This window comes from Bombina bombina, chromosome 6 (assembly GCF_027579735.1).
Source record: "Bombina bombina isolate aBomBom1 chromosome 6, aBomBom1.pri, whole genome shotgun sequence".
Classification (NCBI taxonomy): domain Eukaryota; kingdom Metazoa; phylum Chordata; class Amphibia; order Anura; family Bombinatoridae; genus Bombina; species Bombina bombina.
In genome coordinates, this window is record NC_069504.1 from 1,099,771,671 (window position 1) to 1,099,843,759 (window position 72,089).

The following is a 72,089-nucleotide window of genomic DNA, read 5'->3' on the forward strand; positions in this document are numbered from 1 at the left end:
AAACTTCACGTAGAATTTGTGCTAACATCAAACTGTTTGTACTCCTATATTAACTAATTGAATAAGAGGTCTTATATATTGCGGAGTTCCACATTAAGCAAGTTTGTCTGTGTTAGACACAGCTGTCTGCCATCTCATGCACTAGGTGTGCTCTGACAGGGCTGATCCTGTATGATTGAGATGATGCCCATACAGGGATATTGTTTTGCATCCATACCCATACCACTGGATATTCTGCAACTATGTGAACACGCAACACCAACTATAGATATTATAACCTACTACTCACTCGCTCCCTGGGCTGCCATGCTGTGATGGGAGAGTACTATTCTCCCTTATATGTTCTAAAAAGTTTACTTATAGTGATAGTATATTTATATTCCAAGCATTTGGGACTCCCAAATAGACGTTGCCTCTAATCTAGATACATGAGAATTTCCCACCTCACCACAATAGCCAGTATTAGACTCCCCAGGGGTTTAGACACCAGATTAAGAAATATCTGTTCTTATATTTACAAGATATAACTGCTTCATATCTTCTCAACTGTTATCAGACGCCAGACTGAGAAATGCTTGTTCTTATATTTACAAGACATAACTGTTTACTATCTTCTCAAATGTTATATGGGAAGTGTATTATGTATCATACTCCATTTCAGCTAGTGGACACGTTTGATACGCAATGTTTGGATAAGTTTCTGTAACGTTTGAATCTCCCTGAATGAATCAGCAGAGTAGCCTTCTGTCACTATTTAGCTACTTCACCTGGTGTTGTGATGTCACTCTTCCCCACTACCTACTACTAAGTAGACTAATTCTCCAAGGTATATTTAATTTATCTTTTTAGTAATCCAGCTGCCAGGCCTATGGTCTCTAAGTTTGAGCACTCCTAAGTCCACTCCAGGTACCCTATGTTACTTACATTTATATATGGCTCCGTCCCCCCACCCCTTTTCCTATACATATAGCGGTGCTTACCCGCTGAATATCCCCCTCCCTCTATATATCTCGGCCCAAGAGTGGCTGATACTTATCTTAACCCTCCACAGGCTGATATTTTGGTCTTAGGTAATATCTTATTAGAATGTGGAGTTCATACGCTGATAATATAAAAAGAAGTTCTATTTTATCTCGCCAAAGATATTGTCTATTTTCATAACCAGACTTGAAATGTATTTTCTCTTGCTGTATGTGCAAATTGCTTTCTCAATAATGTCTTTGTATAGACAATGTATTATTTTCTTTGTTGTAACTTTTGCCTAAAGGCGAGTCCTTGTCTAGATGATATATGCTTTAACTTCAATAAAAAAATTATTTTCAAAAAAAATATATATTGTATCATCATCAAACTAAGTTTAATGAACAAAAACATTTGCTAAACATCACCTAATAAAATAATCACACAACAGACTGCATCATCATCAAACTAAGTTTAATGAACAAAAACGTTTTTTTACTTGCATTTTTCTGCAATCAGTTCTCTGCATGTTAGATAATATTGGGTCTACACCTATGCTATGCATTTCAATCTGCAGTGATTAATGAGCAGTTAGGCACCTTCACCTCAAGCAGCTGGACAGGAAGATAATAGGGAAGTGGCTGCTTGATAGCTAATGTCTGTTCTATGTACACAGATCAATTTCAGACCTGTTAAGTTGCATAACTTTACTGCAAAACAAGCGGACAGCTCCACCTACTGGCTATTTTAATTAGTGCACATGACTGAAAAAAAAGGTTGTTATTCTGAAACGGCGCAAATTGAACCAGCATAAGCCGAGGGCCACCTGTGTATATATATATATATATATATATATATATATATATATATATGTAGAATGAAAGATGTGTGTAGATACGGCGCTGGGGATTCCTAGAAAAGCTAGTTGGTGTAGTGTCAAATTGCAGCCCTAGAAAACCTATCAAATGTGATTAGTAAACCTATATACTAGTCACCTGATAGAGCTAGTTGTGTAAATAAAAAAGGGAAAGGGGGGAGTGGGGAAATTGTGTTTCTAGTGGCGCATACACTAAATATTATAATCTCAAATAGATGCCCTATAAAGGGGGTATATATAACCTTGTGGTCAATCTATAATTGGTATTCAAAGATACTATAATATGGAAAAACCTATACAAATAAATCTAATGTAATGCATAGGCTGCGTATAATTTCTTAACCACAATAGCTATTGGTAGAATATAAAAGATATATAATACAGTTGGAATATACAAAAGTACCACCGTAATGATATCTGCAACATATATAAATGAAAAAATATATATATATTACATGAGTAAATACATAGATAAATCAGGAGCTACGCATAATATGCATGATATAAGAAAAATGATGTAGCTTGTCTCTATCAGAGTTCGTAACAAATAGAGTCCATAATATTCTCATAAAAAGGAAATAGTAGATGAATAAATTAGCAACTTCTACTTACACTCCTTGACCTCAATCGTATGAGGTAAGTGCCGCACAGTGTGTTAGAAATGAGGTCTCCAGTTGGCAGTCGGTTTGCACCCTGTCCAGGTAGGGACCCTCACTCTAGTTAGGATAAGGGAGATACCCGCTCAGATAACCCCTGCTCACCCCCTTGGTAGCTTGGCACGAGCAGCAGGCTTATCTCAGAAGCAATGTGTAAAGCATTTGCACATAACACACAGTAACACAGTGAAAACACTACAAAAGGGCACCATACCAGTTTTAGAAAAAAATAGCCAATATTTAACTATTTAAAACAAGACCAAATACGATAAAAATCCAGCATACAGTAATAAAAATATGAATGCTGCAAGATGTATTAAAAAACACAGACCCTTGCAGTCGATAGCTCCACCTGGGGCTATCATGGCGTCGTGATACACAAAACCAACAGTTCAGGCTGGCCGCGGCGTCGCGGGCCAGCTACGGTGTCGGGAAGACCCGCAAACAGTACCTTGGATTTGAAGGGCGTCATGATCCTTGCCGTGAGCTCCGGAGAGCGGCGTCGCTTCCGGAGTCGGTGCAGGAGTCGACGGGCCCTTGGTGTTCACACGCGTTGCGGATCGAACTCTGGGCTGATGAAGTGAGGTGCGCCGGTGTCGGGGCTGCGGTGCGAAGTGGGACAATGCGATGTGCGGTGCCCACAAGTTAGGGTGCAGGCAGCGGCTCAGTGACGGCATCCAGCGGCGTCGGTGAGACCAGGGCTGCGGTGTGAAGCGGGGCGGTGCAACGTGTGGTGTACACAGGTCACGGTGCAGGCAGGGATGCCTGGTGACGACACTGGAGTCGATGGTGCTGGCATCAGGGGGCCGGGGCAGCAGTGCGGGATGGAACGGTGCTTTGTGTACCTCACGAGCGGTGTCCACAGGCCATGGTGCAGGCAGCGGCGCCGGTGTCAGCAGGAGCGGTGGCGTCGGGGATGCCCAGACTGCAGTGTGAGCAGGCGATGCCGGAGTGCGGGGCCCACAGGTCGCGGTGCGAGCAGCGGCTCAGTGAAGTCATCCGATGACGGCGTCGGTGAGACCGGGGTCGCGGTGCGAAGCGGGGCAATGCGGATCTGTGCGGCGTCGACAAGTCACGGTGCAGGCCAGCGGCATCGGTGGTGGCGTCGCAGTGATTTCTCCTCTTGAACAGTGCAAAACACACAGTTCCCAGTGCTGCAGGTCGAGGAAACTGAAGTCTTTGGTGTCCCTGAGACTTCCAACAGGAGGCAAGCTCTACTCCAAGCCCTTGGAGAACTTTCTCAAGCAGGACACACGGCAAAGTTTACCCTATGCACTCTTTTCAGGCAGAAGCAGCAACTGCAGGCCAGTCCAGCAAAGCAACACAGCAAAGGGACAGTACTCCTCCTCCAGCTCTTCAGCTCTTCTCCTTGCAGAGGTTCCTTGTGAGTCCAGCAAGATCCTAGAAAGATTCCAGAAAGATTCTAAAGTCTGTAGTTCTGGGTGCTCATCTTATACCCATTTTGGCCTTTGAAGTAGGTTTACTTCAAGAAGATTCTCACTTGCTTGTGAAATCCTGCTTTGCCCAGGCAAGGCCTCAGGCACACACCAGGTGGTTGGAGTCTGCATTGTGTGAGGGCAGGCACAGTCCTTTCAGGTGTGAATGACCACTCCTCCCTTCCCTCCTAGCAGAGATGGCTCATCAGGAAATGCGGGCTACACCCCAGCTCCCTTTGTGTTACTGTCTAGTGAGAGGTGCAAACAGCCCAACTGTCAAACTGACCCAGACAGGGAATCCACAAACAAGGCAGTCACAGAATGGTTTAAGCAAGAAAATGCTCACTTTCTAAAAGCTCAGGGACCCCAAACTCCACCTGTCCATCTGCTCTCAAAGGGAATCTACGCTTTAATCATTTATAAAGGTAGCCCCCATGTTAAACTATGAGAGAGATAGGTCTTGCAACAGTGAAAACCGAATTTGGCAGTATTTCACTGTTAGGACATATAAACCATATTACTATATGTCCTACCTTAACCATACACTGCACCCTGCCCATGGGGCTACCTAGGGGTGTCTTACATGTAAGAAAAGGGAAGGTTTAGGCCTGGCAAGTGGATACACTTGCCAAGTCGAATTGGCAGTTGAAAACTGCACACACAGACACTGCGGTGGCAGGTCTGAGACATGATTACAGGGCTACTTATGTGGGTGACACAACCAGTGCTGCAGACCCACTAGTAGCCTTTGATTTACAGGCCCTGGGCACCTCTAGTGCACTTTGCTAGGGACTTACCAGTAAATCAAATATGCCAATCATGGATAAACCAATCAACAGTACCATTTACCTAGGGGGCACTTGCACTTTAGCACTGATTAGCAGTGGTAAAGTGTGCAGCGACAATAAACCAGCAAAAACAGAGTCCAAAACCAGGAGGTCAGAAGGCAAAAAGACAGGGGAGACACTCCAAAAAGCTGCCAGATCTAACACATGTCCGCTCTAGCTGAGAGTAGGGGGAACTACCCAACCCTTGGGGAGTCCTCCTCACTAAGGCAGAAGAACCTGGACAGACCATCAGCGTTGGTGTGTTCTGTACCAGGGCGGTGTTCCACTGTAAAGTCCATCCCCTGTAGGGAAATGGACCACCTCAACAGTTGTGGGTTCTCACCCCTCATCTGCATTAACCATCTGAGGGGCCTGTGGTCGGTCTGAACCCGGAAGTGAGACCCAAACAAGTAGGGTCTTAGCTTCTTCAGTGCTCAGACCACAACAAAAGCTTCCCTTTCAATTGCACTCCACCTTTGTTCCCTGGGGAGTAGTCTCCTGCTAAGGAAAACTACAGGCTGGTCTAGGCCCTCTTCGTTTAGCTGCGAAAGTACTGCTCCCACACCATGCTCAGAAGCATCTGTCTATACCACAAACTCCTTGGAGAAGTCAGGGGCCAGTAGCACGGGGGCCATGCACATGGCTTCCTTTAGAGTGTCAAATGCGGTCTGGCATGCCTCAGTCCAGATCACCTGTCTGGGCTGCTTCTTAGAAGTCAGCTCTGTCAAGGGGCCAACAATGGTGCCATATCCCTTGACAAATCTCCTGTAGTACCCGGTGAGGCCTAAGAAGATAGGTCTTGCAACAGTGAAAACCGAATTTGGCAGTATTTCACTGTTAGGACATATAAACCATAATACTATATGTCCTACCTTAACCATACACTGCACCCTGCCCATGGGGCTACCTAGGGGTGTCTTACATGTAAAAAAAGGGAAGGTTTAGGCCTGGCAAGTGGGTACACTTGCCAAGTCGAATTGGCAGTTGAAAACTGCACACACAGACACTGCGGTGGCAGGTCTGAGACATGATTACAGGGCTACTTATGTGGGTGGCACAACCAGTGCTGCAGGCCCACTAGTAGCATTTGATTTACAGGCCCTGGGCACCTCTAGTGCACTTTGCTAGGGACTTATTCGTATATGAATGTGCTTACATCAAATACCCTCAATAACATATGAGGTAATTAAAAACTTTCATGCCATATAATGCATAAATTGTTAAAATCCCAGAGATACAAAGAGTGCACAATATGCAAATGTTTTGTGGAGTCCTGACACGTTTCGAAGAATATAAACACTTTCCTCCCTTCTTCCTCAGAGGCTATTACCGTTTGCTATAAAAAAAATTGGTTTAAAAATGTACGGAGCGGTGGCACGCCCCTTTGTTAGTCCATTGGTTAATAGGAAACACCATTACGTGGAGGCCTCGTGTTCTCATATCACATGGTAATTCATTCAGTTGATAGGGTCTACTTTTATGTACAAACCAAGGCTCCATTGTAAGTTGCCATGACTACTCGTAGCAATATTAAATATAATGAATGTAGCATAGGGCTGGTCAACTAGCTATCATAACAATGAAGAATTAAATCTATTGGCTCAAATTAGATATGTTCAACACAAAGTTGGTAAGGTTACTTAAAAGAATTGCTATAGCTGTGTACTATTGTATTTATATTAAACAGCAGCCTAGGAAACGAGTAGATATCTATGGGCTAATAGCAATTACTTTGAAAAGCATAAAAATCCTTTAAAACATTTTTTAAAACTAAGAAAGAAAATACAATATTAGTATATTGGAGGACAAGGGGCCTCAAACGAGGCAACAAAGATTTAGGGGATGTAGAGGAGGAAGAAAGAATGGGGGCAAAAAGGAAAAAGTCAATACAGATACTACAAACAGATACTACAAACAAAGATGTAAAAACTAAAATATTTAATCTGTCAAACAAAACCTTTTCAGATAAATAAATGGAAGTCCTACAAAAGGGGCTATCATTTGCTCCCACAAAAGGACCAAATCCATTTCAACTTTTTCTAGACCTCAACAAATTCACTAGGAGTCTTACCCTGAAAAGACATTTTGAAAAGAATAAAAATAAAGTAGACCTAAATGAGAATAAAGAGGGACTTCCAAGTATACAAGAAACTGATTTTGACACTCTAAATGTCCTTATATCTCTCTCGAAGAGAATATAAACATATTAGGGACTGAAGGAGATTTGGAACCAAAAAATAAAATCCACACTAATTTGAAGCCTAGATCTACTTTTTTCCCTGTACAGTCTAAAGGTAATTACATACCAGTATTTTCAAAAATGGTGCAAGAAGATTTTGACACCCTATGTAAAAACTATAAAATTAAAAAAGATAATATGGATAAAAGAGATAAGGAGTTGATAAGAAACTTGGAGAAAGACAAAAATATTATAATCCATGAAGTGGATAAAGGAGGTGGTATGGTAATTCAAAATAGGGAAAATTACCTAAGAGAAGTCAACCGAATGCTATATGATGTAAATACATATAGAAAATTGGCTGGAAATCCCACCAAAAGATATCTAGTGGAATATAAACATCATTTAGATAATGCAAGACATCAAGTTATACTCAACGAGGAGGAGAGTAAGTATTTAAGGAATGATACACCAACCACAGCTATCTTCTACCATCTTCCCAAGGTCCATAAGGACCTGTCCAATCCCCCGGGAAGACACATAGTCTCGGGGATAGATTCCCTAACATCGAGACTGTCTGAGTACATTGATATTTTTCTTCAACCAATGGTACCAAATTTGAAGTCTTTTTTAAGAGATACTCCTGATACAATGAAAACATGTAACAAAATTAAATAAGAAAGAAGGCTACATCTGGGTCACATTAGATGTTAGTGCTTTATACACTAACATCCCTCATGAGAAAGGCATAAAGGTAATGGATTTCTGGCTAAGAGGGGAAACAACCCTCCCACGCTGCCACCAAGAATTTATATTAGAGTCGGTTAGATTTATCTTGGAAAGAAATTTCTTTCTATTTGAGAGAAACTATTTCCTCCAGATCAATGGCACAGCAATGGGGACAAAATTTGCCCCCAGCTATGCCAATCTCTATATGGGATTGTGGGAGGAAGAGAACATTTGGCACAATAATGAATATCTCCCCAATATTGTCATCTGGGGGAGATATATTGATGATATTATCTTCATTTGGAATGGGACAGAAATAGATCTAGATATCTTCATTAAACAATTAAATATAAATGAGTTCAATCTAACATTTACAGGAAAAAGAAGCAATACAGAGATAGATTTTCTGGATGTTATATTTTTCCAAGAAAATCAATCCATACAGACAAAACTGTACAAAAAAGATACAGATAGTAATGGTTATCTGCATGCCCAGAGCGGTCATAATCGGAAATGGATTAACAACATACATATGGGACAATATCAAAGACTAAAAAGAAATTGTTCCAAAAAAGAAGATTTTGAACAAAAGGCGAAAAACCTCACAAAAAGATTTTTTTTAGCTAGGGGATATAACACATATAAATTAAAAAATACCTTTGAAAGAGTAAACACTATGGATAGAACTATATTATTAAATATAGGGAAAACAAAGAAGACACAATATATTGATACTAATTATAATACAGTAAATTTCATTACTACTTTTAACGAAGGATCCACAGAAATTAAACATATTATAATGAAACATTGGAACATCCTGAAAAAGGATGAGTTGCTTAAAAATATAACAGAAAAAGCACCTAAAGTGATATATAGGAAAAAACGCAATCTAAAAAATATTTTAGCTCCAAGCCAATTAAAAGGAGATTCTGTCATAAAGAAACATTGGCTAAGCAAATCAACTATTGGATTCTATAAATGTAATAGACACAACTGTATTGCTTGTGAACATAATTTTATGAAGAACAAGCCTACAAAGAAAGTATCATCCACAGTAACTAAAAAAAGCTATGAAATAATTCATAACCTCTGAGCCCACTATTTAAGGAAAAATAACCAAGACCCAGGTTGTTTAAGAGGAACATTTCTAGAATACATTCCTGAGAAGAAAAGAGGTTGAAATAGGGAACTACAACTCCGCAAAAGAGAGACCTTTTGGATTTATACATTACAAACATTGGTACCCTATGGTCTCAACAAGGACATTGACCTTGCAGCCTTTTTGGTCTAATTTTTAAACCATAATTTTTAAATATTAGTGTTCCAAATAAAATCACTGCCTCCTTATAACTGCCATAAAACATAAGAAATAAAAATATTCTGAAATATATCTTATTAATAAATAAGTTTGGATAGCAGATTGGGAATTTTAATAACACAAAAAAAATTTAACAGAAAATTACATTATGCGTATTGGTTTGAATTATTTTAAGCTAACATTATAATTCCATGGTCTATCCTAACTTGTCTATTTGCCAAAAGGATATCCAAATATTTATATTCTATTCTATTACTTTTTAACTACACAATTTTTTTATTTTATTTTTTATAATTAAGTCTAGATTGTATTCTATTTGTTCTTGAAGTTTTATTATTTTTAATTTCATCAATAATATTTAGCAACAGTATCAATAACATTAACAATTTTTAATGTTTTAAGATTATATGATAAGAATAGGTATACTAGTATTGTATTTTCTTCCTTAGTTTTAAAAAAAGGATTTTTATGCTTTTCAAAGTAATTGCTATTAGCCCATAGATATCTTCTTGTTTCCTAGGCTGTTGTTTAATATAAATACAATAGTATACAGCTATAGCAATTCTTTTAAGTAACCTTACCAACTTTGTGTTGCAAATATCTAATTTAAACCATTCGATTTAATTATTTGTTGTTATGATAGCTAGTTGACCAGCCCTATGCTACATTCATTATATTTGTTATTGCTATGAGTAGTCATGGCAACTTACAATAAAGCCTTGGTTTGTACATAAAAGTAGGCCCTATCAACTGAATGAAGTACCATGTGATATGAGAACACGAGGTCTCCACGTAATGGTGTTTCCTATTAACCAATGAACAATGGACTAACAAAGGTGCGTGCCGCCGCTCCGTACATTTTAAAACAATTTTTTGATAGCAAACGGTAATAGCCTCTGAGGAAGAAGGGAGGAAAGTGTTTGTACCCTTCGAAACGCATCAGGACTCCAAAAAACGTTTGCATATTGTGCACTCTTTGTATCTCTGGGATTTTAACAATTTATGCATTATATGGCATGAAAGTTTTTAATTACCTCATATGTTATTGAGGGTATTTGATGTAAGCACATTCTTATACTAATACATTTATGGTATATTCTATACGGAGTTGCACTATTGTTTACTCTCTCCCCTTACATGCCAAATACGCCCGGGAATGGATTCTGAAGAGTGGACACGCTATCAGCAATACATCTCAGCACAACGTTCTATCATGATCCTGAGGGACTCTCCATGCACTGTGCGGCACTTACCTCACACGATTGAGGTCAAGGAGTGTAAGTAGACTCCCAAAGGGATCCGTTGTTTGAAGTTGCTAATTTATTCACCTACTATTTCTTTTTTATAAGAATATTATGGACTCTATTTGTTACGAACTCTGATAGAGACAAGCTACATCATTGTTCTTATATCATGCATATTATGCATAGCTATGTACTTACTCATGTAATATATATATTGTGTTTATTTATATATGTTACAGATATCATTACGGTGGTACTTTTGTATATTCCAACTGTATTATATATCTTTTATATTCTACCAATAGTAATATTGTGGTTAAGACATTATACGCAGCCTATGCATTACATTAGATTTATTTGTATAGGTTTTTCCATATTATAGTATCTTTGAATACCAATTATAGATTGGCCACAAGGTTATATATACCCTCTTTATAGGGCATCTATTTGAGATTATAATATTTAGTGTATGCGCCACTAGAAACACAATTTCCCCACTCCCCCCTTTCCCTTTTTTATTTACATATATATATATATATATATATATATATATATATATATATATATATATATATATATATATATATATATATATATATAATCTTCAGCAAAAACAGGAACCAGACAGGATTTCTTCAAAAACAAGTAAACCTCCCCTTCCTCAGAACATAAAGTGTACAAACACACTGCACCTTAAATAAGCAAACAAATACACAAACACCTCCCACTTCCTGTTCAGAAAAAGCACCAACCTCTCACTACTTCCGGTTCAAAGTGCATGACCCGGAAGTGCTTAAACCAAGTACTTCCGATATGTGTTTACATTTCAGTGCCAATAATACTCTTTATTTGAAAACCCACACATTATTCCATTGTGTACATTTTGAGTGTTAATACATTGTGTCCTCAACACTTAGACAGCAGCCTTAGTACACACTATTTAACAGGAGTTAATTGACCTTAATTAGCTGCAGGTGAGAAAGCATTAGCTTGTAGGGAAAACCTGAACTGGATTCCTCACCTGCAATTCTCTACCACATCCAAACTGTGGAGTGGATTACCGGCCCGATATACACAATTACATAATACATTTTTTTATTTTATTTTTATTGAGGTGCTTAAGTTAGGCATACAAATAGTATAAACACAAAGGAAATTGTCATTCAGTACAAAAGGAAAAATGTACAGTCCAGCTTAGTTCTATAATGGTATAGTAAATATTCTGCACAGCTTACCTATGAAATTAAAAACAGTTATTGATGGCAAAATTAGATACATGGTGCCTATTCATAAGGGAACCTTCCATATCAAATCTAATAGGTCGCTCTTGGACCTTAAATAAAGAAACATGACTAGTAGTAAGGAAAGGTATAATGGAAGGTAGAGACCACTCTTGGATCTCACTATGCTAACGTCATATTTTATTTTTCTAGATGATAACACGGGATACACCCTCATTTATACCCATCATAGGCCTCGCTTCCATTGAGTCGTTAAAAATGGAGCCGTAAGCTACCGAAGCGGCCGACAGCTAAAAGTAATTTACGGCTGCATTTTAGTACCAGGTTTCCATTGAAAAGATTAGCGTGTTGCGCGCAGTCGCTCTTTTCGGCCGTACGTAAGTTTGCGTTGCCAACCGATGTCGGATTTGTCGAAAAGCGCGCCATAACAAGTGCATTGCCATGGTAACCCGACCTCTGTCTATAAGAATACCGGTTTGCGCCTGCGCTCTTTACCTGTGATCGCCTCTAGAGAGAAAGACACGGGAGCTAGTTGCGTTGGTAGGAGTTTTGGGTTTTTGAGAGTTGTTTGAGAGTTAGTGGAGAGTTTGATATTTGATTTTCATATATTCTTATTGTAGGCCTCATATAATATTAGGAACACACACACACATCCATACATTAGTTAATTAACACACATTAGTTTATACACACAAATACACACACACACACATACACACTTTTATTTGATACAAACACATTCACATATTTTTTTCCATTAACCCCCATATCCCCATCTTCCTTTATTACTCCTTTCATTAATCCCCTTATTCCACTTCCCATCCCCCCTTTGACTACCTTTCCCTTCCTCACTATATAACTTTTTTTTTTATATATATACATTTTTCCCATCCTATTTATTTTTTACATCCCATATTTTTTGTTTCATTTGACTATATAGCTCACCCCTTTCTTCATTTGCATCCCTTATTATTTGTCTATAATTTTGTTCTAATCCTCCTTAGTTTTTCCTTTTTCATTTACATCCCTTTGTTTATTTTCACCCCCACATTTTATTTTTATTTTGAGGGATATAGAATAGAGATAGTTAGGGTCTAGATAGGTTAGGTAGTTAGTTTTGGGGCTATTTAATATAGGGTTTAGTTAGGTGACTTAGTGTAGTTAGGTAAGCTAGGGACTTTAGTGTTAGGTTAGAGTTAGGGAGGAAGGAGAAAGGGATGGATAGGCCTAGTGGAGTTGGGAAGGGGGTGGCTAGGGGGAGGGCAGTGGTGAGGGTGGATAGAGGGAGGGGGAGGGGGGAAGTAGGGAGTAGTATGGGCAGGAATAGGGGCCGAGGTTTGGGTGGAGGATTTGTCCTTCCTCAAACCCTGGCAGAGGAGGGAAGGAGAGAGGGTGGAAGAGGAATGGAGGTGGGAGGAGTGAGGAGGAGTCAGCCTCAGCTAGGCACAAAAAGAAAAGGGAAAGTGGGGCAGACTGTGGCAACTGGGGGTGGGGCTGGTGGTAGCCTGTCACAGCCTGCAGGGACAGAGGAGGTAGAGAGGGCTGGTCCCCAGTCACAGGAGGGAGAGTCTGTGTCTGCTGGCCCTTCAGGTGTGAAGGGCAGGCTTAGAGAGGAGAGGTACTCTGAGGAGGAGAAGGAGGCTCTTGTTGAGGCATACTTGGAGAGGGCAGCTCAGCTGGAGAACCCTAACCTGAGGCCGGCTGTCCGGAATAAGCTGTGGGAGGATATTCGAGTGGCAGTCAGCTGCTTAGGACGTAATCGTTCTATTGCCAGCATTAAACACCGCTATCATGACTGCAGGAGGGAAACCAAAGCTAAGCTGGCACAGCAGGCCAAATATGCACGTGGGACAGGTGGTGGTCCTAGCAAGAGGATACACCTAAGGTCATGGGAGGAGATGATGGCCAATGTCATCTCAGATGAATCTGTTTACGGATGTAAGGGGACAATGGACACATCAGTGCCAGCTGAAGAGGTCCATGAAGGTGAATATTAAATATCATATGTAATAAATGTTTTATTTCTAACAAATATATGTTAACATCAGAAATATATATCGGCTTTGTTTTTTAAAATATAAATGTAATCATACACATGTGTAATACAGAATATAGAATGTTCATATATTATATATGTTTAGTAATCATACACATGTGTAATACAGAATATAGAATGTTCATATATTATATATGTTTAGTAATCATACACATGTGTAATACAGAATATAGAATGTTCATATATTATATATGTTTAGTAATCATACACATGTGTAATACAGAATATAGAATGTGCATATGTTATATATGTTTAGTAATCATACACATGTGTAATACAGAATATAGAATGTTCATATATTATATATGTTTAGTAATCATACACATGTGTAATACAGAATATAGAATGTTCATATATTATATATGTTTAGTAATCAATTGTGTTCAAGCATCAGTGGAAAACATACCTATGTAGGATCAGTACAAGTAATGTTTTACATGGTTCAAAGTCTAATTTGCACAGTAACTTAAAGTGATAGTAAACCCAATTTTTTTATTTCATGATTCAGATAGAGCAGCAATTTTAAGCAACTCTCTAATGTACTACTATTATAGATATTTCTTTGTTCTCTTGGTATCTTTTTCTGAAAAAGTAGGAATGTAAGCTATGGAGACTTTGCATTTTTTGTTCAGAACCCTGGCTAGCGCTCGTGATTGGTGGCTACATTTAGCCACCCAATAAGCAACAGCAACCCAGGTTCTGAAACAAATATTGTCTGGCTCTTAAGCTTTACATTCTTGCTTCTCAAATAAAGATACCAAGAGAAGGAAGAAAATATGATAATAGGAGTAAAATATTAAATGTTGACTAAATTTGCATGCTCTGTCTGAATCATGAAAGTTTAATTTGTACTTCATTGCCCCTTTAATGGCATCTTAACATAGTTGTAGTGGATATATTCATCCTGATTTCTGGAGTGGCTATCTGCTCAAACAAGCAAGGGTATAGATTTAAATTCTTTCTATCTATATCATATATATGGACTATGTGTAATACAAAGAGTCGCTTAGAGGCACAATCTTTAAATATACACCTCTGGTTAAATATGTTTAAGTTCATACAGAAATTATATATATATATATATATATATATATATATATATATATATATATATATATATATATATATATATATATATATATATATATATATAAAACTATATCTATAAAATTGATTTTCAAATGTTAGATGTTTCATCAGATTAATTTATAATTACAATTTTTTTTTCAGAATTGGAACATGAGTATGAGTCCTCAACAAGACCGGAGGCCAGTGATGTTCCGGAATTCAGTGAGGAGGAGGAGGGGGATGTTATTGAAGCTGGATACTCCTACCTCAGCATACTTGAAGGAGATGAGCAACAGCCACTGGCCTATGAGGTTGAAAATGTTCCTGGCCCATCCCCATATTCATCTGGGAGGACATATCATCAGATGCAGCCTCCACCACCACAGCATTATCAGATGCATCCTCCACCACAGCATTATCAGATGCATCCTCCAACGCAGCATTATCAGATGCATCCTCCAACGCAGCATTATCAGATGCATCCTCCAACGCAGCATTATCAGATGCATCCTCCAACGCAGCATTATCAGATGCATCCTCCACCACCACAGCATCGGCAGATGCCTCCTTCATCACCACAGCATCAGCAGATGCATCCTCCATCACCACAGCATCAGCAGATGCATCCTCCATCACCACAGCATCAGCAGATGCATCCTCCATCACCACAGCATCAGCAGATGCATCCTCCATCACCACAGCATCAGCAGATGCATCCTCCATCACCACAGCATCAGCAGATGCATCCTCCACCGCAGCATATGTACTATATGCCACCTCAACAACACATTCAGCACCCTCCCATGGCACAACAAATGCCGCCACCACTACCACCACCACAACAATCACCACCACCCCCCACCAATGTCTGTCCTCAATTGGATATTGAGCCACCCACACAGTCCCCAAGACTGAGTGACGACAACCTCACACAGAGCCAGGAATATGTGCCGGAGACACCTATACAGCCACAAGTGCCCCCCATGGAATCCAATATCCCCGCGCAGTCCCAGCAGGATGCTCTACTGAGGCTCATTCACAGGGAGCTTAGACTTACTAGGCTCCAGCAGCAGCAGGATTTCAGGAGGCTACAGAGCCAGATGGACATACATAATGCTGCACTCGTCCGCCTGGCAGAGGCAGTGGAGAGGGTTGCAGATAGGCCGCAAACTCCCTCCTCACTCGCATCCTCCGTTATCTCCCTGCAGGACCCTGAATCACATCTTTTAGCCTCCCAGCCAGCTGGTGTGCGTCGCACAAGACGCCACACTTCCATCCCAAGTACCTCTCCTCCAAAGGCCAAATCCCGCCGCAAGCATTAAGAAGTATTTTTCTTTTTAAATTCTTTCAAGATATATAATATCTAATTTTTTTATGAAGCACTTTCTTAAGTGTGATTTCCATCTCATAAGTATGCATATATTTTTCAAATCAAAATTAGAAAATATATTTCAAAATTGTTTTAATAGCTGTTTATTTTCAAAAACATTAACAGCTTTATTCATTTTTATTTCACATGATGTCAATTAATATGCAGGTGTAAATTGATGATAAATGTATGTGTCCTTTTATTGAGGATATTATGCCGTTTAAGAATACTTGGGGATACGTGTCTGAAATTTATACAGTATATGCTATCTAACATTGGTCAACGTGACATGTGTAAATGTTATGATTTATATTCCACAAGCATATGTTGTTTGCTCCTTCAGATGAAGCTAATAAGGCTTATACAGTTATAGAAGAGTTGAAAAGTAAATATTCCTTCCTGTTGATATGGCCAAATACATTGCATTCATTATAGTCCTATGTGGAATGTAATATCTGAAATATATACCTATCATGACTAACGCACTCCTTTTTGTCAAGATTATTATTCAATATTTAGAATAATTAGATAAATGTATCTTTATGATATTTAAGCACTGGTGTATACACAACATATATGTGATTGCCATGATATAGAGGTGATTAATACATTTTAATTGACATCATATGAACAGACACAGACTCTCCCTGGGACCAATGCACAATGCACTTTTAAATTGTTTCAATAACTCCATGTTAAAGACAATACTTCATATCTCTTGAAGTATGTCATATTAAGCACTTATGTATTTTGGTTAATAGTCTAAATATTGCAAATGTATTATCTGCTTTAGCAGACATGACATTACATATATTTTATAAATATTAGTACTATGACACATTATAACTTTAATGTGTCATCGTTTTGTATTGAATAAATATGATTTTCACATTGAAAATTACATTTGAATGAGGGTAAATCTGTAATAATAAAACTCATCTTCATGATAAAAAGATTTTTTCCTTTGACTTATTTTTCTATATTATTTTCTATGAGGTAACCATGCCATTCAAGTGTGCAATCTCAGGGGATTGTATGTATTGATAATGTATCTTTATTTTAAGGATTATATTATATCTGGATTTGTCTCTTTGAAATGAGCATCTGATATATTTCTTAAAGGGATAGCCTATTAAAAATAAAACTCAGGAATTAGAGCATGCAGTATTTATATACTTAAATATGTAATCCTATAATCTATTTAACTTAATTATCATCTGTAATTTAATAAAACAGGAATGTTATCTTAGGAATCTACCCATTTTGAATCTGCACATGGGGAGCGCTTGATGATTGTTGTCTAAATGTAGGCAACAATCAGCAAGTGCACCACAGGTGATGAGCATTAAATGGAATGGCTCCTAAACTTAAATACATGATTGAAATAAGAAACATAAAAGGATTAAATTGATTATGAGTACATATGTAAGTTGATTGGATTTGAATGATTTATCTGGTTCATTAATGTTTTATTGTGAACACACTCTTCCTTTTTTTTTTTAAAGTGACATAAATTCCATTATTTTGCTAAAACATATATATTTAAAAGCAAATCTAATATATTTATATTCTTTATATTTCTTAATATTCTTAGTATCCTTTGATTATAGTTTTATTTAGGTAAGATCAGGAGCAGCATAGAACCTATGTTGGAGCTGTTTATTGTTGCCAACATACAGTATATATCCTGTCTGTCATTGGTTCACCCATGTACTCAATTTTATTAACCAGGAGTGCATAGCTGCTCTTTAAATAATTATACCAAGAGAACAAAGTCATATTTGGAATATAATTAAAATGATATTTTAGATAATTATGTTATACATAAATCATAAGATGAATGCATTGATTAGTACATAGCTGGAAATAAAGAAACATTCACCATGACTATATTTGAGTAAAGTATACATTTATTTAGGGAAAATGTGGTAAATATAGGGATGAGGAGAGAGGGAGGGGAGTGGTATTCCATTTCTGAGAATCTTCAATCTATAAAACATTAAAAGAAACAAATGTGTATTATTAAAAAACATAATCATAAATAACTAAAAGGTCTCATTACAATACTATAAAAATACCTGAAAAGAATTCTTGAATAGTTGCAGATCTCTCCAAATGGGCATTGAGGGGTTGGGGATGATTAATTACATCAGGCTCAAAGATTTCACCTGGGGGCTGTGGTGTTGGAAGTAAGTCGTTCAACATCCCATGCTCCTGTGCCATGTTGTGTAGACAGCAACATGCCACTATGATTTTAATAGCTTTTTCCGGACTGAATTGGAGATCCCCCCCTGATCTGTCCAGGCAGCGAAAGCGCATTTTTAGAACACCAAACAGTCGTTCTATTATAGCACGTGTTCGGATATGTGCTTCATTATATCTGTATTAAAAGAACAAGAAATATGATTATAATATATAATGTGAAGACAAATCAAATACTAATGAGCTAACTACATTCCTGGTTTGATCTTATAAATCTTTAAACCATTTTATATATATATAAATATATTTATATTGAAGCAGAGAGATTTATAAATGCTTCACTGATAATAGATGATTTGTATTTTGACTGTCCCTTTAAAGGCACTCAGTACAACATTGTTATGTCTGTGATAGTGATATATACACACACACACACACAAGATAATCAAGCAACAAATGTATGTGCACAAACACAGATATATAGCTTAATAAAGGGGCAGGAGCCCCGAAACGTTGCTCAATAAAGGTGCTGTTGCTCCACAGAGTGCTACCTGTGTGTTCTATTTCATTACATTTACTGGGACTTTGGAAAAGGAGGTCCTCCAGGTTTGCACCTACATTCACCCAAGAGTGATTTAAAGGGACATTCCTATGAAGTGTGTACTGGTCCTACTTTTCTACAGATTATAGTGAGCATTTTGCAAGGCACAATCAATATTTCTGACACACATGAGCAGAAAATAAATATATATTTTACCTTAATTCAGCAGGCCCAACAACCTGGTTCTCTTTCAATGGTGTCCAAATCCATTTTTTAAGAGGATATGCAGAATCTGCTAAAATATGAATGCATAGATATACAGTATATATATATATAGATATAGATATAGATAGATAGATAAACACACATCTTTCCATAAAGCAATGTATGACATAAAATAATGTTATGCATATGTCTTACTATGACATAGTTAATATATATATTTTAAATGATTAACAATTTATTTATTTAATCAATTTCACCCCCTTAGACACATACATAAAGGATTATAAAGCAATGAAACAATAAAATGTCAAAATATTGAACACATGAAGGCATCATAATATATACATAAACACTTACCGAGGAGATGTCCTTCAGGCATTTGATTTGTCTCAAACAATCTCCACACACCAGAATTCCTGAGGATGTAGGCATCATGGCTACTTCCTGGGAACCCTGCCACAACATTTAATATGCGCATGTTTGCATCACATATAATCTGCACATTTAAGGAGTGGAAGTGTTTCCTATTTCTAAATATTATCTCCCTGCGCACAGGGGGTCTTAGGGCAATATGAGTGCAGTCAATGGCCCCAAGGACATTGGGTATGCCACCTAAAAGAAAAAAGTCCCTCTTAACATCACGCCAACCTCTGGGTGATGTGGGGAAAAAAATAAATTTTCTGCAATTATCATAAAGTCCATCAATAACTTTTGAAAGATGCTTAGAAAGAGTGGACTTATGCACCCCAGTTACAATGCCCCCTGTCACCTGAAAGGATCCAGAAGCCAAAAAATGAAGTGCCCCTAGTAGTTTGGTCATTCCAGGGACAGCCCTGCTTGAATAGCCCTGGCTTTCCAGCCTATCTTGCAACAGGGCATATAACTGATATATTTTCTCCCTGTTGAGCCTGAAACTTTCAAACACCTGCTGCTCATTCAGGGTTTCTATATCCAGCCTCACTCTGGGGATGTCAGGCCTACGCTGTCTAACTTCAGCATTGTCAGCTTCTCTCTCACCCTGCATTTTGAAATATCTGTTCTGAGGTTAGGCTAGGTGTGGTCTTTTTTTTATAGCTGTGTGTTGCTTGTTAACATATGTGAAACTGGTGATTGCAATGAATAACATGGGGGGGAGGGCTTATCTTCATCTCATCTAATCCTTAATTTAATGAACAGTTTGAAAGTATATACTTACTCATGACTTTTATTTTTGATATGAACTATAATTTCAAAATATATGTAGTTACATATCGGAAATTCAAAGACACTGAATGTAATTATTATATTTTTCAATTTAAATATATCAGCCTTTATCATAACAGTTAAAAGTAATTATTAAAATTATATGATTTATATAGGTCAAATATATATATACAATTATCATACATATATACATGTAGGAGAAGATTATTATTAGATAAAATTATATTTCTATATGTATTTTTTTTTTGATTTTCAATTTCAATGAGAAACAGGCCTCAAAAAGCTCTTTTTTCCTCCTTTACACCTAGTTGAGCTGGGGGTAATATGTCTCAATGTATCGACAGCCTCCGACAGTGTATTAACGGTTAGCGCTTTCAATGGAAACCTGGTATAATTTATCGATTAACGGCTTATATTACTTTCTATGGGACGCGAAAATCTTTTCGGCAGCCGAAGTCCGGAAGCCGATATTAAGGTATAACGCGCCATTGGAAACAGTCGATAAACGATATTGCTTCCGACAGCATATTTATCGGTTTGCGAGTGCACGCAAACTGAATTACGGCTCAATGGAAGCGAGGCCTTATTTTGCTAAACTATAATCCCCAAAGAAGAAAAACAAAGGCCTCTCTTGGGCCTTATCCTTTAGTATTTGCTCATAGGGGAGCTTGATAAGGGGTATAAAATAATAATGGAAGAAATTAACTATTTGAGTTACTTTTACTGTTGAGCCCGCTTTACATTTACTGCAAAAATATTATATAAGTGAAGAAAGAAAAAAAATATATATATATACATGAAATGAGGCACATGGAAGGTTAGGATTGCCTGAGATCTGTAGGGTATAGTGAAAACATTTTATGATAGTGAGGGAGAAATACTAATCAGTGACTAATATGGTTCAGGGTAAGTATAAACAACAAATTAATTAGGAACAAGAACAGAGCTACCCTCGAATAAATCAAGGATCTCAACTGAGGTAAATTAGAATGAGAGTCCCCCCTCTATGCATTGAAATAAGAAAATGAAAAAGTCTGTCCCACCTTGACATAAGTACAATGTGATAAACCTGAGGTGATAAGTACCAACACAGTGCAATGACAGTTATAGCAATGATAGTATGCGAAACTAAGGGGCAAGAAAACCTGGTCAAGTAGAGGGCATTATTCCCCAAGGAGTTGGAATAAAAATAAACAAAGGATAGAAATAGAGGGCTCACTTCCCCGGCTGCTGAAAGCCAACCCTCTCTGTGAGGATCAAATATATGCCAAATGACACGCAGCAGGGAAATATATAATAGTGTTGCCCCAAGTGTCATAATATCTACTAAATAAATAGTGGAGTCAGGCAGGCAGTACTCAAATATCTACATAAGGAACGTATGCGTTTGGCAACCTACGTCGCAAACATGTGAATATGCATTCGGGGGGAGAGAGGAGAACATACACAAGAAAATAAAACCAGTGTGTACATAGGTTGAAACATGAACATTTATAGTGTCTTTGTTCAGGCAATAAAACTGATCAATAGCTAGTCCGGGAGCAAATTTCAGTGGTGTGAGGCAAAATACTCCGTTACCCAACTCCGGTTTTTGGCGGAGTGTAAAAAGTCCCAATTGATTCAAGTTGGTCACCGGGTTTCCCTGAGAACAGAAGTAGGTCGTAGTGATTGATCCCTGGGTATAACGTTGGGGATAAATGTTGAATAAGGAATCCCTTGCGCTTATAGTTCTTAGCCGCATCCGTTGTTGTGAGGCTTGAGGATAGTGCTGCAATGCTGTATCTGTCGGCTCTCTGCGAGGTGGCAAAACCCAAAATGGCTCTCTTAAGCCTTACATCCTCGACTGGCCTATCGCTCCCTGCAGGAATCAAGGCATCGGATGCCAGGTCTTTTAGATCTACATCCAGAGTAGGAGTTAAGTGCTGGGGCCCCAAAGCACTACCACATTCATCTGTTGTAGGAGCGTGTTCCAGCCGAGGTACCAGGCAGGATCCGTAGATGGTTCCAGGGTTGGACGCCATGTGAAGTGACTTGTCAAAGTCAGCGCGGTAATCCATGAGCAAATAGCTCAGCTGCTCCAAGATTTCAATAGTACACTCCATATGGATCCTCTCTGTGAGGAGTAAAGCGGGCATGTTAAATAAGGATTGCACAATTTTAGCAGTAATTTGTAAGGTAACACTGCGAATAACGACAGAGAAGGTGCTCTGCCGGGGGGTCTAGTAGGAGGCCGTAACCTCTAGTAAGATCCAGGAGGCTTAAACTTACTCCTATGCTAGTGAGAATGGCTTCAATCTGTAGGGTATGCTCTGCTCTAGGATAAATGTTGTAAATCTGCATTCAGTCAGGCTGCAAAATTTAGCTTTTGAAAAATTTAAGTCCAAGAGTTGGAGCAGTAAGTAAACATGCGACCTGTCATGGCCGCTGGCTGGAAGTTCCCCACATAGTACATTTTTAATATCGCCAACAGCATTGCATAATTTGTGAGGAAACACATACTCCATTGTACACAATCCCTTTAGCTCTGTCACATTTCCTCCCCCCTAGGTCAGACCCACTAGGATGAGCGACCTTAGCAACAAGTGAGTGAATTCTGGAAGACTATCAACATTTCTATGTTTACTTCCTGATCTGTGTTCCATAGAAAAATTAAATGGCTGTAAACTGAAGAACCAATGGGTAACTTTACTATTTTTCTCCTTGTTTTCCCTCATCCATGTAAATGGAGCAAGATCAGTTCCCATCTGAATTTCCTCTCTAAGAGATAAGACTGTCATTTTATCACCAGACACTCCTCCATTATTGCATACCTCCTTTCCTGAGGTTTCATGAGGATCAAGCTTCCTTCTCAAATATAGGAAACAAGCCGGATGAAACAACCTTAGTTTGGTTGAGAAACGTGTCGCTGTAATTTTAAATAAACATTGGATTTTATTCACGCTTGCTTTTTTTGTCAATGTACTCCTCTTAGTATCTGGATTTGTTTAAGTTTCGACTCCCGACACAGCCAGAGAGAGCAGCAAGCTGGGCAGATGCGAAGTCCCAGCCTGTTTACATTGCTCCTGGGGGTGCAATTGTGATGTGAGTATATCTATTTCTTTTATCCATCATCTCAAGTCTTGCTGTGCTGGGACATGTTTTTTTTCCCCCTTTAACAGGAGTGTTTTCTACATATTGAACCTGTCACCTTTAATCAATCCAGCGCTATGGAATTTTGTGGCGTTATACAAATAAATGATAATAATAATAATAATCTGATCCTGATATACCTGGTTACAGTCAGCAGGACAACTGTGAGGTTGCAGACTGTGCAATAAGCACCCACCAGGTGCTTTACACATGTGAGTTGTACTCCTCTATTTGTTTTTTCCTGTGTAGTGACTGTACTCAGCATTGTGACATCTCTGAGGCTGAACACCCTTTGAAAAAGGCCTGGAATATAACATCAACAGTTTGATTGGACATGAGGGCTTTGTTTAATTAATTTTTATCATTTTTGTTATATGAGAGAGTGCCCCCAAGTGGCTTTTATATATATATGTATACTGTATGTCTTTATATTTACAGCCTGTATTTTTGTATAAATTACAATACATTTCTATTCTCATCTTTCAAACAGTTTCAAAATATATGCTGCTACTTCCCCTTTTACTTCCACTATATTTGTAGGCAGCTTCTATTCAGGATGTCTGTCTAGCAAAAGCACTTACTTAAGCACATACAATTTAAGAACGAAACATAAAATGTAACACAACCATGACATTAGTATAAGCTCAATATAGATGGCTAAAAGCTCAGTAATATGTAAGCAATGATCACATACATCTGTTAGATATAAAAAATATATCAACATCCATTTAATTGAATTGATTGAAGTGTCACTGTTGGGATGTATATTATGCTAGGGCATATAGCCATTATTAGTTACTGATTATGCTAGGCCACATAAGCCATTATTACTTACTGTTGCTATTATAACTAGGAATTGCTTACATATACATAATGCTTTGTTATCTGTGTAAACATGCTTTGTAACCAAGTGTTACTTCCCTGTTCTTGTGGTAATTGTTACTTCCCTGTTCTTGTTGTAATTGTTACTTCCCTGTTCTTGTGGTAATTGTCACTTCCCTGTTCTTGTGGTAATTGTCACTTCCCTGTTCTTGTGGTAATTGTCACTTCCCTGTTCTTGTGGTAATTGTCACTTCCCTGTTCTTGTGGTAATTGTCACTTCCCTGTTCTTGTGGTAATTGTCACTTCCCTGTTCTTGTGGTAATTGTTACTTCCCTGTTCTTGTGGTAATTGTTACTTCCCTGTTCTTGTGGTAATTGTCACTTCCCTGTTCTTGTGGTAATTGTCACTTCCCTGTTCTTGTGGTAATTGTTACTTCCCTGTTCTTGTGGTAATTGTCACTTCCCTGTTCTTGTGGTAATTGTTACTTCCCTGTTCTTGTGGTAATTGTCACTTCCCTGTTCTTGTGGTAATTGTCACTTCCCTGTTCTTGTGGTAATTGTTACTTCCCTGTTCTTGTGGTAATTGTTACTTCCCTGTTCTTGTGGTAATTGTCACTTCCCTGTTCTTGTGGTAATTGTCACTTCCCTGTTCTTGTGGTAATTGTTACTTCCCTGTTCTTGTGATAATTGTTACTTCCCTGTTCTTGTGGTAATTGTTACTTCCCTGTTCTTGTGGTAATTGCCACTTCCCTGTTCTTGTGGTAATTGCCACTTCCCTGTTCTTGTGGTAATTGTTACTTCCCTGTTCTTGTGGTAATTGGCACTTCCCTGTTCTTGTGGTGATTGTTACTTTACTGTTCTTGTGGTAATTGTTACTTCCCTGTTCTTGTGGTAATTGTCACTTCCCTGTTCTTGTGGTAATTGTCACTTCCCTGTTCTTGTGGTAATTGTTACTTCCCTGTTCTTGTGGTAATTGTTACTTCCCTGTTCTTGTGGTAATTGTCACTTCCCTGTTCTTGTGGTAATTGTCACTTCCCTGTTCTTGTGGTAATTGTTACTTCCCTGTTCTTGTGATAATTGTTACTTCCCTGTTCTTGTGGTAATTGTTACTTCCCTGTTCTTGTGGTAATTGCCACTTCCCTGTTCTTGTGGTAATTGTTACTTCCCTGTTCTTGTGATAATTGTTACTTCCCTGTTCTTGTGGTAATTGTTACTTCCCTGTTCTTGTGGTAATTGCCACTTCCCTGTTCTTGTGGTAATTGTTACTTCCCTGTTCTTGTGGTAATTGTCACTTCCCTGTTCTTGTGGTGATTGTTACTTTACTGTTCTTGTGGTAATTGTTACTTCCCTGTTCTTGTGGTAATTGTCACTTCCCTGTTCTTGTGGTAATTGTCACTTCCCTGTTCTTGTGGTAATTGTCACTTCCCTGTTCTTGTGGTAATTGTCACTTCCCTGTTCTTGTGGTAATTGTTACTTCCCTGTTCTTGTGGTAATTGTTACTTCCCTGTTCTTGTGGTAATTGTCACTTCCCTGTTCTTGTGGTAATTGTCACTTCCCTGTTCTTGTGGTAATTGTTACTTCCCTGTTCTTGTGGTAATTGTCACTTCCCTGTTCTTGTGGTAATTGTTACTTCCCTGTTCTTGTGGTAATTGTCACTTCCCTGTTCTTGTGGTAATTGTCACTTCCCTGTTCTTGTGGTAATTGTCACTTCCCTGTTCTTGTGGTAATTGTTACTTCCCTGTTCTTGTGGTAATTTTTACTTCCCTGTTCTTGTGGTAATTGTTACTTCCCTGTTCTTGTGGTAATTGTTACTTCCCTGTTCTTGTGGTAATTGTTACTTCCCTGTTCTTGTGGTAATTGTTACTTCCCTGTTCTTGTGGTAATTGTTACTTCCCTGTTCTTGTGGTAATTGTCACTTCCCTGTTCTTGTGGTAATTGTTACTTCCCTGTTCTTGTGGTAATTGTTACTTCCCTGTTCTTGTGGTAATTGTTACTTCCCTCTTCTTGTGGTAATTGTTACTTTACTGTTCTTGTGGTAATTGTTACTTCCCTGTTCTTGTGGTAATTATGCATTTTGCTAAGTCCCTTGTTCTGAAATAATACATGTTACTATGGTATAACCCATATATGGTCTTTGTTCATTTCCATATTGTACCTGTTATATTTCCTATAAGTATAAGCATCGCACACATAATAAAGAGAGAACTGCTGAGAAACACCATTGTGTCTGCGTCCATTGTTTCTTAGTGGTCCTCCCAGGGCCCTGCTGAAGGAAGGTTCCGTCCACTCCCAGTCAGGGACTCCAGTTCAGTGGTTATCCCCTTCAGTCACATACATTAAACTATATAATGTTAATACCAATGTATTATATTTATGCACATTAGTTTAAAATCAATAATAATCTTAATTCTACAATAATAAGGGTGTCTTGTGAATAACAAGCTATTGCGTTTAACAAGTTACAGAAGTCTGCAACGCAATAACGGATATACCTTTAATGTCCAAATATCTGTCCCTTTTAGAGATCATTTTCTACTTTTTCTTAGAACTCTAACCCGGTATAAGTGGACAGAAGAAATTAGCAAAATAGTGTAGTATTCAATGGAAGAGAAATAATTCATCTTCACTTCAATTCAACTCTCACATGTTCCAGAGAAAAATCTGCCCTATTTAGATTGATTTCTTATGATTACTGGGCTGTATAAATATAAATATTAATAATAATAATATTATTATTATTGTTTATTTATAAAGTGCCAACATTTTACGCATCACTATACAAAAATACATTACAATCATTACAAGGGTACAATACAATAAAAGAACTTCCAATGAGATAATATGTAAGACTATACAATGTACAATACTACACTTACATTGATAGACGTAAACAAAGGAGAGGTGAGCCCTGCTCTTGAGCACAATCAGTTGTAGATGCACTTATGCACAAAGTGAGCTACAGTTAGAGAGGCGTTCAAGCTTACAAACTAAAGGAGAAAAATATATATCCAATCCAACAGGAGAGGGGAAAGAACTACATTACCACAACTGATGAAAGACGAAGCAGTTACCTTGTAATGAGAAAGCGCATTGTTTGTTGTGAAAAATGCGTCCAAGTTCTTTCTTAGACAATGTTGCCCCTTATGGATTATTCATTTTTAGTAATATAACAATAAAGCACTTTATTTTTATTTCATTATTCCTATTTGGCAGTGTTTTTACTCTGGGGCCGAGGCTAAGTTTTGCCTCATTACAAGGTAACTGTTCATTCTTTCATCAATTGTTGTTGTTACGCTCTATTGAAACCTACTTGGGATGAGGCTTAGAGGACTCAGTACCCCCAGAAGGGATCCTCTTTGATTTGGTGAGTGCACCCATTTTTTTTACTGTATCTGCATATTATTCTGAGAGAACTACATTACTATAATATTTGTTTTGTTTTATTTGAGGAAGTGTGATAGCTGGATGAAGGGTAGAATATAAAGTAGTTATGTAATAAGTTACTGCGTAAGTTACCTTGCATTCAGGTGAAGTGACATTTGTACCTGATCTCAATTAAAATGGGAAGTTATACAATTGAGGAGGCAATAAGGTGGGGGTGGATGGGAGGATTGGGTGATTGTTTATCAGGAATAGTTTACTGTACAACGTTAACCTGTAGTAAAAATGAATGTAAAGTACATTGTCCTGTATATTTAAATTAATAACATTAAGTCTCACACTGAAAATATAAGAATTTCATTTGTTGAAATATCAAAATTTGTGATGGGCAATTATTTAACTCATGAATTAGTTACAAGCCTACCTAATAGTATTTAAATAGGAAGCAACCTCTCAATCTTATTAAAGATATGAGCGCAATATTTACTTTACTAAATATTGTTTTGAGACTTTACCAAAAATACAATGCTTGCATGATCTTTTAAACTGTTCCAAGGGAAAATTAAGCTTACTGTATTCCAGAAAGGGGACTTTGGGGATAGGCTATGAGTGAGGAGAGGGCCTTCGGATATGGTGGTAGTGTGGAATACATGCAGGACATTTTTGTATTTATCTGCAACTGTTGTCAGTGAGTATTTTGAATAAAGGGAATTTTGTTCTGGTCTTATGCTCAAACAATGGCAACTTTTCTTGTAACATGACTTTACCTGATGAGAATTTGAAATTCCTAGTTTCAAGATACTATGTATACATGCATAACATTTACGTTGCCTGGGGACGGAAAACATCCCTTGTACTCCCTTGTGTTTTGTAGGGGGGTGGAGCCTAGCAGCGCTCTAAGATGGATGCACTGAAGTAGAGCTCCGAGGTCAGAGAAAGCCTTGAGGCACACCACCTCCTCAAAAGCCTGGTTTTTTATCCCAGGAGTGGCGGCACAGATGGTCCCAAGCATGAAGGCTTCAATAATTTGTCCGGTTTGGCCATACTAACACCTGCAAGCAAGAGAGGGGCAGACAGAGAACTCTCCTCAATAGAAACAAGCGGAAGCCATAACAAGGCTGACAGCCACACAGTTCTAATAGCAGCCGGGAGCAAAGTGAAATAAGGTGGAAAGAACCCACCACATTACACAACATCATACTGGCACGGACACCGCCACATAGCGTGAGTAAGATAGTCTGCAGGGCAATAAGATAAACACCCTGGTACAGACCAACAATAACCCTCACTTATGGGACTCCCAAAAGTTATACCTGCTATAGGTAACAGCTTCATAATACAGACGCCTAAATACCAATATCTAAATGGCGGATCAAATGAACCAATATGTATGAGATATCTACTTAAACTTTAATTGAAAAGGATTAACCTTATATTGATGTAAGAGGGCTACACAGATATACAATAGTGAATTAGCTACATGACAGGGGACCTGGACACATTCTCTATCTGAGGCTTTCTTAAGAGGACATTCTAAAAATAACGGAGGTTATGTACCTTTTTATGGGTATAAAGAATAAACCACTACTTGCATAATTTTTATTATACTTCACTTCTCATTGAAATTTTCTCTCAAAACACGAGGATATAAATATAACTATTTTTCCCCATGTGGTTAGAGTGATTATCTACATTGAAAATTGTTGAAAGAACACTGACATCTAGCAGTCATTTCTGGAATAATACAGCTGCTACAAAATATTGATTGTATATACAGGACATTTTTTAGGTCTCAACCTACAACTTACGCAAGTTTATCTGAAGCCACATCTTCCATGTCTTCAAAAAAAACTTCCTAAAGCTGAGAAATCAGGGAAATCTGCTCCTATGAGCCAATACTTTAAAACCACAAAAGGGGATAAACAAATGGAACCACTAGTTCAGGGAGACTCAGAGGATGAAGACTCCACCTCACAACAACAAGACTTATCCTTTAACTCTCATCCCTTAACCAGAGCAGACTTCAACTTATTAGTATCCAAACAAGATATGTCTAAAAATGTTACCAAATTGTGGGACAAAATTGACAGTATGCACAAATCTGTCTCTGCGAGCTTGGCAGACATCAAACAAGACATAACAGATCTAGGATCCAGAGTTGACGCACTGGAAGAATCTAAAGACAATTTATGGATTAAGTAGAGACCACAACAAATCAGGTCACTCAGCAAAACCAGACAATATCAGACCTTCTAGACAAATTTGAAGACATGGAAAACTGAAGTCAAAGGTGTAATATTAGAATAAAAGGGATCCCAAAAGATATCACTTCAGAGGAACTACCAGCTTATCTTCAACAATTATTCCCTCTGCTAACAGAAGTATCACCTGACACAGAAATAGATTTGGAAAGAGCTCATACAGCACTAAAACCAAAACCTAAACCAAATACTCCCCCACGGTATGTAATAGTGGCCTTCTTGAGATTTTCTGAAATAGAAAAGGTGTTCAGAGCTGCAATGAAACAAACAACACTACAATTTCAAGGGAATGTCCTACAGCTTTATAAAGATTTAAGTATTAGGAATTTACAAAGAAAAAAATGTTCTGCTCCCACTAACAGCTCTGCTACGTAAGCAACAAATTAACTACCAGTGGGGAAACCCATTTGCCCTGATAATAAACAAAGACAATGTAATGTATACAGTCAAAGACCCTCAAGATAATTCGGACATATGTGCAGCATTGGGATTGGAAGCCCCAGATCAACCAACACTACCCAGTGGTGAGAAACCTACCACATCAGCAACCCTACAAGGAAAATCGCAAAGACCTTTTTGGACTAGAGTCCCCAAAAGAAAAATGAAAAATACATGAAGGACGCCTACTCATAGAGATCCAGGAACTTTTCCCTTTACTTAATGAAAAACAGCCTACCTCAATGAGGATCCACTAACTAGGTCCTCATTACTTGGACACAAAATAAGGGGTGACCTAACAGTTATTAACAATCAGATAATACCTACAATAGACTCTCTTATTCTTTCAATTTCTCCTACAGCCATCTTTGTGAGACAGATGGTTTAATTTGATAATGAGATAACTTATGCATACAATTTCTAGATATAGGTGAAGATATAGGGGTCATGTAGCGTATCATGTCCACCGCACATCGATAATTGCCAACAGCATACACTGTCTGCATTTATTATTACACAAGCAATTCTTGTGACCTGCTTGTGTAATGCTGCCCCCTGCAGATTTGCGGTCAATTGGCCACTAGCAGGGGGTGTCAATCAGCCCAATCGTATAGGTTTGGGGGAATTGATGTCCACGGCCTCAGAGCAGGTGGACCAGTTATGGAGCAGCAGTCTTTAGACTGATGCTTTATAACTGCTGTTTCCAACAAGCCTGAAGGCTCAGGTGGAAAAACAGGGACATCAAGCTCCATTCAGAGCTTGATAATTCGAGCCCATAAAGTTTATCTGAATCTTATGTTCCTAATTTTAATCATTGTCTAACTGGGTCACATCTTTCCATTTATCAAGATATGTTACGTTAACCCATCCATAATGCAAGCACATAATACTAGAATGCGAACCTTTAGGTAATACCCTAGACCAAGAATTTACACAATGGACTAAATTGACGAGTACCCTATCTCTCTTACCCACTAATTCTCTCCAAACACTACTTATCTGTGCATTATCAATTATCCCACCTTCTGTACTAGCCAAATGGGAGAATAACGGTTTTTATTGGATAGTAGACATACTAGAAAATGGGAAAATCATACCATACAATTTGTTACAAGAAAAACTTAACCCACTTAAAGTATACTGGTACCAATATTTACAATTAGCATCTAATGTAGGAACCTTTTTAGCAAAATCGACAGAAAGGACTCCAACACAACTAGAACACCTTTGTAAACTAGGAAGGAGACCAAAAAAAGCAATATCACAATTATATTTGATTATACAAAGCGTAAATAGAACTGATCCATCACTTTATAGCAAAGGGGAATAGTGAGGAGTAGAACCAACTATTATATAATTCCTGCAGAGGTCTCTTGTGCGCTGACATGATAGAAACTTGTTACAAAACCGTATCAAGATGGTATTTAACTCCGGTCATTACATCACATACTGCAAATAATGGCTCCAACCATTGTTACAGAGGTTGTGGGGAAGTTGGTACATATAGACACATGTGGTGGGACTGCCCACACTCTATGGGGGTCTGGGAAGCTATCTCTAAACTACTTAGCTCCATACTAGACTAACCATTACGTTTGACACTTCTACAGGCACTACTACACGAATGTAACAAGAAATGTAATAAATATATAAATCACTTTATCAGAATAGTTTGTACAGCCACGAGAATATGTATCACACGTCATTGGAAAGTGGGATCACCCACTAGAGAGGAGATTATTAACAAAATTAGACACTTTCACAACATGTATGAACAAGCACCTTATATTCAAGACACCCAGACTATTTTACAAAAAACTTGGTGTTATTGGATAATGAACAAGACAAATGAGTAGTAAAGGAACATTGGCAGATGAGGATGATAGGGGGGACTGGGGAGTTTGCTACAAGAGGACAGAGCTCGGGAGAAGGATCCGGTGGTCCGGCAAAAGAGCCTTGACAAAAGAGACAATAAGATAAGCATCTACTTTACTTTTACTTCTTCATTTTTTTCTTACTTAAGGGACAGTCTAACCCAAAAATTACTGTAACTTATTTAGATTAGTTAAATAACGATCTTTACCATAAATTCATCTAAATAAACTTTGACAGAAAATACACTTACTAGATATCATCTGGCCATTTTGAAATGGCCGCCTGACCCCTCCTTCTCTGACGTCTCCCAAAAGCTTGCACTAGTACAGGATCCTTTCCTTTCCTCTCGTCCCTGTGTACGACTGCGTGGTATATTGGGGGTTGCTTAGAACAGCATTTATGGGTTTTGGGGAGAACAGAGAGGAGATCATTTGATAGGGGTCCCTGAGGAGCCTGTATGATTGGATAGCAAAGGAAGGTAGACTAGTGCTGTGGAGGAGAATCTGCTGAGTCCCAGACTAGAGGGTCATAGGGGGAGCAGCAGCTACTGCATGAGGGTGCGTGTTGTTGAGTGATATTACGGTGATAGTTACAACGGAGACTGGGAGAGGATTGAAAACACTAGCTCCAGATTATACCATCCTTTAACCATATCTGCACTTGCATAAATATTGCGAGAATAGAATCAGTGATACAGGTGACAGTGACTTGCGCTTTACATATGTTTGTACATTAGTGTAACTGCCTCTTTATATATGTAATTATAGCACCAATGCACAAGAACTGCACTAATAAAGCTACCATGGAGGGTAAATGCATACACCTGAGACCCACATCACATCGCCGCCTGTCCGGCACTCACTGCCTCTCATTCTCTGTAACACACAGCGCACAGCATGGATGAGAGGCAGTGAGTGCAGGGTACGAACAGCTAGAGAGCTGAAATTGCGGCCGTGGGGATAAATGAGGGAGATAGGGAAGTGAGGGGGTGCCATATGAGTGTCTCACTGAATGAAGGGAAGCACAGGAGCGCGCAGGGATGAGAGGAAAGGAAAGGATCCTGTACTAGTGCAAGCTTTTGGGAGACGTCAGAGAAGGAGGGGTCAGGCGGCCATTTCAAAACGGCCAGATGAGATCTAGTAAGTGTATTTTATGCCAAAGTTTATTTAGATGAAAATTTGGCTACAGTTTACTGTAAAGATCGTTATTTAACTAATCTAAATAAGTTACAGTAATTTTTGGGTTGACTGTGCCTTTAACTTTTTTCTTATTCTGCTCTTTTCCATTAAACCTAGGGAAGGATCTAAAGACAAATGACAAGATATATTTACAAAATACATCTAAAAATTAAGTTTTATATTTTCCAAAGACCACCCCAAACTATCTTCAAGATTCCTAATTAAGAAGAAACTTATTGAAAGGTTTATATATGTAACTAGGAATAATCTGTATAGATTTAGAAAATCAAAATCCTATGTAACCATCTCCATATACACCCTGTTCCAAATTATTATGCCAATGATATCTTTCTCATTTACCTAAATAATTGATGTAAACATCAGTCAGCATAATTCTCATGTTATCAACTATTAATAGTACAATTCAAATTTTATTGTACAAACCTCCTAATGATAACAGTATTTTTTTTTTTTAAATTAAAAATTTACAATGCACTGTTCCGAATTATTAGGCACAGTAAGTTTCAAAACACTTTATAGGTTGTAAAGAACTGATCATTGTTATTTGTTGTGTTTGCAGCATATTTACTGAAATCAAAAGCTATTTCAATCAAACTTTGAACAATATTTTAACTTTTTAAACATTTTAACAGGTCACGTTACATTTTAACATAGGACCCCTTATTTGATAGCAGCTTCACAAGTCTTGCATCCATTGAACTTGTGAGTTTTTGGACAGTTTCTGCTTGAATTTGTTTGCAAGATGTCAGAATAGCCATCCAGAACTGCTGTTTGGATGTAAACTGCCTCCCACCCTCATAGATCTTTTGCTTGAGGATGCTCCAAAGGTTCTCAATAGGATTGAGGTCAGGGGAGGATGGAGGCCACACCATGACTTTCTCTCCTTTTATCCCCATAGCAGCCATTGATGCAGAGGTATTCTTTGCAGCATGAGATGGTGCATTGTCATGCATGAAGATGATTTTATTACGGAAAGCATAGTTCTTCCTTCTGTACCAGGGAAGGAAGTGGTCAGTCAGGAACTCCACATACTTTGCAGAGGTCATCTTTACACCTTCGGGGACCCTAAAGTGGCCGTCCAGCTCTCTTCCCATGAATCCGGCCCAAAACATGACTCCACCACCGCCTTGCTGATGTCACAACCTTGTTGAAACAGGGTGGCTGTCCACCAACCATCCACTACTCCATCCATCTGGACCATCCAGGGTTGCACGACACTCATCAGTGAACAGGACTGTTTGAAAATTAGTCTTCATGTATTTTACTGCCCAATGCAGCCGTTTCTGCTTGTGAGCATTGGTTAGTGGTGGCCGAATGGAAGGTTTATGCACAGTTGCAAGACTCTGGAGGACTCTACACCTTGATGTCCGTGGGACTCCAGAGGCACCAGCAGCTTCAAATATCTGTTTTCTGCTATGTAATGGTATTTTAGTAGCTGCTCTCTTGATCCGATGCATGGATCTGGCAGAAATCTTCCTCAATGTGCCTTTATCTGCACAAACCTGTATGTGCTCTGAATCAGCCACAAATCTCTTAATAGTGCGATGATCACGCTTAAGTTTTCGTGAAATACCTAATGTTTTCATACCTTGTCTAAGACATTGAACTATTTCACTCTTTTCGGCAGCAGAGAGATCCTTTTTCTTCCCCATATTGCTTGAAAATGGTGCTCTGCTTAATAATGTGGAACACCCTCCTTTAGTAGTTTTTCCTTTAATTGGGCTCACCTGGCAATCTAATTATCACAGGTGTCCGAGATTGTTTTCAGTGATCAAAAGAGCCCTGAGACACAATGCCATCTATGAGTTAAACTGGAAAAAAAAAATAATAATCTTTGTGACACTAAAATAGAATTTGCATAATAATTTGGAACAGGGTGTAATGTACATTTATTTATGTTATAGGGAAAACACAACTACTTGTATTCATTTCTTTTTTGGATTGTTTTTCCTCAGGTTTATTTCTTTCATTTTATAAAAATGTTATAAAAACTATTTCAACATATACAATGTTTTGTAAGAAGATTTCAGCAGAGAAATGTGTGTATCTCTCTAATATTGAACTCAGAGTCATATCCTGGCGCAACAATGACATGTCTTAGTGGCAGTGGTGGGATTCCAACATCTTCGGAGCACATCTGGATCAAAATATGCTGGACCCCCAGAGACATTCAATTTGAGTGCTCTATACAATAAAGGTAAGCTACCTTTTGAAATGGCTAATGTATTGTATGTCCCCTGAGGTCAGTGACTAAGTGAAGGGTTCCTGAGTGATGGAATCCAAAAAGGAGGTTTATTAAAGAAGATTAGTAACTCTGATTGTTCATATTTTCTATGTCTATCAGTGAAATCTAGTGGTATTGTTACAGGATTGAGTTTTGTGTTGGATTACTTAGAACATTTTGACTAGTATAGAGATTGAAGCAGCAGAAACTGGGTGTTTTGGAGCGACTGGGTGCCCCCATGATTCTGTGTATCTCGGTAAAGATACTTTGGCCTCTATTTATCAAGCTGTCTACTTACCTGCATTCGACGGTCCCAATACGCTCGCCTAAGATCACCTAACATCGCCGCCGCGGACCTGAATACATTTGCCAAATTTATCAAGAAAGCTGTCAAAAAGTCGCGCACCAAGTACGGTGCGATGAGCAGCGGACTGTTGTAAACTAACAGTCATCGATCTCGCTGCTCATCGGCTTATTCGCAGCTTTCTTGCTACCCTGTCACTAAGCACACACACTATACTATACAGTTTTACCCCCTAAACCGCCGCTCCCGGAGCCCCCTGCAACTAAATAAACTTATTAACCCCTAAACCGTTACTCCCGGACCCCGCCGCAACTATAATAAATATATTAACCCCTAAACCGCCGCTCCCGGAGCCCGCCGCCACCTACATTATATGTATTAACCCCTATCCTGCCCCCCTACACCGCCGCAACTATAATAAATATATTAACCCCTAAACCGCCGCTCCCGGACCCCGCCACCACCTACATAAAGTTATTAACCCCTATCCTGCCGATCCCGGACCCCGCCGCAACTAAATAAATTGTTTAACCCCTAAACCGCCGCTCTCGGAGCCCGCCGCCACCTACATGATATATATATTAAGCTCTATCCTGCCCCCCCTACACCGCCACCACTATAATAAATTTATTAACCCCTAAACCTAAGTCTAACCCTAACACCCCCTAACTTAAATATAATTTAAATACATCAAAATAAATATTACTATTATTAACTAAATTATTCCTATTTAAAACTAAATACTTACCTATAAAATAAACCATAAGTTAGCTACAATATATTTAATAATTACATTGTAGCTATTTTAGGATTTAATTTTATTTTACAGGCAATTTTGTATTTATTTTAACTAGGTACAATAGTTATTAAATAGTTATTAACTATTTAATAACTACCTAGCTAAAATAAAGCCAAAATTACCTGTAAAATAAAACCTAACCTAAGATACAATTACACCTAACACTACACTATAATTAAAATAATTACATAAATGAACTACAATTAAATAAAACTAATTACAATTAAATAAAATTAACTAAAGTACAAAAAACCCACTAAATTACAGAAAATAAAAAAAATTACAAGAATTTTAAACTAATTACACCTAATCTAAGCCCCCTAATAAAATAAAAAAGCCCCCCAAAATAATAAAATTCCTACCCTATACTAAATCACAAATAGCCCTTAAAAGGGCCTTTTGCGGGGCATTGCCCCAAAGTAATAAGCTCTTTTACCTGAAAAAAAATACAATACCCCCCCAACATTACAACCCACCACCCACACACCCAACCCTACTCTAAAACCCACCCAATCCCCCCTTAAAAAAAACTAACACTAACCCCTGAAAATCCCCCTACCTTGAGCCATCTTTACCCAGCCGGGCACAAGTGGACCTCCAGAGGGGCAGAAGTCTTCATCCGATCCGGGCAGAAGAGGACATCCAGACCGGCAGAAGTTTTCATCCAGGCGGCATCTTCTATCTTCATCCATCCGGAGCGGAGCGTGTCCATCTTCAATCCATCCGACGTGGAGCATCCTCTTCCATCGACTTCCTAACGAAGAATGAAGGTCCCTTTAAATGACGTCATCCAAGATGGCGTCCCTTGAATTCCGATTGGCTGATAGGATTCTATCAGCCAATCGGAATTAAGGTAGGAAAAATCCTATTGGCTGATCCAATCAGCCAATAGGATTGAGCTTGCATTCTATTGGCTGATTGGAGCAGCCAATAGAAGGCAAGCTCAATCCTAGATTAGGTGTAATTAGTTTCAAATTCTTGTAATTTTTTTTATTTTCTGTAATTTAGTATTTGTTTGTTTTTTTGTACTTTAGTTTATTTTATTTTATTGTAATTAATTGTAGGTAATTGTAGTTAATTAATTTAATTTATTTAATTGTAGTGTTAGGTGTAATTGTAACATAGGTTAGGATTTCTTTTACAGGTACTTTTGTATTTATTTTAGCTAGGTAGTTATTAAATAGTTAATAACCATTTAATAACTATTGTACCTAGTTAAAATAAATGCAAAGTTGCCTGTAAAATAAAAATAAAACCTAAAATAGCTACAATGTAATTATTAAATATATTGTAGCTATCTTAGGGTTTATTTTATAGGTAAGTATTCATTTTTAAATAGGAATAATTTAGTTAATAATAGTAAATTTATTTAGATTAATTTAAATAATATTTAAGTTAGGGGGGTGTTAGGGTTAGACTTAGGTTTAGGGGTTAATAAAATTAATATAGTGTCGGCGGTGTAGGGGGGCAGATTAGGGGTTAATAAACATAATGTAGGTGGCAGTGAGGTCTGGGAGCGGCAGTTTAGGGGTTAATAAGTATAATGTAGGTGGCGGCGGTGCAGGGGGGGCAGATTAGGGGTTAATAAAAAAATGTAGGTGGCGGCGGGGTCCGGGAGCAGCGGTTTAGGGGTTAATACATTTCTTTTAGTTGCGGCGGTGTAGGGGGGGCAGATTAGGGGTGCTTAGACTCGGAGTACATGTTAGGGTGTTAGGTGTAGACATTTCCCATAGGAATCAATGGGATATCGGGCAGCAGCGAACATGAGCTTTCGCTGCTGTCAGACTCCCATTGATTCCTATGGCATCTGCTGCCTCCAGGGCGGCAGATTTAAAACCAGGTACGCTGGGCCGGAATAGTGGCGAGCGTACCTGGTAGGATCTTGATAACTTCCAAAAGTAGTCCGATTGTGCTAAACTTGCGTTCGGAACATCTGGAGTGACGTAACCATCGATCTGTGTCCGGCGGATCGTATGTTACGTCACTAAATTCTACTTTTGCCGGTCTCTAGCCTTTGATAACTAAGGCGAATCAGGCTCGTCACAAATACGCTGCGGAATTCTAGTGTATTTGCGGTTGACAGCTTGATAAATAGAGGCCTTAGTGCGGAAACTGTATGTTTCGTAGGGACTGGGTGTCCCTGTGAGACTGTGTTTGTCTTGGTACAGACTGTACGGTTCTAGGAGAAGAGACTGCAGGATAGTCTGCAGTAGATTCTTGCTCTGTTGGCATTTTAAGATCCTAGAATGAGGGCTTCAGTCATGGGTCAAAATAGTCAAATTAAAAGGATGAAAAAGATTATGTATTACCTAAAGGTTCGCATTCTAGTTACATGTGCTTGCATTATGGAAGGGTTAACGTAACATAGCTTGATAAATGGAAAGATGTGACCCAGTTAGACAATGGTTAAAATTAGGAACATAAGATTCAGATAAACTTTATGGAGCTTGATGCCCCTGTTTCTGCGCAAGCCTTCAGGCTCGCTGGAAACAGCAGTTATGAAACAGCGGTCTAAAGACCACTGCTGAATAACTTGTCTGCCTGCTCTGAGGCTGCGGACATCAAGCCGCCCAATCCTATACAATCAGCTAATTGATACCCCCTGTTAGCGGCTGATTGGCCGCGAATCTGCAGGGGCGGTATTGCATAAGCAGTTCACAAGAACTGCTTGTGAAATGATAAATGCCGACAGCGTATGCTGTCGGCATTTATCGATGTGCAGCGGACATGATACGCTACAACGTATCATGTCCGCTTGCACTTTCATAAATCGGCCCCTATATCTTGATTTGTGCAGGCCTCAATCTGAGAGTGTGGATAAGGAATTTGTATGACATAATGTGATTCTCCAAGATGAGCACTAGGAGTCTGATTATCTTATGACTTGTACTTTCTCCGCTTTGCTACAAAGTACAAAAGAGGGGACTGGGACTGCAATATTGCTCTTGACTTGACTTCATCTTGTTTTGAGACTTTACCAACCATCCTATGCCTGCATGAAATTTAGCACAATATCAATAGCAATTTCTTATTTTACACTAGGGTAGGCTCCCACCTTTCTGTAAACATTCAATACTTTCACACATCACTAATTACAGCACTTGTATGAAGTTAATTTGTATATACATATGATCCCCATGAAAAAGGGTGTACTGCTTATTTTGTCTGACATTTCTTTTACAATAATTAATTTATTATCTCCCCCATTAAGGTCCACATCACAGCATGAACCATGAGAACAAAATAAAGAAATATTCAGATAAGTAGTAATAATCAGTGATCTGCAAACTGCTTTGGTCTCCTCCAAATGAGCTGTTTCGTTAACAGGTTCTAAATTATTGTAGTTTTATCTGAACACTGCAATATATTCTGAAAAAATGCATTGCAACACATGTACTTTTATAAGCAAGTACAATTTTAATTTGAATGCTCACAATTGAAATTTCATTGTGTGCATTCAAATTTTCAATAAATACACCCCTGTTCAGTTTGTAATATGATAATGTTTAGGACAGCGGTGATATTGTTTGAAAGAATAAAGCATGCTAAAGGAATGTTGGCTTCGCTAAATCTTCTCTAGTAATTCTGTTTTACCATGAACTTCTAATATCAATTTCCACGCTAATTTTAATATGGTCAAGCGATATTGATATTGCACCCTGCACGTTCAATAGCACACCACTTGCAATCTGGGCCTAAGTATACACAATAAAATAGACATATTGAATTCAACAGCCAAAGGCAATTGATAAAGTCTAAAAATACACAGATTGATCAATAACATGCATCAGCTACCAATCTGCACATGCGGGGACCCGAAAAATAATTAAATGGTGCCAAATAAAAAAAAGATACTGAATACATCATCATTATCAATTAAATGTAAAATATAGCATAAAACATATCTATTGTATATTAACAGTTGTGGAATAAATACAAGTATCAATATCAATGTAAGCTTACCAGTAAACGGTATTATACTTTTTTTTAGCAAAACACCACTCTAAGCAATTGCTACACTCATGGACTCAATTAACTACATTTTTTCTTGGAACTCATGGGAGTTATCATGCTCAGCTGTGTGCTTCTTTTGCCAAACACAATTATATATTTTATATTACAAACTTAAAGTGTTGTGTGTACCTTTAATTGAAATAGGTATTTAATTAAGCACAACCTATATATATTTTTTATTTTTTTGACAAGGCTGCTGGCATTTACAAGACATCTGGTTTGTAATTGCAGCAGTAGAGTAAGATACTTTTGCATGAGCCCATTTTATAAATACAAAAGATCAGGGTACATACTAAATATCCAAAACAGTCAAAATAAGGAAACGAAGCAGTGAAGGGTATAGATATATATAGGGGCCTATTTATCATAGCATCAACTGAAAATACGCTGGAATTCTGCGTCGTATTTGTCACGAGATTGATCTGCTGTAGTTATCAAAGCATGAAGATTGGGAAATGTTGAACTTTGTGACGTAAAATACGATCCCGCAATCTAAATCCGACGCAGATTGATTCGAGTTGAAAACAGTGGTATTCGAGCGGAATTGTGTTCATTCGCCCTACTAATCGACACTATTTGAAGCTCTCATAAAGTTATCAAAAGTTCTACATTTACGTGCACGTCTTTTCCGACTTAGCGTACCTAGTTTTCAATCCGCCACCCTTGAGGTTGCGGATGCCATAGAACTCAATGGGAGCCTGAAAACACAGAAAGCTTATGTTTGATGCTGCAAGAGAATGAAGTATATTACATAATAAAAGTAAATTAGAAACTTTATTAAAATTGTATACCCTTTTTAAATCAAACAATACTATTGCTACATATTTGATGCACTAGTATATATTGGGATAAAAATGAAAAATACATTACTACTTATGGATTATGTTACAACTTTGTCTCTCATTACAAATCAAGGGGACAATATTATTTCTACAAATTTGGTGCAAAGTTTTGCCCCAAACTTGTCGCACTAATAGATATAGAGATAAAAATGAAATAAATACACAGCATAATATAGCAAACTTCCTTTTTATTTTTTGGAAAAATCTATGTGCACCATGTTTAAGCCATGTAATACAAGTCCCACTCTCCACTTCGCGCCATATTTGACTTAACACTTTTCGCACCAATAATGACGCAAACTCCTAAACAACACACACACTAGTGAATTTTTCCACCACTTTTGATTGGAATATGCATAATCACATGATTTATGACATCTGCCAATCTGATTCAAATATACATTATAAACTATCACTAATGAATCAAATTGCTCGATACTTGTGTCATTGATCACTCATCAGAACTTGTAAGTGCCATTTGTTACAATGTGTTTGTTACATTGTGTATTATACTATAAAAGTATGTATATGTGAAATTAGTATTAAAGATAAACATTGATGCTGACATTAGGACACACAGTGTAATATTTTAGACAATGATTTTAAAATTCGAATTGATGTTTGATTCAATATAATATTAAACTGGTAGCTCAAAGGGATAGCCCACCTAACTTTAAACTGTCATGATTCAGATACAGAAGAAATTAAAATCACATCTTTACTGTCATGCTATTTTCAGTGTATTTCTTCCTTCTCTTGAATGTATTTTTCAGTAAGAAATGTCACCTTATATGCCAGCCCATTTTATAATACCTGTGTAGAGATTGTTTTTAAAAATAGATTGCAATCAGGAGGGGTTACACAGGTGCAAAAAGAAAACTGGCCCAGCTCTTAAAGGGACAGGAAACCCCAAAATATTATTTCATGATTTGGATAGAACATACAGTTTTAAACAACTTTCCAATTTACTTCTATTATCAAATTTGCTTCATTCTCTTGTTATCCTTTGCTGAAGGGACAGCATTGCACTACTGGCAGCTTGCTGAACACATCTATTTCGCCAATCACAAGAGACAAATGTGTGCAGGCACCAATTAGCAGCTAGCTTCCACTAGTGTAGGATATGTGCATATTCTTTTGCAACAAGGGATACCAAGAGAACAAAGCACATTTGAAAAAAGAAGTGAGTTTTAAAGTGTTTTAAAATGACATGCTCTATCTGAATCATACAACTTAAATTTTTACTTTCCTATCCCTTTAAAATATCCATTGTTTGCAAATAAATACATATGATACTCTGATTACATGTTATATTCACAATTATACATATAGTGGTATAAATAAACACAGAGATATGACAGACAACATTGTTTAGAACAAAGAACGGAACTTAGGGACATGTAAATATGTTTGCAAAAGATTTCTGACACAACACACACACACACACATATATATATATATATATATATATATATATATATATATATATATATATATATAAACAAGTATGTACAAGGATGTATGTACAAATTCTAGAATTAATAATAATTTAAAAAAAAATGACTTCTAGAAATACAAATACACATTAATTTATGTGAGAGTATCATATAACAAATCAATATAAAAATAACTTTCTATGAGATATTGTTTGTTCAGGTATAAATCTAGCTATTTCTTGTACATTAACAGTTGGAAAATAAAAGATTAGCTTTAGAGAAATGTGCTTGTTCATGGACAGTAATGAAATGGTATAAATAAAATTGGGAAAAACCCGAATAACCGCGACATTGATTACTGTTAGTTAACAAGAGTCTGATGCTCTTCGCACCGTACTTGACGCGCGTGTTTATGATGATTTTTTTATATAAATAAGGAGATCGTATTCAGGTCAGCGGCAGCGATGTTTGGCAAGCGTATTGATGCTGGCGAATGCAACATAGTTGACGCTTTGATAAATAGGCTTCATAGTCTTGGGTGTTACTATTAGTAACAAGTATTAAAACACAGAGTGAAATGCATTACTCAGAGCTCTGGAATGTTGGTCCCACAGTTGCTGTTTGTTTAACAGGTCTCAGGAGAGTATCGTGTTGCAAGATAGCTGAATACAAATGTGAGCTTCAGGCTATCTAGTTGGCATGCACATATGGTATCACTTATGCTGCATCTAACTAAAACTAACTGGTTTCAGCAGAGTTAAAATAATTAAAATGTCATGTGCAAATATATAGCTACCTTGTTTGATATGTTCACAAGTGCCTGTTGGTCTAAAAACTTAAAGGGATATAAATCCCACATTTTTTATTTCATGATTTAGAGCATGCAATTTTAAATAACTATCGGCTAGATTACGAGTTTTGCGTTATGAGGGGTGCGTGCTAACTTGCAAGTTAATACCACCGCTCACTTCCCTACAGCGCTGGTATTACAGGTTTATAAAAACCTGGCGTCAGCAGGCAAGAAGTGAGCGTAGAGCAAAATTGAGCTCCATACCGCACTCCAATACCAGCGCTGCTGAAAGCTGCGGTGGAGCTGGTTTTACGTGCTGGGAAGAGCCGGCTGAAAAAAAGCCTAACACCTGCAAAAAAGGAGCATAAAGCTCCATAACGCAGCCCCATTGATTCCTATGGGGAAACAAAATTTATGTTTACACCTACACCCTAACATGAACCCCGAGTCTAAACACCCCTAATCTTACACTTATTAACCCCTAATCTGCCGCCCCCGACATCGCCGACACCTACATTTTACTTATTAACCCATAATCTGCTGCTCCGGACATCGCCCCCCCCTATAATAAACATATTAACCCCTAAACCGCCGCACTCCCATATCACAAACAATAGTTAAATATTATTAACCCCTAATCTGCCGCCCCTAACATCGCCGCCACCTACCTACATTTATTAACCCATAATCTGCTGCCCCCAACGTAGCCGCCACTATACTAAATTTATTAACCCCTAAACCTAAGTCTAACCCTAACACGCCCTAACTTAAATATAATATAATCAATCTAAATAAAACCTACTATCATTACCTAAATAATATCTATGTAAAACTAAATACTTACCTGTAAAATAAACCCTAAGATAGCTACAATATAACTAATAGGGTTTATTTTTATTTTACAGGCAAGTTTGTATTTATTTTAACTAGGTAGACTAGTTAGTAAATAGTTATTAACTATTTACTAACTACCTAGCTAAAATAAATACAACTTACCTGTAAAATAAAACCTAACCTGAGTTACACTAGCACCTAACCTTACACTACAATTAAATAAATTACCTAAATTAAATACAAAAACACTAAATTACACAAAATAAAAAAATAAATTATCAGATATTTAAATTAATTACACCTAATCTAATAGCCCTATCAAAATTAAAAAAGCCCCCCCAAAATAAAAAAACCCTAGCCTAAACTAAACTACCAATAGCCCTTAAAAGGGCCTTTTGCGGGGCATTGTCCCAAAGAAATCAGCCCCTGGCTCCTCAACTCAATTTCTAGATCACTTGGCTGCATGGCTACCCTATTTCCTTTCCTCAGACACCCCTGCCCTCATTCTTGGCGACTTCAACATCCCCCTTAACAATCCCACTGCCTCATCTGCTAAACAACTTCTGCAACTCACTTCCTCTTTCGGTCTGTCACAATGGACTGATTCTCCCACTCACAAAGACGGTCACTCTCTTGACCTGATCTTTAGCTATCGATGCACTCTCTCAAACTTCTCAAACTCCCCTTTTCCTGTTTCTGACCACCATCTCCTTACCTGCAACATATCATCCCTTCCTACAACTCTCCCACCTTCTACTCCTCACACCAAACTTCACAGAAGCATTATGTCTTTAGATCAGCAACAACTTGCTAATTCCCTTAAACCGGTCCTCTCATCCTTGTCCTCCTTTTCCTGCCCTGAACAATCTATCTGCCACTATAATTCCACCCTTATATCCATCCTTGACAATCTCGCCCCTCTTACCACTGCTTGGAAATCACACACTCATCCCCAGCCCTGGCATACTCCTCTGACACAGTACCTACGCAAATGTTCCCGTACTGCTGAAAGGCATTGGAGAAAATCATGGAGTTCAGCTGATTTTCTTCATTACAAATTCATCTTGAACTCCTACTACTCTGCCCTTAATCTCCACAAGCAACACTACTTCTCTACTCTTATCTCTAATCTTTCTTCAAACCCAAAACATCTTTTCTCCACTTGCAATACTCTCCTCCGCCCTCCCCCACTTCCTAATACAACTTCTCTGTCAGCTCAAGACTTTGCCAGTCACTTCATTAACAAAATTGACTCCATCAGACATGAAATCTGCTCTCAACATAATTCCATTCTCTCCCCCCTCAAATACTCTCACTCAACCACAACCCTCATAACCTGAAACTTAGTTCATTCTCCCCTGTTACTGAGGAAGAAGTTTCAGCACTTATACTGCGCTCTCACCTCACTACCTGTCCCCTTGACCCTATCCCCTCACAGCTGCTCCCCTCTCTCTCTGCTACCCTTACCCCTATACTAACACACATTTTCAACCTCTCCCTCAGCACTGGTACATTTCCCTCATCGATGAAACATGCACTGGTCACACCTATCCTCAAAAAACCTTCCCTTGATCCTACCTCCCCATCCAACTACCGCCCTATTTCCCTCCTCCCTCTTGCTTCAAAGCTTCTCGAAAAACTATGCACGCCTATCCCATTTCCTTATGTTAAACTCCCTTCTTGACCCGCTGCAATCTGGATTTTGTCCCTATCACTCCACAGAGACAGCTATTGTTAAGGTCACCAACGACCTACTTACAGCTAAATCAAAAGGCCACTTCTCTCTGCTTATCCTCCTTGATCTGTCCGCAGCCTTTGACACTGTCGACCACCCTCTTTTGCTCCAAACCCTCCGATCCTTCGGCATCTGTGACACAGCCCTTTCATGGCTCTCTTCCTACCTATCAAACCACACCTTCAGTGTAGCCTTCTGTGGGGCCTCCTCTGCCCCGTCACCACTTTCTGTCGGAGTACCGCAAGGCTCTGTCCTCGGTCCCCTTCTCTTCTCAATCTATACATCATCACTAGGTTCCCTAATTAAGTCCCACGGTTTCCATTATCATTTGTATGCCGATGACACCCAAATCTACTTCTCTGCACCAGACCTATCTCCTTCCTTGCTAACCCGTGTCACTAACTGTCTTTCTCACATCTCTTCCTGGATGTCCTCTCACTACCTCAAGCTAAATCTCTCCAAAACTGAGCTCCTCATTTTCCCCCTTCTTCCAAAATCTCCACCCCCAATATCTCTATAACTGTCGACAACTCCATCATTACCCCTACCCCGCATGCCAGATGTCTCGGGGTCACGTTTGACTCAGATCTTTCCTTCACTCCTCACATTCAGTCCTTGGCTACAGCCTGCCGCTTCCACCTTAAAAACATCTCTAAAATTAGACACTTCCTTACACAAGACACAACTAAGATTTTAATCCACTCTCTCATTCTTTCCCGCCTTGATTACTGCAACTCTGTCCTCTCTGGTCTCCCCACCTGCTGTCATGAAATTTATTTTCTTGCATGTCTCTTTAAGTGTATCCTCTAATTTCCTACTTGCTGCATACCCCTTTAAATGAAGGCTATAAAAGACCCATGAGCCTCTACGCACATTGCCAGTTAATTTAGGTGTTTAGAAGCATTGTGATTATCTCAAACTCTGTTCCTAAGTATTGTTTGGCTACATTTGGTTTATCAACCACTGTTTGAAGTTTACCACATCTTAGACTCGCTATCTTCCGAGTTATTTCAACAAGGACTTTTTCTGCAAAAGAGTTACTGAACTTCCACCTCTTGAAATTTAAAGGCTGACCTTTCTGTCTCTTACAAGAGCTTGGAGCTGTAAATCAGATGCCGGGGATTTCTCATCAAGCATAAAGCTGCAGCCGTTCTCACCCACACAGTCTCCAGCCTGTCAGCATTTCCAGCTACCGGATTGGTGCACACGCACACACCCCTCTACAGCCACGCTGCTTGCCGCACACAGCCTCTGCTCAAGTTCAAACAAACAACGCCCGCTCTCACTCCCTGCTTCTAGGAGAAGCCACAGAGATTCAGGTACTTAATGAACTGTATTTACCATCCTGTACTTTAAGGAATATATGAACTTTCGCACTTGCTATATCTGTGTGTAAAAGACGGACTGACACTTTATTCACTCATCTGTTATTGATACTTAATCAACACTAAGCATATGTTCTCTGTGAGCTACACAAGATATAATATACAGGGAAAATCCTAATATCTCCTGTAACCAACTAGCAGGGAATAACTTACCTGACTTCTTTCTATTTCTCACATACTCTCCAAGAGTCTGCAGTTGTGATCCACAATACAACTAACTCTACAGATACATAGAATCTAAACTTGCCGTCACATATTAACTGGCCTTAAAATAAAATGGATCCAGCAGATCTTCCTAATGTTGTTTTCAATCTGACACAGCGTGTGGATCAGCTCTCCCAGGGGCTTAGAGAACTCCAGATTCAAAATGACTCCTTACGCTCTGTAGTCAGGGATAATACACCTGAACCTCAGGTATCTCTCCCAGACCTTTTTTCTGGTGAGAGATCTTCATTTAGGCAATTCATAAATTCCTGCCTCTTATTATTTCAAATGAGACCCAAGACATATTACAGCGAGAGAATCAAGGTTATGACAGTAATATCCTTCCTCAGGGGTGAACCCAGGAGATGGGCTGATATGTTTTTTGAGACTGAGGACCCTGTACTAGGATCCCTTAGAGAATTCTTCGCACAAATGAGTACCCTGTATGAGGATACACAAAAACAACTGACCGCTGAAACCCAGATGCGTACCCTTAAACAGGGACGTAGACCAGTAGAGGACTACCTCACAGAATTTAAACTCTACTCTAAGGATTCAGAATGGAGTGACATAGCCCTCCGAAATCAATATAGGTTGGGCCTCTCCGAACCTTTAAAAGACGAACTAGCATGTACTGATCTACCTAAGACTCTGCAAGGTTTGATAGAATTGTCTATACAAATAGATAGACGCCTTAGGGAAAGGCGGGCTGAACGCCAACATACTGACCCTCAACCTAGGTACTATCAAACACTCAGTACTCCATCTTCTTCTAAAGATAACCCAGTACCCATGGATTTGGGCATCACCAAGGGCCCCCTACAGCCAGAGGAGAGGCTCCGTAGGAAGAGATTGAATCTTTGCATGTACTGTGGTGCTGCAGGTCATACAGTAAAAGATTGTCCTCTGTTACAACGCCAGAAATCCTGTAAGTTAAACAAAACAACCCACTGTTTATCAAGTTATGTCTCAGATACTTCTCATTGTATCATTTCTCTCTCTTTACAGTGGGAACGTCAAGTACTTCGAACTGAGGCCATCATAGACTCAGGAGCTTTCTCTAATTTCATTGATGCTGATTTAGCTAGAATTAATAAAATACCACTGCAAAAGAAATCACACCCTGTCTCAATTCGTGTTATTAATGGCTCAATTGTCAACATTGTTACTCATCAGACTAAGCCCCTAAAAGTTGTTTCAGATACTGGTCATGTGGAATACATTTCTTTTGATATAATACCTTCTCCACTTTTTCAGGTAGTTCTTGGGATATCCTGGTTACAACTGCATCAACCCAACATCAACTGGGCAACTCTACCGGTAGACTTTGTTTCATCGTTCTGCCTTACACACTGCTTCCCAGACAAAATTCTTATAGGTATCACTGAACCATCTATACCTAATGAATACAACCAATTTCTAGATGTTTTCAGTAAAAAAGAAGCTGAGACTCTCCCACCACATCGCATCTATGATTGTCCTATAGATCTCCTACCTGGCTCTACTGTACCTTTTGGACACATCTATTCACTCTCTCAACCGGAACTGCAACATTTAAAAACTTATTTAGATGAAAACCTAAAAAAAGGTTTTATTAGGCCTTCCACCTCACCAGCTGGTGCTGGAATATTTTTCGTTAAGAATAAGGACAACTCACTAAGGCCAATAATTGATTATCGTCAACTGAACAAAATTACACAGAAAAACAGGTACCCACTCCCTCTGATTCCAGATATGGTCGAACGTCTCAGAGATGCAAGAATTTTTACAAAATTAGACTTGCGTGGCGCTTATAATCTCGTCAGGATTCGAGAGGGTGATGAGTGCCTCACCACTTTCAGAACACGTTATGGGTTGTTCGAGTATTTAGTCATGCCATTTGGGCTTTGTAATGCCCCGGCCACGTTCCAGCATTTCATCAATGACATCTTTAGAGATTTGCTGGATGTGTGCATGGTAATCTATTTAGATGACATCCTAATCTACTCCAACAATTTGAAGGATCATATTAAACATGTTACCTGGGTTCTTGAACGCCTTCGTACCCACCAACTCTATGCTAAGGCAGAGAAATGTTTGTTCCATGTCACCGAACTGTCTTTTTTAGGATACAGAATCACATCAACTGGTATTCAGATGGAACAAAATAAAGTAGAAGCTATCCAAAAATGGCCTACTCCCACATCCAGAAAAGAAGTACAATGCTTCTTAGGATTCGCTAATTTTTATCGTAAATTCATTAGAGGATTCTCCACCATCGTTAAACCACTATCACCACTCACTGGTTCAACTATACCTTTCATATGGAATACAGATGCTCAAAAAGCATTTGATCTATTAAAGAAATCTTTCACTACAGCTCCTATTCTCCATTTTCCTGACCCTCAATTACAGTATATACTAGAGGTTGACGCATCCGATTTTGCATTAGGAGCTATTCTTTCTCAACGTAAGTCACCCAAAGATCCCATCCATCCTGTCGCTTTTTTCTCAAAACTTATGACACCACCAGAAAGGAATTATTCCATTGGGGAGAAGGAATTGTTGGTGATTCGAAAATCCCTTGAACACTGGCGTCACCTCCTAGAAGGAACCATCTTTCCCATCCTCATCTATACGGACCACCGTAATTTGGAATATTTACAGTCTAGCAAGACATTATCGGCACGTCAACTTAGGTGGAGTTTATATTTTGCAAGATTCCATTTTCATATCACTTACCGCCCCGGCTCAAAGAATGGGAAGGCTGATGCTCTCTCAAGATCTTATCAACCACCAGAACCCGAGACTCCTCCACAAAACATACTTCCTCCCGACTGTTTTATTGGTTTAACTGATGATTTATACAAATCTATCCTCGAGGAACAGTTGAAGGATAATAGCCTTTCCAAGAAAACACTAAAAAAGGCTGATAATGGGTTATACTATCACCAAGATAAGATTTATGTTCCTCCTCAGCTGAGGGAAACTCTGACTTCATCTCATCATGATAACCCTCTAGCTGGTCATCCAGGCATACATAGAACACAAGATTTACTCCAAAGGAATTATTGGTGGCCTAACATGACCCACACTATAACAGATTATGTTAAGACCTGTCATACCTGTACCATACTCAAACCTGAGAAGGCCAAACCATACGGACTGCTTAGACCATTACCTATTCCAGAAAGACCTTGGTCAACTGTAGGTATGGATTTCATTGTGGACTTACCATCATCTGATGGAAATAATACAATATTAGTCGTCGTAGACCTACTGACTAAGATGGGACATTTTATTCCATATAGAAAACTTCCCACTTCTTCAGAGACCGCTCATCTTTTCTTGAAAGAAATAGTAAGATTACATGGTTTACCTTCCATTATCATTACGGATCGTGGCAGTCAATTTACATCCAAATTCTTGAGACAACTTTGTGCACTACTCAAGATAGAACATCGTTACAGTACAGCTTTCCACCCACAAACAAATGGGCAAACAGAAAGAGTGAATCAATGGTTAGAGCAGTATATACGGTGTTACTGTTCTTTCCAACAGGATAAATGGGCAGAGCATTTACCTATGGCAGAATTTGCTTATAACAACACGATGAATGCGTCCACTAAGTCTTCACCCTTCTTTTCTAACTATGGCTTCCATCCTACTTTTCAGTTAATCACTCATTCATTTACCAACTCTCCACAAATTGATGATTCTGTCAACTCTCTAGCGGACACCTTCACACAACTTAAAGATAATATAAACCATGCTCAACAAAAACAAAAGCAATACTATGACTGTAAAAGAAGATGTCCCCCTTCATACCATATAGGTGATAAGGTTTGGCTTTCCACCAGGCATCTCAAACTAAAAACCCCTTGTAAAAAGTTCTCTCAATTATACATAGGACCATTTACTATCAAGAAAATAGTAAATGAAAATGCATTCACCCTTGACTTGCCTCCTTATTACCGTATACACCCAACATTCCATGTATCATTAATTAAACCATATATACCCACAAGACTACAAACTAGTCCCCCTCAGTTACCACAGGTTCTAGCCGATGATGATGTCTATGAGATAGATTCAATTATTGATTCCAGGATATTTAAAGGAACTCTTCAATATTTGATACATTGGAAAGGATACTCCTCTGATGAAGACTCCTGGGAACCCTCCACTCATCTCAATGCCTCTCGTCTGGTATCTCGTTTTCACAGATTGAACCCTGATAGACCTGCTCCTGTTCCTGCTGTGCAGGTTCTTTGATGGGGGGATATGTCATGGAATTTATTTTCTTGCATGTCTCTTTAAGTGTAGCCTCTAATTTCCTACTTGCTGCATACCCCTTTAAATGAAGGCTATAAAAGACCCATGAGCCTCTACGCACATTGCCAGTTAATTTAGGTGTTTAGAAGCATTGTGATTATCTCAAACTCTGTTCCTAAGCATTGTTTGGCTACATTTGGTTTATCAACCACTCTTTGAAGTTTACCACATCTTAGACTCGCTATCTTCCAAGTTATTTCAACAAGCACTTTTTCCGCAAAAGAGTTACTGAACTTCCACCTCTTGAAATTTAAAGGCTGACCTTTCTGTCTATTACAAGAGCTTGGAGCTGTAAATCAGACGCCGGGGATTTCTCATCAAGCATAAAGCTGCAGCCGTTCTCACCCACACAGTCTCCAGCCTGTCAGCATTTCCAGCTACCGGATTGGTGCACACGCACACACCCCTCTACAGCCACGCTGCTTGCCGCACACAGCCTCTGCTCAAGTTCAAACAAACAACGCCCGCTCTCACTCCCTGCTTCTAGGAGAAGCCACAGATATTCAGGTACTTAATGAACTGTATTTACCATCCTGTACCTTAAGGAATATATGAACTTTCGCACTTGCTATATCTGTGTGTAAAAGACGGACTGACACTTTATTCACTCATCTGTTATTGATACATAATCAACACTAAGCATATGTTCTCTGTGAGCTACACAAGATATAATATACAGGGAAAATCCTAATATCTCCTGTAACCAACTAGCAGGGTATAACTTACCTGACTTCTTTCTATTTCTCACATACTCTCCAAGAGTCTGCAGTTGTGATCCACAATACAACTAACTCTACAGATACATAGAATCTAAACTTGCCATCACACCTGCTGCCTAGCTCCTTTACAATCCATAATGAATGCCTCTGCCAGACTCATCTTCCTTACACGTCGCTCTTCATCTGCTGCGCCTCTCTGCCAATCCCTTCAATGGCTTCCTCTTGCCTCCAGGATCAAACACAAAACTCTCACTCTTACATACAAAGCCCTCAACTGCACTGCTCCCCCTTACATCTCAGACCTTGTCTCCAGATACTCTCCCTCCCAACCCCTTCGCTATACTCATGACCTCCTACTCTCCTCCTCTCTTGTCACCTCATCACACTCCCGTTTACAGGACTTCTCCAGACTGGCTCCCATCTTGTGGAACTCTCTGCCTCACTCCACAAGACTCTCTTCTAGTTTTAAAAGCTTCAAGTGCTCCCTAAAGACTCTACTGTTCAGGGACGCATACAACCTATGGTAACCTTTCCTAATACCAGTTCCTCTCCTCCACTGCAATCCCCTGAACCCCCTTAGCATGTAAGCCTAAAAGTCCAGCTGTTTGTAGATCACCTTCTTAAGAGCTGACTACAACAGTGCAACTCTTGGCAGGGCCCTCTACCCTATAATTGTTTTGTTGTACTGCCCTTTGTTTATAGCGCTGCGGAATCTGTTGGCGCTCTACAAATAACCGATAATAATAATAATAATTTTACCTGTAAAAAAAATACAAACACCCCCTCAACAGTAAAACCCACCACCCACACAACCAATCCCCCCAAATAAAATCCTAACTAAAAAAACCTTAGCTCCCCATTGCCCTGAAAAGGGCATTTGGATGGGCATTGCCCTTAAAAGGGCATTTAGCTCTATTGCTGCCAAAAGCCCTAACCTAAAAATAAAACCCACCCAATAAACCCTTAAAACAACCTAACACTAACCCCTGAAGATCCACTTACAGTTTTGAAGACCGGGCATCCATTGTCAACGAAGCCGGGAGAAGTCCTCAACAAAGCGGCAAGAAGTCCTCAACAAAGCCGGGAGAAGTCTTTATCCAAGCAGGGAGAAGTGGTCCTCCAGACGGGCAGAGGTCTTCATCCAGATGGCATCTTCTATCTTCATTCATCCGGCGCGGGGCCGATCCATCTTCAAGACATTCAACGTGGAGCATCCTCTTCTTTCCGACGGCTAAAGACGAATGAAGGTTCCTTTAAATGACGTCATCCAAGATGGCGTCCCTTAGATTAAGGTTGAAAAAATCCTATCGGATGATGGTGCAATCAGCCAATAGTATTGAGCTCGCAATCTATTGGCTGATTGGAACAGCCTATAGAATGTGAGCTCAATCCTATTGGCTGATTTGATTAGCCAATAGGATTTTTTAAACCGTAATTTCGATTGGCTGATAGAATTATATCAGCCAATCGGATTCTAAGGGACGCCATCCTGGATGACGTCATTTAAAGGAACTTTCATTCATCGGAAAGAAGAGGATGCTCTGTGTCGGATGTCTTGAAGATGGACCCGCTATGCGCCGGATGGATGAAGATAGAAGATGTCGTCTGGATGAAGACTTCTGCCCGTCTGGAGGACCACTCTCCCGGCTTGGATGAAGACTTCTCTCGGCTTCGTTGAGGACTTCTTGCCGCTTCGATGAGAACTTCTTCCGGCTTTGTTGAGGATGGATGTCGGATCTTCAAAACTGTAAGTGGATCTTCAGGGGGTTAGTGTTAGTTTTTTTTTTTAAAGGTTTATTGGGTGGGTTTTATTTTTAGGTTAGGGCTTTGGGCAGCAATAGAGCTAAATGCCCTTTTACGGGCAATGCCCATCCAAATGCCCTTTTCACAGCAATGGGGAGCTTAGGTTTTTTTAGTTAGGGTTTTATTTGGGGGGTTGGTTGTATGGGTGGTGGGTTTTACTGTTGAGGGGATTGTTTGTATTTTTGTTTCAGGTAAAAGAGCTGATTTCTTTGGGGCAATGCCCCGCAAAAGGCCCTTTTAAGGGCTATTGGTAGTTTAGTTTAGGCTAGGTTTTTTTTTATTTGGGGGGGACTTTTTTTATTTTGATAAGGCTATTAGTATAGGTGTAATTAGTTTAAATATCTTGTAATTTGTTTTTTATTTTCTGTAATTTAGTGTTTGTTTGTTTTTAGTAATTTAGGTAATTGTATTTAATTTATTTAATTGTTTTTAATTTAGGTAATTTATTTAATTGTAGTGTAGTGTTAGGTGTTAGTGTAATTTAGGTTAGGTTTTATTTTACAAGTACATTTGTATTTATTTTAGCTAGGTAGTTAGTAATGTAACTATTTACTAACTATTCTACCTAGTTAAAATAAATACAAACTTGCCTGTAAAATAAAAATAAAGCCGAAGTTAGATACAATGTAACTATTAGTTATATTGTAGCTAGCTTAGGGTTTATTTTACAGGTAAGTATTTATTTTAAATAGCAATTATTTAGGTAATGATAGTAATTTGTATTTAGATTTATTTAAATTATATTTAATTTAGGGGGTGTTAGGGTTAGACTTAGGTTTAGGGGTTAATAAATTTAGTATCGTGGCGGCGACGTTGGGGGAGTCAGATTAGGGGTTAATAAATGTAGGTAGGTGGCGGCGATGTTAGGGGCAGCAGATTAGGGGTTAATAATATTTAACTAGTGATTGTGAGGCGGGAGTGCGGCGGTTTAGGCGTTAATATGTTTATTCTAGTGGCGGCGATATCCAGAGCGGCAGATTAGGGGTTAATAATTTAATTTTAGTGCTTGCGATGTGGGAGGGCCTCAGTTTAGGGGTTAATAGGTAGTTTATGGGTGTTAATGTACTTTTTTAGCACTTTAGTTATGAGTTTTATGCTACAGCTTTGTAGTGTAAAACTCATAACTACTGACTTTGGAATGCGTTACCAATCTTGACGGGATAGGGTGTACCGCTCACTTTTTGGCCAAAAAAAAAAAGCTTGTAAAGTCCCATTGAAAAAAGACTATACGCAAATTGCAAAAGTTCATTTGCGGTAAGGCCAAAAAAGTGTGCGGTGCCCCTAAATCTGCAAGACTCGTAATACAAGCGGTAGTGAAAAAGCAGCGTTATAACCTATCGCTGCTTTTTCACCTTACTGCAAAACTCGTAATCTAGCCGTAAGTTACTAACTAACCGCCCAAACAATGGTATCCCTTGTTAACTTATGTACAAGTGGGTTTAAACAATATACCTTCTGCTATTTCTGGAAAAACACCTTATGAATTGTTATATGGTGTACCTATGAATACAATGTTTAATACTGAGTACCTTTCTGCACCAGGTAGATTAGAGCAATTAACTATTTTACAAGAAATATGTGATTGTTTTGCACGACCTGCTTATACACTTAACCTTTTGTCTGCTTGGACACCACAGGTTTGTCAGTTTGTCCAGGAGAGAGTTCAATCAGCGAAACCTCTACGACCAAGGTGGAAACCTCCTACAAAGGTAAAAAGTGTAATTAACTCAAGGACTTTGGTTATAGAAGACAAACAAGGCAAAGACCGGATTGTCAGCATTGGTAACTTAAAACCTGCTTCTAAACTTGAGCCAGAAGATGACAAATCCTCTGACTTACTCTCAGTGGGTGATACTGAATGAAGCAAACCAGATAAAAAATCAATTTCAAATGATGCAATTTGAATCAAACCCAGAGACTATGGGGCATATGTATCAAGCTCCGTATGGAAACAGCAGTTATGAAGCAGCGGTCACAAAGACCGCTGCTCCATAACCTGTCCGCCTGCTCTGAGCAGGCAGACACACATCGCCGGAAATTAACCCGATCGAGTACGATCGGGTTGATTGACACCCTCCTGCTGGCGGCCGATTGGCCACGAGTCTGCAGGGGGCGGCGTTGCACCAGCAGCTCTTGTGAGCTGCTGGTGCAATGCTGAATATGCCGAGCGTATTGCTCGCCGTATTCAGCGAGGTCTGGCGGACCTGATCCGCAGTGTCGGATCAGGTCCGCCAGACCTTGATAACTAGAGGCCTATGACACCTTTATATTATGATATTAAGAAGGTGAACAAATAAATTAAATACATTAATTTGATACACCAACACCAGTTACAAGATCTAATCCTAAGAGTAAAAAAGTGTTTAACGAACTAAGTCACTTTCACCTAAGGGGCAACTCCACAATATTCTGAGATCTCCCAATACTCAGATAAAAATAATAAGCAATAGAAAAAGGAGTCTAGGGAGCACTAAAAAAGCTAGGTGATAAGAATCAGATGTGAACAAAATTGTATAACACACACAATTTATTTTACATCAGATATAGAAAACTCAGCACATAACTACTTAAAAGTCTATATTAAACCTACAATTCCTAACTTAAAAAACGGACACTAAGTCCTATTGTGGCCACAAAAATAATTAAAATATTTAACCAGTTAAAAAATCTGTCTGAACATATGCAGACCTCTGAAAAGATATTGGTACAAATGTGCTTGATGTGCAGTTTGGTGCCACTTAGTCCGTGAGTAGTAGATTACCAAGTCTTCTTGTGAATTGTGGTCAAAGTTATTGTGAAGGCAAATGAAACCTGTTAATTGGTTCAAATGAACTTAACACGCAGTGTAGTGTCAGGTAATTCGTGATTAATAGAATAGGAATCCTTCTTGTGAATGGTGAAGGCAAATGAAACCTGTTTGTTGAAAAGGTGAAAGTGTAAAGATGACCCCTCTAACCCTCTTACCGAACCTCTGTGTTGTTTTCAGCCACGACTAATACCGCTGATTTCCTGACCGCATTTGAGCTCCAAATCTACTGCTAACTTCCAGCGTGTTTGTTCTCTGTGTCTCAGCGTCTCATTCAGACTGATGCAGTCACGTGATCCTTCAGAATTTCCTGATTAGCTAACAAACGGGTAACCGGTAAAGAGGGCAAAAGTGGGGGTGATTCGAAGTCCCAATCTTCCAGTCTCCAGTCAATTATTAGAGAGTGCACTCTCAGACTTGGATCCAGTTCTTATAGATTTGTTTAGCGGATAGTAGCTCGATTTGGGTTTCAATGTGGTGTGGATACATTTATTTTGGGGCTCTGATCTACCTTGCAGTACTTCTTTTTCTATTGGGGTTTTCTGGAAGTTTCTATTTAGTGTTAACTTTCTAAAAAATTGGTTCACGTTCATCATAGTCTCAAACTTGTTTAATCTGCTTGTGAGTGCAAATAAAAGGCCTTTACTTTTCCTGTTCTTTATTTATTTGTACATCACTTAGGTTAAATATTCCACATTTTGTATCTTCTGATATTATTTCTGTTTTTTGTAGTGTTTTACTTCTTCCTCCCCCTCTATAGCCTCTATTCTTCTTTTTTCTTTGATTTTCTTGTCTCTTTTGGTTTTCTATTTGTAATAAGCTTGACGTCCCTGGTGTTTGGGAACCCATCTCAAAAAACAATCCCTAGAGTTGGCTACATCTTCATTTATTAATGGTTCAAATCTGTTATTGGTTAGTATATTCCTGTTTAAATATTTTATTAATCCAACAGAGTATACAGATGTAAACGGAGCAAATTTAGCCACGCAGGGCAGAAAAGTAAAACACAAAAATTATAATTAGACATTAATGGCAATAGACCATTCTTAAAACAGTAAATTTATAGCCACGCAGGGCCATATAGCACAAAAAAAAGAAGAAAAAAAACCTTAATCTAATTTTAATCTAAGGTATATTCTTTTACCCAAAAATAAAAGTTAGTGTATACAGTGTTGGAGTTTTTTCCATACTTTAAAATTAAAAGAAAAAGAAGGGAAAAAAAAAAGGGAGGAAGAGCCCCACTCTCCCCTTCTCACTCCTCCTTTTATAAATCATACTTTCAGATCTTTAGGCTATCAGGTCATCTATTTCCCCTTGAACTTCATGTCTTAATCAAATACCCAATCTGGGGGAAAAATATCTCTCAATACTAGATAATGAAAGACTTCCGTACTATGTAGGTGGTGTGTAAGTGTATATTGAGTTGTTAGAGGAAATAAGAGAATAGTTTTAAGACACTTCAAGAAGAACTTAGAGATATCTATCTCTTGCGGGGTTATTAAATTAATCTGTTAAAAAATAATTTGGGTGTGTATTGCTTTAATAAAACTAGAAAAAGAAGGAGCTTCTCTGCTCTTCCATTCCTTTAGTATTAAATTACGTTCTACCATAATCCATGTATTAATCAAATTAGTCTCTTGTCTATTTGGGCTTATATATAAAAAGATTATATATTTAGGATACATTACAATCTGGGAATCTAGAAGTTTCTTTAACCAAAAAGTAACTCTTTTCCAGATTTGGTTTATTTTAGGACAGGACCAGAAACAATGTATAATATCTGCTTGAGAATAATTACATTTAGTACATACTATAATCTCATTTTGCTTCCATTTAGTTAATCTTTGTGGAGTAATGTAAGCATTATTTAATAATTTGATATGTGATTCCATCCATGTATTGGAAATTGATGCTTTCCTAATCCAACTGATACTATTTTTAATTTCCCTCAACTCAAGGTGAGTAAAGTGGTTCATCCATTTAGCCGGACGTATATCAAGAAAATATTTACCGTTTTTAGTTAAACGTAATTTATATAGAAAAGAGGAAGAGTGACAACCCTTTTGATAAAGACCAATATAATCCCCCACTTCTCCTAAACCCTTGAACTCTTGTATGACTTCTATATTATCAAAGATAAAATGCCTAATTTGTAAATAGGCAAAAAAAGGATTTCTTAGAGATATTATAATCTCGTGAAATAATTTCAAATGTTTTAATCTGATTGTTACTGTCTAACATCTGATTAAAAAACACTAATCCCTTATGTTCCCAGTCTCTAAAAATCTGTGAGTTTAAACCAGGTATAAAGTTTGGGTTACCATTAATTGTAAGAAAGGGGGAAAATTGATAATGTATCCCTAGGGTAGAATATAATAACTGCCAGGCTTTAATTGAGTTCCATATAATAAATCTATTCTGAATATTTCCTGGGAGTTGAATTTTTTCACAGTGCAACACCGCTTTAAGTGAGAAAGGAGATATAACATTTTCTTCTAAGTCAGTGTATGTGAGATAATTTTCTTTAGTAAGCGAATTTACTGCATAGCTAGCTAAAATGACAATATTATAGAATTTGATGTCCGGAAAGGAGGCTCCACCAAAGTCCATAAATTGAGATAACTTCTTTATTGATAATACATGTCTCCTCTTAGCCCATATAAAAATATCACATGCTCTGTAAAAGGAGTCAATATCTTTCTTAAGTATAAACAACGGTACATGTTGTATTATGTATAGTAACTGAGGTAATAAGATCATTTTAATAAGCATAATTTTCCCTGAAAAGGATATGGGAAATCAGAGCCTCTGGAGTGATTCTGTCCTGAGTTCTTATTAGTCCAGTAGTTACCTCTTCTATGTTGTTCCTTATTAGGCTAGTCGGGTTTACTCTTATTTTGGTGTGTTATTCTATTTTGGTAATTCTAATAGTTATAATACCCTCCATAGTTATTATTTGTAGTATTATGGTATGGTTTTCTATTCTGGTAACTCTGATAATTCTGATACCCTCCATAATTATCATGTGTAGTATTTCTCTGTCTCCAGTTATCGTTAAAATGTCTATCTTTATATTCTTCATAGTCATTATGTACATATTCATTCTTATGTCTAAAATTACTTTCTCTCCTTGCCATTTTTGTGTGTTCTGGTTATTGTTATTTCTTGGTGTCCTATTATTATGTGTATTCCAACTCTGTCTAGGGTTATGTTCTTTTTTCTTATTCTCTTTTTTAAATAGAAGAAATCTATTCTGTGCTGTATTTGTATTTATTTCAATTAATTCTGAGTTTTCATTTGTGATTATTCCATCAGTTTTTTTTTCATTCCCATCTCGCTCTTTTTTATTCCATTTATTAGTATTTATATTAGTACTTAGCTTTTTTATATTTTTAATTATTTCTGTTTGTCTATTCTTAAATGAGGACTCCTCAGAGAATGGTTTAAGTATTTATTTGTATAGGCTAACCTTCTCAGCTAGTTCCTCTAGTGATCTAGACCTAGCTTTCATAATCACTTTCATGAAACTAATGGATGCCCCTTCTAAGATCCCATACCATTCCTCAGCATGATCTTGATCTAATTCAAATGTGCATTTTTTCTTTAAGCGTAACCCTCTAGGTACCATGTTTGAGTCTATGTATTTTTTCATAAATAGTATTTCTACTTTCTGTTTAATTTCTTTTATCATTATATCTTCTAAGTCTGACAGACTATCGGAAAGGTTAAAAACAGCTGTAGATGTGGTGTCTGGTAAAATTCCTAAATCCGCTAATAGAATCTCTAGTATCAAATAGATCCATATTACAGTGGCTTAGTTAAAAAAATAAGGGAAATGAAAAATGTATACACTAAGAGTAAAAAAGTGTTTAACAAACTAAACCACTCTCACCTAAGGGGCTACCCCACAATATTCTGAGATCTCCAAATACTCAGATAAAAAATGATAAGTAATAGAAAAAAGAGTCTAGGGAGCACTTAAAAGCTAGATGATAAGGATCAGATGTACACAAAATTGTATAACACACAAAATTTATTTTACATCAGATATAAAAAAATCAGCACATAGCTACTTAAAAGACTAAAAAAGTTAAAAAAAAAAATGGACACTATGGGGCCTATCTATCAAGCTCCGAATGGAGCTTGACGCCCCGTGTTTCTGGCGAGCCGAGTACGATCGGGTTGATTGACTCCCCCCTGCTGGTGGCCGATTGGTCGCAAGTCTGCAGGGGGTGGTGTTTTACCAGCAGCTCACAAGAGCTGCTGGTGCAATGCTGAATATGGAGAGCGTATTGCTCTCCGCATTCATCGATGTCTGTCGGACCTGATCCGCACTGTCGAATCAGATCCGACAGACATATGATAAAAAGGCCTCTAAGTCTATCTTTTTTCTTTTACAAGATCTAATCCTGTTTTGGCTATCATAAATACTATGTCATACCCCCCAACTGTCCCGATTTTTGCGGGACAGTCCCGAATTGAAGGGTCTGTCTCACTGTCCTGGTAACAGTGCTGTCTGTCCCACATTGCCCTCTGGCCACCTACACAGTTAAGTTTTTGGTGTAAAAAAACAGCAACTTCCTATTGGGTCTTGCTTAAAACTTCATATTGGGCCCTGTACTTTACCCTACGTCACTCAGTGTTTGCACTCAATAATATCCTTGCAGTGAGTCAGTGACTCAAGTAACAACTTTTTGCCGCATGTGAGAGCAGATGGGTGCTTGTACAGCTCAGCAGTATGCACAGTCCATTCTTGCTCTGCGCCGGGGTTGGGGACCAACCCGGTGAGCAGGCGGATCAGTAAAACGAAGCATGTGTAGAATAGAGGCCCCGGTTAAGGGATGTGATAGCAGCATTAAATATATTAGCAGTATAAGACTCTGACTCCTTTAGATGCTGTAACAATTAAAAAAAAAAAGTTTTCAGTGCAGAGGAGTAGTCAGAGGCATACTGTTCTTTACTGTATCAGTGCAGAGTCTCAACGTGGAAGCGAAGGATTTAGGATTTCTTTGTGCGCATAAAAAACCCAAAATACATAAATAAATAAATAAATAACATTAGTAATAAATATTAACATGCATAAATGCTGAGATTATAAAATTGTTCACCATTGAAGAATCTGTAAGTGGTGTGCGTCTGCATTTATGTCTATGTGGTGTGCATATGTTGCGTGTCTGTGTTTATGTTGTGTATTATTTATTTATTTTATAAAATATTTGACCAGGAAGGATACATTGAGATTTCTCTCATTTTCAAGTATGTCCTGGGTCCACAAAACATTGCATTGTTACAATAGGGTACAACAAAATACAGAAACAATATTAATACATAGCATATGCAAATGTTAACATAGAACAGTAGGAAATATATAATCAACCATGACAGGTGCATTCTGTTTTGAGATATGCAGAGAAGGATCTCTTAAAGGATTTTAGACTTGGGGAAGGTTTGAAAGTGTGTGGGAGGTCGTTCCATAATTGTGGTGCTCTGTAGGAAAAGGAGGATTGAGCTGCTTTCTTTTTGTATTGAGGCAAACTAAATAATGTGCTATTATTGGATCGGAGGTTATGGGAGTTGGGAACAGCCGGGGAGAGCATTCTGCTCAGGTAGGGTGGGAGCTTCCCAGAAAGGCTCTTAAACACAAGGCTGGAAAGATGGAGGGTGCGTCTGGATTCCAGCGTCAGCCAGTTTATTTCATTTAGCATGTCACAATGGTAGGTCCTGCAGTTACATTGTAGCACAAAGTGGCAGAACGAGTTATACAGTGTATTAGGTTTATTAAGGTGAGTTTGCGGTGCAGGTGCGTATACTACATCCCCATAATCCATAATAGGCATCAGCATTTGCTGTACAATCTTTTCCTTTACTGTAGGGCTGAGGCAAGATTTGTTTCTGTACAGGGCACCTAGTTTTGGATAGAGTTTAGATGCAAGTTTTTCTATGTGGAGGCCAAAAGATAGATTGGGGTCTAACAACATACCCAAGTATTTGAAAGAGTGGACTGCGGTCAGTGTGCCATTTGATTTTGTTTTAATGCGTAGATGGGACTTTTGTAGTTTGTATAATTTAGGTACCCTTCCAAAGATCATTGTGACAGTTTTGTCAGTGTTTAGGAAGAGTTTGTTTTTTGAGATCCACTTTTCTACCTCTGTGAACTGGTCTTGGAGCACTGCCTCAAGCTGCGGCAGATCGGATTTGTTTGCATAGATTACTGTGTCGTCGGCGTACATGTGTACAGTTGAGGATTTGTAGACATTTGGCAGATCATTTTTAAATAATGTGAATAGTAGGGGGCCGAGAATGGAACCTTGGGGAACACCACACATGACTGGGAGAGGGAGGGAGTCACTGTCAGAAATGGAGACATACTGTGATCGATCCGATACATATGATCGAAACCAGGTTAGCGGATGATCACCAATACCTGAGTTTTTTAGTTTGAGCAGTAGTATGTCGTGGTCTACTGTGTCAAAGGCCTTTGTAAAATCAAGAAAAATAGCTCCAGTTAGGTCTCCTTGTTCCATGCCAGTTTGGATGTTGTTGCAAACTTTTAGGAGGGCAGTTGTAGTGGAGTAATTCGGGCAAAAACCCTATTAAACAGGGGTCATATAGCTAGATTGTTGGTAATACTCACATAGTTGCGTATGGATGCATTTTTCTAAGATTTTTGACAATACTGGGAGCAATGATATTGGGCGATAGTTAGAAACCATGGTTAACTCCCCACTTTTATGGATAGACACTACTCTTGCAGTCTTCCAAAGTTTGGGTATGTATCCAGACACCAAGGATTCGTTAATTAGAGTTGTGTCAGGTTTAGCAATTGCTGGCGCACTGAGCTTCAACAACATTGCTGGGATTTGATCAGGTCCAGACTGTTTTTTTTTCACTTTTAGATTATTAAGATGTTTCTTAACGACATTGATGGGTACAGGTCTAAAATTGAACTTTTCTATATTGGGTCTTTGTAGATTTAGTGGGGCCTGATCCACATTTGTAGTTTCGGGATGAGTGTCATTTTTTAGTTTGTCAATCAAGGTGATGGAGCATCCGACAAAATAATTGTTAAAGGCATTTGCTACTTCTAAGGGAAGTTGCAGGGTTTGGTTGTCCACTTTGACAGTGGAGGGTTGGGAGTGGATTTGGGGAGTGTGTAAGTTATTTATGACTTTCCAAAACTTTCTAGGGTTTCATATGTTATTTTTCATATTTTCACAGAAATATTGGACCTTGGCCAATTTTGTTTGTTTAGTGCATATATTTTGGCATTTTCTATATTCACAATGATCGTTCATAGAGCCAGTATGCTTGAACTTTGACCACAATGAATCCCGAAATTGGTACATTTGAATGAGGTTAGCTGTGATCCAATTCATATGCGCTCCTTTTACTCTCACCTTACTCAGCAGGGCATGCAAATTCCAAACTTGTAGGAGTTTGGATTGAAGGAATTCAACTGCAGAGTCTAAATCTGGAATTATGTTTAATCTGTGGCAGGGGGGGTTCTTGATGTCATTTAGAAATGATTGAAGATTACATATTTTGAAGGATCTTGTGATTTTAACCTTGGGAGGGGATTTAGTAGCCCTTATTTTGCACACGCAGTATACTAAGCAGTGGTCACTGAAACTGTTAGGGAGAACACCTGCCTCCTGGATTCGGTCAGAGGAAGTGGAGAGAATCCAATCGAGGAGGGTGTGGTTATGGCTTCAATATTAAAATCTCCAAAGACCAAAATTTCACTTCTTGGGGTTTGAGCTATGGTTTCACTAAGGAGATGGGCTATGTCAGAAAGGGAATGCACAGGGGAGCTAGGTGGATGGAAGATTCCTGCAACAATGATTGATTTACTGCACAGGATCTCAATTGTGCCAGAAAGGAAATCAAAGGTGGCAGGAGAGCTAGATTTTTGTAAGGAGGTGAACTTTATGGAATGGTCAACATAAATTACAATGCCGCCTCCTCTTTTTCCTCTGTCATTTCTATGGCATGAATACCCATGTATAGCAATGGCAGAGTCAGGTATTTTTGTGGTTAGCCATGTTTCAGAGATCACAATGATTTTGGGTTTGTAATGTGAACATCATGCTTGCAGTGCATCGATTTTTGGTAGTAAGCTGTGAATATTACAGTGCACAAAGGAGAGGTCTTTTTTAGCTGGGAGGCTAGGAATGGAATTAGTTGGGGGACCAGGGTTAGACTCTACATCATTTGCAAGAGCAAGTAACATCATTTTTGATTGGCCATAAAGTGAATGGGATACTTTATAATTTTGTGAGGTGGGAGTAGGGGGACTGTTTTTTATAACTCTCCACCAGCACTCGGCAGCTAAGTTATGGCAACAGAGCAGGCCATGGTGTATGATAATTTGTTTTCCAGTTTGAGGTGTGTGCTTATGGCGGTAGTGATGTGAGCAAAATTGGAGTGAGAAAAGGGTTATTTTGAATAACAGTATGGTCATATTTGGATTCATGTTAGTGGTATGAGGTGTGTAGATGAAAACAAAAACACAAATAGTAAAAAAAAAAAAGTATATAATATTGAGGTGCGATATATAGCTACTTGTAGGGAGAGGGGGTATGTATTATATAGGGATAAGTGAGTGGAAGGATGTGCTGATCAGTGATTGCACCTGTCATTTCTGGAGAATGAAAGCTGTGTGGGTGACTATCTATAAATGAGCAAATGAGCTTGGGGTGGGTGGGGTGAGGGGCAGGGTGGGAGGGAAATTGTCTTCTAGAAGGCTACCTGTTGCTTGCAAAGGGCAGTTTTAACAGCTGAGTGAAAATCCTTGTATTTTATTTGAGTTCTGGGGCAGGAATATATTTCAAATTAGGCTGTTGGAGAGAGATATAATAGGGTCATGATAGGCCTGTAAAAAGTGTTTTAAAGGAATGGGGAGGGTGTATTTATGGACATTTGAGCTAAGGGTCATTCAAGCAAAAAACAAAAGATCAAAATATTACAGAGATAAGACTGAGGTATTACAAGGGGGTGAAATATAACCATTATGTATGTCTGCATGTATGTGTATTCTGTGTATGTGAGGTGTGTATGTCTGCATGTATATGTATGTTGTGTGTGTATGTGTTGTGTCTGCATGTGTGTGTATGTTGTGTGTCTGCATGTATAAGTGTATGATGTGTTGCTGAGTGTGTGCATGTTTTCTTGTATGCAGTATGTGTGTATGCTGTGTGTTGCTGTGTGTATGCTGTGTATGTGCATGTTTATTTGTATGCTCTGCAGTGTGTGTGTATGTGTGTGTCAGGATTTGGGGACAGACATTAGTGTTAAATTGCTAAGAGTTTTGAAATATATATTTATTACACAGGGTTTACAGATTTTTTTTATATTTATGATATGCATTTTTATTTAGAATGATATTTATATTACATTTTTATATTTACATTTTATACATTGTTCTCATGGTTTTTTTAAGCCACTTCCTATCCCTGCTCCTGCTCACCATATAACAGTTTTGTCTGGGGGGGGGTCCTTCTTTCAAATTTGTATATGTTGGGAGGTATGCTATGTTATCTGCACGAGCACTGATTCAACAACAAGGACTGAAAATATTTAAGAACTTGTTCAATTATAAAAACCATACATTTTGGGATATACAATTCCTATACTTTCTATACTTATTTTGATTTCAACCTGCATGGTAGTTTTTTGTCTACAGTGGAATAATCTTGCAAAGAGACCTGGAGCTGTTCTGGCATTGAATAAGACTAGAGCTTGAGAGGATGCTGTACCAACGATATCAAGAATAAAAAAAATGTACATTATAATTTGCAGCCTGTGGAAATGAAGATCAATGGGCTACCACGAGGAGTTTACTGGAAACCTATAATACAAAGAAAAAGAGTATTAGGAATATCTCAAGTGGTATTGATAGATTCAACAGTAATATCAAAGAAAGCAAAGATTACAACGTATATGGGAAGAAAATTGGTAAAAGATCACATAAATGGGCAAATGGGAATGATACAAGCAAAGACTTTGGAATATGATTTGTCTTTACAAGAATACTGGAATCAAAAGACATACAGAGACAAAATGTGTTTTTCAACATTTGCACATTGCTATTATGTGGACTTTCAAGGGACAAGGAGATGGCCTGCAAAAGAGATCAAAGCAGACCAATGTCCACATCCTGGGATTACAATTGATAAAGTTAAATATAAAGAATATCCTATTTCTAATCAAAACACAGGACAATAAACTCAAAAAGGTTTCCTTCCTGAAAATAACAATGACCCTCGTATAACATTTTGGGGAGCGGCAGAGGAGAAAGAATATAGGTTATAAGGAGGTATTGAATCATATAATGGATCAGTGTTTTATACTTACACACTTTATTCAGATTGGTGGACACCGAAATCACATACAGATTAAGGATTTCTGAACCTGTTTGAAAAGCTTCCACTTGAAGTAGTGGATCAACAGATAGGACGACTGCGAGAGCAAGCATTACCTACAGAATGGAATGACAAAGGAAAATATCAAATGTTTTTGAATCTCAAAGTATGGGATACATGCACAATGCCTAGATATGCAGCTTTCTTGAATACAACATATTACAGTCACTCATGCAAAGCAAAAAGTAATCTCTGTAATATAACAGTAGAAGATCTACAGTAATTAGAAAAGGCATTTGTAACCCAAACAAATTGACTGGTATCGATGTACATACACCTTGTTCTTTTTTTTTTCTATAATCAATCTGCAGAATATATCCAGTAGCAGTCAAAATTGATCAAGGGTTCTTACATTATGCAGGAATGCCAGGGTTGTGGTGTGTGACAGAACAACCTATTATTAACAAAAAATTTGTGATTTACTCCCTGTTTCAGAAATGTCTTATAGACAGTAAATATTATCCAGTGAATGTAGTTATTGCAAGCATGAAGCTATGAATGGAAATAAATATATCAGTTGAATATTTACCATGTAAATATGCCACTTGTGTAAAACAAAATGTAGCAGATATGCCTTATGATGAAGCTGTTTGGGGAACAATTGGAACATTTGATAATGTATAATATGTTACAATAGAAAATGTAATTCCAGATGGTTGTAATACAGTAGAAAGAAAGAAAAACAAATCAAAGGCAGTTGGGGCGCGATCCGATATAGATCGCAGTTTGCGGCGCAAGCGAGGGAACCGGCGTCGCCCGCAGTTTCAGCTCGCAACTCGAGCTATCCCATATAAGTCGCCGTCAGATGCTAACGTGCCGTAAGTCTGACAAACCAGCGATGTCCAGAAATCTGCGCAAGTACAAATTTCTGGCGTCGCCAGTGACTTGCGGCACGTTAGAAACTGCCGGCGCCTATAAAACCTGACTAAAGTCTAAAACACCCGCACTGTCTAACACGCCTCCCTAACATAGCCCGACAAGTCTAACACACCTCCCTAACAAAGCCCGACATGTCTAACCCTCTATCCGCTATCCCCCCTCACTATCCTAACAATAAAAAAGCTATTAACCCCTAAACCGCCGCTCCCGTACCCCGCCGCCAGCTATATTATATCTATAACCCCCTAAAGTGAGCCCCTAACACCGCCGCCATCTATATTAAAATTATTAACCCCCAATGTAAGCCCCTTACACCGCCGCCATCTCTATTAAAATGATTAACCCCTAATTTAATCTACCTACCCCGCCGCCAGCTATATTATCTATGTTAACCCTAAGTATATTATAGTTAATATAGGTATTACATTATATATATTAACTATATTAACCCTAATTATATTAGGGTTAATATAGTTAATATAGTTACTATAGTATTTATATTAACTATATTAACTCTATCTAACCCTAACACCCCTAACTAAATTTATATTAAATTAATCTAATTCATTTATAAACTAAAATGTTCCTATATAAATCTAAATACTTACCTATAAAATAAACCCTAAGATAGCTACAATATAATTAATAATTACATTGTAGCTATGTTAGGGTTAATATTTATTTTACAGGTAAATTGTTAATTATTTTAACTAGGTATAATAGCTATTAAATAGTTATTAACTATTTAATATCTACCTAGTTAAAATAATTACCCAATTACCTGTAAAATAAATCCTAACCTAAGTTACAAATACACCTACACTATCAATAAATTAAATAAACTACAAACATCTTTCTAAAAATACAATTAAATTAACTAAACTAAATTACAAAAACAAACAAACACTAAATTACAAAAAATAAAAAAAGATTACCAGATTTTTAAGCTAATTACACCTATTCTAAGCCCCCTAATAAAATAATAAACCCCCAAAATAAAAAAAAATCCCTGCCCTATTCTAAATTAAACAAATTTCAAAGCTCTTTACCTTACCAGCCCTTAAAAGGGCCTTTTGTGGGGCATGCCCCAAAGAATTCAGCTCTTTTGCATACAAATACAATACCCCCCCCATTACAACCCACCACCCACATACCCCTATTCTAAAACCACCCAAACCCCCCTTAAAAAAGCCTAACACTACCCCCCTGAAGATCTCCCTACCTTGTCTTCACCACACCGGGCCGAACTCCTGATCCGATCCGGGTGATGTCTTCCTCCAAGCGGCAAAGAAGAATTCTTCCTCCGGCGATGTCTTCCTCCAAGCGGCAAAGAAGAATTCTTCCTCCGGCGACGTCTTCCTCCAAGCGGCAGCAAAGTCTTCATTCTTCCGGTGGCATCTTCAATCTTCTTTCTTCGCTCTGCCTCCGCGGAGCATCCATCCCGGCCGACTACTGAACTTGGAATGAGGTACCTTTAAATGACGTCATCCAAGATGGCGTCCGCCGAATTCCGATTGGCTGATAGGATTGATCGGAACAGCCAATAGAATGCGAGCTCAATCTGATTGGCTGATTGGATCAGCCAATCGGATTGAACTTGAATCTGATTGGCTGATTCAATCAGCCAATCAGATTTTTTTAACTTAATTCCGATTGGCTGATAGAATCCTATCAGCCAATCGGAATTCGGCGGACGCCATCTTGGATGACGTCATTTAAAGGTACCTCATTCCAAGTTCAGTAGTCGGCCGGGATGGATGCTCCGCGGCGGCGGAGCGAAGAAAGAAGATTGAAGATGCCACCGGAAGAATGAAGACTTTGCTGCCGCTTGGAGGAAGACGTCGCCGGAGGAAGAATTCTTCTTTGCCGCTTGGAGGAAGACATCGCCGGAGGAAGAATTCTTCTTTGCCGCTTGGAGGAAGACATCGCCCGGATCGGATCAGGAGTTCGGCCCGGTGTGGTGAAGACAAGGTAGGGAGATCTTCAGGGGGGTAGTGTTAGGCTTTTTTAAGGGGGGTTTGGGTGGTTTTAGAATAGGGGTATGTGGGTGGTGGGTTGTAATGGGGGGGGGTATTGTATTTGTATGCAAAAGAGCTGAATTCTTTGGGGCATGCCCCACAAAAGGCCCTTTTAAGGGCTGGTAAGGTAAAGAGCTTTGAAATTTGTTTAATTTAGAATAGGGCAGGGAATTTTTTTTATTTTGGGGGTTTATTATTTTATTAGGGGGCTTAGAATAGGTGTAATTAGCTTAAAAATCTTGTAATCTTTTTTTATTTTTTGTAATTTAGTGTTTGTTTTTTTTTGTAATTTAGTTTAGTTAATTTAATTGTATTTTTAGATAGATGTTTGTAGTTTATTTAATTTATTGATAGTGTAGGTGTATTTGTAACTTAGGTTAGGATTTATTTTACAGGTAATTGGGTAATTATTTTAACTAGGTAGATATTAAATAGTTAATAACTATTTAATAGCTATTATACCTAGTTAAAATAATTAACAATTTACCTGTAAAATAAATATTAACCCTAACATAGCTACAATGTAATTATTAATTATATTGTAGCTATCTTAGGGTTTATTTTATAAGTAAGTATTTAGATTTAAATAGGAACATTTTAGTTTATAAATGAATTAGATTAATTTAATATAAATTTAGTTAGGGGTGTTAGGGTTAGATAGAGTTAATATAGTTAATATAAATACTATAGTAACTATATTAACTATATTAACTCTAATATAATTAGGGTTAATATAGTTAATATATATAATGTAATACCTATATTAACTATAATATACTTAGGGTTAATATAGATAATATAGCTGGCGGCGGGGTAGGTAGATTAAATAAGGGGTTAATCATTTTAATAGAGATGGCGGCGGTGTAAGTGGCTTACATTAGGGGTTAATAATATTAATATAGCTGGCGGCGGTATAGGGGGATTAGATTAGGGGTTAATAATTTTTATATAGGTGGCGGCGGTGTAAGGGGTCAGATTAGGGGATAGATAAGGTAGATGGCGGCGGTTTTAGGGGCTCACAGTAGGGGGTTAGTTTATGTAGATGGCGGCGGGGTCCGGGAGCGGCGGTTTAGGGGTTAATAACTTTATTAGGGATTTCGGGGGGGGGGGGGATCGCGGTTGACAGGTAGATAGACATTGCGCATGCGTTAGGTGTTAGGTTTATTTTAGAAGATCGCGGTTGACAGGGAGATAGACATTGCGCATGCGTTAGGTGTTAGGTTTATTTTAGAAGATCGCGGTTGACAGGGAGATAGACATTGCGCATGCGTTAGGTGTTAGGTTTATTTTAGCAGCCAGTTTAGGGAGTTACGGGGCTCCAATA

The 72,089-nt window shown here is 38.3% G+C and overlaps 1 protein-coding gene across 1 annotated transcript; it reads right to left on the reverse strand.

Annotated features, from left to right (window-relative positions):
• Positions 1-17,855: 17,855 nt before the first annotated feature.
• Positions 17,856-20,233, reverse strand: LOC128662469 (putative nuclease HARBI1). The gene is made up of 4 exons (XM_053716256.1): positions 19,289-20,233; positions 18,923-19,001; positions 18,042-18,343; positions 17,856-17,952 (listed from the first exon to the last, which is right to left on the reverse strand). The coding sequence occupies exons 1-4, from the start codon at positions 19,953-19,955 to the stop codon at positions 17,948-17,950; spliced, it is 1,053 nt and encodes a 350-aa protein (XP_053572231.1). The 5' UTR covers positions 19,956-20,233; the 3' UTR covers positions 17,856-17,947.
• Positions 20,234-72,089: the final 51,856 nt, after the last annotated feature.

Coding starts and splice junctions, on each gene's coding strand:
- LOC128662469 (XM_053716256.1), bottom strand. CDS start 19,955: ATGCAGGGTGAGAGAGAAGCTGACAATGCTGAAGTTAGACAGCGTAGG. Junction 19,002..19,288: donor GCCTGAAGGACATCTCCTCG/GTAAGTGTTTAT, acceptor TTCATATTTTAG/CAGATTCTGCATATCCTCTT. Junction 18,344..18,922: donor GTTGGGCCTGCTGAATTAAG/GTAAAATATATA, acceptor CTTTTAATACAG/ATATAATGAAGCACATATCC.